The sequence below is a fragment of the Charadrius vociferus genome, unplaced genomic scaffold (genome assembly GCF_000708025.1).
Source record: "Charadrius vociferus isolate BGI_N301 unplaced genomic scaffold, ASM70802v2 scaffold46, whole genome shotgun sequence".
NCBI classification, from domain to species: domain Eukaryota; kingdom Metazoa; phylum Chordata; class Aves; order Charadriiformes; family Charadriidae; genus Charadrius; species Charadrius vociferus.
In genome coordinates, this window is record NW_009648710.1 from 310812 (window position 1) to 382900 (window position 72089).

Sequence of the window (72089 nt, forward strand, 5' to 3'; positions counted from 1 at the left end):
TTATGGAAATATTAGAGCACATCTCCTCCCAGCAATCCATCTTTCTGGCAAGTTCTGTGAGGAGAGCCATGAAAGGGTGTTTTTTCAGAGTTATCAGGGGAGGAGATTACTGAAACATTCACAGAAACATGAAGGAAGAAACAGGCTGTGTTTTTTGAAAACAAACATTAAAACATCGTAAAGCAAAAAGAAATTACAAAAATTTAATAGAATATTGACCCTACAGAAGTACCGTTTCAGTCTGGCCATAGACTTCATGGATGTCCAGCCCAGTCTCACTTTTCCACTGCTCCATGACTTCTGGGTTGAGTGGCTCCCCTCCACTCATGCAGTGCTTCAGGTTCATGAATTTGTACCTTCACAGGGAGTTAAAAAACAGGAGAGGCAGCAATTAAATCTATTGGGCAAGGCAAGGAGCACGCAACTATAAACAAGTAATACTGGAGAGCTGTTTACTGGGAGAGTTAGTCCCATGAAGTAGGGAAATCAGAGGACTCCCGATCCTTTGGCTCTTGATACAGCAAGGATATCAGTCTATGCTTAACACTATATATATGAGTCAGAATTAAACACACATGAAAAATAAAGTAAAATTTTTGCTGAAGTCAGCTGGGATTTACAGACACGTCTAGAATTATCCACAGAGCAATTTCCTGAGCCAGGGCACTGATCACGGACCCTCTGCAACAGCCCAAGTGAGAAAGTGCAAGAGGGGAGGAAGGAACGGTGGCAGGCAGTGGGAACTGGAGCACGGGATGATGTACAACTGACACAAGTCACTCCCTCACAGTTATGTTGACACTGACTTTCTACGATGACAGTCCTTCCCAAAGGATGGACAATTAATGTGGAAATTGAAAATGATGATAAAGAATTTAACAGGTGCTGTTTCATACCCTCAGGGATTTGCTCACAAGTTCAGTAGTGAAAGCCTCAAATTTCTGAGGGAAAACATGGAATTTCTTCATGTTTGATGATAAAACTCAGCAAAACTCACAAATTTGGTATTACTGCCTTTTCATGAAGGATATTTTAAACTAAATTAGTACCCTGTTTTGGACCAAGCAGCTAGATCTGGGAGATGACTAAAGTTTAGTTAGGGTAAATTAGACATTAGTAAATAATTTCTTGACGTACTTGGAGAGATCATTTTGCACCAGCATGCGGAACAATGTTGGAGCACCAACCAGCGCATCAATAGGGAATCTGCAGAGAGTCTAGTGCGTTAAACAACAAGATGGACATATGAAGCTCAGACAAAGAACTGCTTTGTGGATATACACTACACAGGTGACATAGCAGGCAAATGTAGCTCTTCTTTCTACATAAAAGCACCATACGCTGTCTGTTGGGTAAGAAACCCTCCTACAGTTGGTGTAATATGCAGAGATTCACAATATATCTGATCGGACAAAATCCCATGCTAACACGGCATCCAGATCACACAGCTCGGAGCACGGCCAGAATGTCTGTCTCTGTTTACATTATAGGGAGGTCTTCACTTTCATCTTGGCCAGTGTAGGCAGAGAAATGCCTCAGTTTCAGTCTGCATTAATACCAGCTGAAGTTACGTCCAGTCACTCCAACAAAAGGCAAGCAATTAGTGCTGCTTTTGGATGATTTTCATTCAGGTGCTCACCAGCTATGAGCATGATGTATGAACAAGCTGCAGGTTGGGTCCCTTCTGTGTACATTGAAAATGCTAATAGTGGCTTTACGCAACAGATACAGCATCTCAAACACAACTATGGACACAACCCTCACAAAATCTATAGATGCTGTTCAGAACTATTTTTTTGCACCTTTTTGCAGATTAACACATCTGTGAGTTTTTCCTTACATTTAGGATGGTTGCTGATTCAATCTGTGGTAGCTTATGTATAAAGATGCATGATCCAAAAACCCAGGGATCAAAAACAGATGCCAGTGAAGCTAGTATCCATCCTGTGTCTGCTGTGCTCCATATCGTGTCTGAGGGAGTCAAATCCAACCAGTACCTGATAGAGCAGGAAAAAAATGAATGAAAAGATAACGGAAAATTTTTGCTCAACCCCCCCCCCCAAATCACAAAGAAACCCAAAAAACCCAACAATCCCAAGATTTCTGACAAGATACACAGGCACTGGGCACTCTGAATAAGTTTATTTTATAAACTAGCTCTAGGATAAAAAGGTACCCAACTGTATGTTTGCTTAAATATATATATACACACACACCTCTCATACATGTACTATGTCAGTGACTAGGTAGGAAGACAGGGCTGAAGTGGGAGCATTCATGGAAGCTGTGTCAGACACCAGGTATTTCAGTTCTACAGCTGCTGCAGGGCCAGGATTATCTGTGCAACCAACATAACCTCTGCCTCTGCTCATCTACACATCACAAAGCTCCTTGCAGCCCAAACAGCACGGTATCTCTTGGTTCTTTGCACTAAAGTATTCACAGCTGATGGTTGTCCTTTGAACCACTTTAAAGAAAGGGTAAGAGATATTCATAGAAACATGGAAACACTAGGGGTGATCCTAATCCCCTAGAAATCTGCTGGAGATTCTAGTCCGATTTTAGAGGGAGAAGGATTACGGCCGTACATTGGTATTTCTTATTCAGTAATTTTTCACCAGTTCTACTATGCAGCTTTAATTATCCCATGTTCAACCAGGCTCAAACCTTTCATACCTTTCACTTAAAAGGGGTCTGAAACCAAGACTACCCTGGGAATGTTCAGTCATCTTTGGAGAACCTGTGGTTCCACTGGTAAAGAAGATACTCATTGAGTCTTGAATCCTTGTTTTGACGCAGGAATGGTCAGCTGATTGGTTTCTTTAAAACCGAGAATGCAATTGTGACTTCAATAGTTACTTTACACAGGCTTCAGAATGTAATGAAGCATTGCATATTGCAGAACTCCCACCCCAAATACGCTGCACAGAAACTTTTCACCAAATTAGACTAAAATAATGTGGAGTTACACTTCCTTAAAGATGGACTTCCCCTTAAGAACAACAGGATAGAAACTTCGCAAAACAAGACCACTATTAGTGAACAATTCTGATGTGGATCAGCAATCAAGCAGTCATGATTAACACCTTAATGTTGGCATTTGATGAGTATTTGTAGTCGATGAATACTTGTAAATGAGCACTTGTGGAGAACAAGTCTGCTGCCTGCATCGTGACTGCAGCATCGCTAACTCATACTCACTTGCACAGGTCAGTGAAGTTCAGCCATCCCTCCCTACTGCCTTTGGACACCATTAGCTTGGTTCTCAGAAACTGACACTCAGATGCCACTGAGTCCACGGTAGGAGCCAGTGTGTCATCAGTAATGATGCATGTGGCCTTTGACGCCTGGAGTCGATATAATATGTCTTTGGCTGATAACTGGGATATTCCTGGAATTAAGACAATTCCTGGAAAAGCAATAAAGTTAGTTTGGGATGGCATTTTTTACACCTGATTGTTTTCTAAGAGACTAAACTATTAACTATTCCCAAACTGACCTCTGATATAAATTTGCCCTGGCATTCCCAAGCCAAACAGTTATAGCGGAGTAATGCAGCTGCTTGTGCTCTCTGTAAAGAATAAAATGTGGACCTGTCTGGTGACTTGCACAGCTCTTCCCTGCGTTCTATCATCTCCAAGCCCGCTGCACCGGCACCTGCCGTATGGCACCTAGTGCAAATCCTTCAAGACTGCCTGGGTAATTGGTAGCTGGGCCACGCACTAGATTATTCCATTACTTTTCCTTTAAAAACCATATAAATTCTTGATCTTCTCAACCAATTTACATTAACCAGTTTTACCAGCCTCAGATATGCTCACTGACCTGCTCGCATGCAAGCCACATTCACCAGCCACCATTCTGGGACTCGCGGCAGAATCACAACAATTCTGTCCCCCTTCTGCAGGCCACATACTTTTGTCAGCACATTGGCCACTTTCCGAGACAGGAACCCCAGCTCCTCAAAGCTCCACTTTACTTCTTCTCCTTTTCCATTTATCCACCAAAAGGCAGGGTTTGGTGGTCTCTTTCCAGCCTACAAAACACAGGGATTCAAAACCAAAACATCTCCTTCTGAAAGACCATGAAATTATGATGCACAAATATCTACAAATTATGGAAGATCTGAGTATTGCACAACTGGTATATAAGTTATTTTTCCCTTGTCCTTAATGGATTGAGATTTGCTATGGATCAAGCCCAGATATTCCCAATAAATTCTCCTTTTCTGAACCTGAAATGTTTACCAGCCCAATTGTCTCCAGACCCAAGTCCTAGTCTGGGTCTTATTTCAGTTTAAGCCTTGTGCTGAGCATTAATACTCCTACGAAGTAACAGATAACGTGAAATACTTCACATGACACTCCTCACAATCTGGATGGAGTTGTGGAATACTATAGAAGCAGCACAGGCAGAGGACAAAATAAAACAGGACAACATGGTATCCCAGGACTCTTTCTAGTCTGATTGCTCAGGAAGAGGGGAGTCAACCCTGTAACTACAGGGCATCTGGACAAATGCAGAATGCACTTTGGAACAAGGCAATTAAACATTAGTGGGAGAATTCTCCCTATTGTGCAATGTTATTGTTACATTACCTGTCTTTTATGATATGAATACCTAATATTATAGTATCGAGAAGGAATAAGCACAGCCATTCCGAGGTTAAATCAAAGTCAAAAGGGATTGATCATTGCTTTTTCTACCTCCACAGGGAGGCCCAAGGGTCAGAAACACTTTTAAAATAAAGCAAGAAAGAATGAGATTTTGTATAATTTCCTAATGCAAATTGGTTTTGGGAACTGATTTTTTTTTTTTTAATAAAGAAAAATCCAACTTATTTCAAATGAAATTTCAAATTAAAGTATCTCATCTGCACAATAAAAGATCATCTACCTTTTCAATCTCAGACCATTTGTCCAGTACATCACTTGCAAAGTTAAAGTATTTTGGTATTTCCTGTTCTCCTCGCCTGACTGACTCGTACTGTGAATATACATCACAGGCAAGCAGCCTGGGCTGTCCATGGAAAGTCCTATTAGGAGGCTTCAGAGTCCACAAGGATTTTAGAGTCCGTAATTTAAACAACTTCATGGCAGAAGATGATGTACGTAGATGCTGTAGACTATTTTAAGAAAATTTGCAGAATTGTTGTTATGAATCCTGCAACAACAAAAACAACAACAATAAAAAAGGAAAATAACCTTGAGATTATCCAAAGACAATTCAGTTATGAATTGATGACTTAGTAATTGAAGTCACTTAGGTTAGCCACAGCCAAACTGATGTTTTTAACAGTTCAATTAAACGTGAAGTTCCCCATTCTGCTTGCTTATATTATTTACCACCAGCTTTTAAAGGACTTAATATACTGTACTGAACTGGCATCTTGTCTGTAACTCAAGGTTCTTGATGTGTCTTTGGGGCTGCTAATTGCTCACAACTCTCCTTAGTCAAACACAACATCAAATGTTATTGTTTGCATTATATGAAGATTACTGGTTCTTAGACCAAAGCATTCAGTAGCTGATTCTCTATTCCTTTTCCTTCATGTGGAGTGAATATATCCATTCTGACTGAAATATCCATTCACCACATATATCCCAAGAACCTTCACTTCAGTAATCCCTTATGTAGGTCCCCAAATTTGATTTAGACATTTCTACATTTGCTCGCTGTAAATGCCCTTTTCCATCTGTACTCACCACGACCCTAAAAGCTCGCAAGTCCAATTACTTTCTTCCTTTCCATTGCTACACTTTTTTCTTTCTCTCTTTTTATATTACTATTATCATTAGTATTATTTTCAGCAGTCTAGAAGATTGCTTCAGAACTGTGCTCAACTCTAAAAATTCTAATGGTATTTAGAGGCTTCTCATAAATGTACATGAAGATTATCAAACACGGAAAAAAAATTGCCTTGTGTCTGGAAGAGCCCACAGTCAGAGTCCTGGAGGCCCATGATGATTCTAAAGCCTGAGTCCATCCATTGATTTTCTTTCTTCAACCACTAAACACAAGCTACTAAACTCAATACAAAGTTAGGTGAGTGACAGATTAATTTTCTTTTCTGTTGTTACAAAGGATCAATCTATCCACAAACTAGGAACAAAATTATATGTAAACTCAATTAAATTCTTTTCCATGTGGAATTTCTGTGGCCCGAGCGAAGCTGCAAAGTTTTGCCCTTTGTCCCGGGTTTTATAAGTTCGTTTTGTGTTCGTTTACCTCTTGCCCCATGTCTTCAACCGTAACCACTTATCCTTACATCTCCGATACACAGATCTCAGTTTTGGTCAAATTTTATTCCTCAAGAAAAAGTAAATTATTTAACAGTGGAATTATGTCCTTATTCCTTAGCAGGAGCTTTTACAGTAATATTTAATCTGTCTATCAGGCAAATAAACTCAAATACCTAGAACTTGCACAACTTAATCTTTTGAGTGATAGCATAAAAAATCTGGATGCAGATTTTCCCCCCAGAACAAATACTTTGTCAAAATCAACAGCAATTTACAGTGTTCTCCATGCTACATGGAGACTGTGGTAGAAAAATACTGACCAGCTGTAAACAATCCTCCTCCTGAGAAAGAACTACATGGATATAAAATTAAATATTATTATGTGCCTAAGTGCCACCCACTTCAGAATCAGGATAATAGAGCAGAAGCTTATTTAGGTGGTACTTACATTTTAAATCAAAACTCTATTAACAGGATCTGGTGGAAAAAACAATCTAAAAAGGTTTTACTGGTGAAAAATGGTCTTTTAAATATTCCATAAATAGGTCCTCTTTGAGGTTGTGACTTCTACTGTTAATGCTAAAAACCTATGGATCCACTTTCATTCCTTTAACAGAAAAGTTAATAATTTTGATTATTCTTTTTAATAACATAGTAAAATATTACTTATTCCTTAGTCTGCTCTAATTCTATGATTTAGCTATAATCTTCAGATTCCAGAGCACTGCAATGACAAAATCTACACAACAGCCTGTAAAGAAAAGAGGAGAGAAAGAACATTCAGGAACAGTATTCAAGATTGGAAATTGTATTCCAGACTGGTAAACTGAAAAACATTTTAAATCCAGGATTCCCTAGTGCAAAGTTTTGTTGTGGCAGCCTTCAACAGTTTTTAGCACTTTTTCACCTGCAAACTTAGAGGTGAAAATGAAGTAAGAAAATTGAAGAAAAGACTCGGTAATGGCAAGGTCCTCTGAACTGCTGCAAGAATCAGAAATTATTTTTCCCAATTTAGTACCACCTGCTTCTTCTTAATGATCAGCAACACTAGGAATTCAGACAAACATTTTCCTGACCTGTTTGCTGTGGGCAGTACAGATTGAGAACTGGCTGAGGTAGATCCTCTTCATTCAGTTCATTCAGCTTTCAGGAGATGTTTCCCAAATGAGGCACTGTAAAGATTAGCCTTTCATGTCTCCAGATAAACCTGGATGCTCTGTCAAAAAGGATTTGGAGTGAAACCCTTTCTACTTTATCATTTGCTTCTTTTGAAGAACATAACACAAAATAGACCAGGCAGCACAATTCTTTCTGTGGAGTAACTTTTTCTTGTAATCATTTACAGCATGGTTAATTGTGCATAATTTGCACCTTAACCTAAAGCACTTTGTAACTTCTCTTTTCCCTCACTTTGACCACAAAGTCATCAATCTGAAGAGAAGTAGTTAAAGAATATGTCTTTCTCCTTCCACTCAGAAAGAATTTGGGAATGTTACAGTGATAGTTTTTGAAGAGAGAATTCACTGCTGATACCCACTACAGAACAAAGATTATTTTTATTAATTTCTCATTTATTTGTAATTATCAAAACATTGTAGTCACACTTTTTTTTTTTTTTTTAAATTAAGCTGTTTATACTAATTCCAGTAAAAAAATTAAACCTTTGTAAGCTCCCAGACCTATTCCTTCTCTCTCCCATTCCTCATTCTTAATTACTTGCACCTTCTCCCTTCTGAAAATTTGTAGGTCGATGGCAAAAGTGGTTCTAATACCACACATCCTCAAGCCATAAGAGTGTTATCTCCTTTTTTTCCCCCGTAGCTTGTTTTTCCATATGTTCTCCTAGTGCTCTGGGACATGACCACATGCCAACTGTGATGTGCTATGGCTGGTGTGGATGATGGAAATTTTCTCTCCTCAGTTTCCAGATCATGTTATACTCTTCCCCACTCTTTGTTCCTCAGAACCTTTCTCTGGATTTTCCCAGTAGCCGTCTTTGGCAGATCCTGAACAAACTCCACCTGAAAGGCAAAAATGCTCACTTTTAGCTAAATACATTCTGATTAATCTCCCAGGTGCAAGGAAAGACACTGTTATTACAGCTAGGAAGACGGGAAGCTGCACAACTTGGGGCTGGGACGGTGAAATTCCTCACTACACTCCCTTGAACAGAGCTCCAGGGAGGAATTGGTAAGCAGTGAATGCCTTGCCCATTTGAATTGCAGTGAAAACCCTGCTATTTCATGAAAGGAAGACTGGACCCTGATAAATATACGTTATATTACCATTTCCTCCCTTTGGATCCTTTCGAGCACATACAGTGAACCCAAGGCTACAGCTGCAACAGACCCTGTAATTTACTTTTATTTTATTTAACTATGGTTGCAGTCTTTGTCAGAATGCAGCTGAAAAGAACCTGAAGCAGGACAAAAAATGTTCAATTTTTGATACAATTAGAAGACCCATCTTTTTGTAGTGTACTTACCTTCCTCGGATACTTGTAAGGTGCAGTCACCTTCTTGACATGTTGCTGAAGCTCATGAGTTAATTTTTCTGGATCGTGTGATACAAAAGCAGGAGCTAAAACAATGAAGGCTTTGACTACCTGTGCCACAAAAGTTAAGGGACTCCATTAACTTCCAGACTTGGGAATAAAGGGATACATTTGTTGCCAAAACCAAGCATCAAAATTCAGAAATGTTTTTCCTTTAATTTCCCTTTTTTTTTGGCTGTTTATTACAGAATGCAACGTTATGAAGCACATATTCCGCAGCATAGGATATTTTGTATTGTACTAAACTTTCAAAAAGTTGTAGAACAGAAAAAAGGACAGTTGAAAATCTCACCCCAGGGCTCAAAGAAACGTTGCAACATTGAAAAACATAAAAAGAAAATTAAACATTCTGGATATCATTGCCATCATGTGCTTAGTGACAAAAAGAGAAATAATCTGAATTTCTTAAACAAAAAGATGCCATAGTAAGTCTGAAGAACCAGACTTTTTTTCCACATCCAACCCTGCAAACAGGGAAACAAGTCTGAAATTCCAAGGTCTGTCAAGGTATGGTTTTAAAATTTTTTAAGCCATTTTAATTTCAAAAATCTTCAAGATACTTAATTGCAAGGAAGCCTAGTACATATAGAGAACCTGATCCTTAGAATAAAGTGCATTCCTTTCTGTATCTTTTTTTTTTTCTTTTTACCTCCCCTCGAATTGGATCAGGACTGCTGACAACAGCTGACTCTGAGACTGCAGGGTGTTGTATTAATGCACTTTCAACTTCAAATGGGCCAATACGATACCTAGGACACAATGCAGATAGGACAGCCGTAGCAAGCGAGCCATTCAGTTGGTCTTTGCAGATTGAATTTTAACAAGCAAATGAGCAAAGCTAAAAGCAACTGACTTACCCAGAAGAATTAATTATATCATCAGATCTTCCAACAAACGAGACATATCCTTCTTCATCCATAATCCCTCTGTCCCCAGTGACATAAAAATTTCCACACACAGAAGCAGCAGTTTTCTCTGGATTATCCTGACAACAATCAGACATTTCAAAAAATGTATCCAATTGTTAGTGAGATGTAATGCATTTACTTTGCAGTGGTGATAAAAACGATCAAGACAATTTTTAAAGTTGTTCTCAAAATGAGTATATTCAATACTATTTTATGCCTTCACAATTAAAAAAAAAGAGCCGCATTAATTAGCAGTTTTGTGGTGGAAATATGTGAGAGGCAGAAAAGAGCATTTGTGTACATATGGATTCATGTTCCAGGGAAGAAAGGGTGTGCTCTATCAAAATGCTCATCCATCACAGCAAATTACTAAAATGTATAACCCACTCTTCAGAGAAATGATTTATCATTGTAGGGCGTTGCCACAATAATCTCCTGTCAATGGAAATTTTTCACCTCTAACCTTCAAGACCAAAATACAAATGAGGTGACCTACAGGAAAAACTTCATTATCTACATCGATCTATCGAGTCTAGATCACACAGGAAAAACACGTTGACAACAGAAGACATAATGAAAAATTGAAGCAATAGTACTGAACCAAAAGAAGGTTTTTTATCACATAGTGAGCAATTACTTTGTGCAAGTAGTTGTTTGGGGTTGCTACAAATATCCAAATATTATGGGGATTCAGAAAAGAATTAAACAGCAGCCTTTATGGGTTCCTTCATTAATCCATAACTAATGATAGGAGTTGAATGGAAGGGAAGGAGTGATGTACTGAACATAAAGCCTGTGCTAGCTGCCAGGTACAGGTTTGGAACAAGTTACACCCTACCCATCAGTCTGATCCTGGAATAGCGGAATAATGTAGTGATTAGGCTCAAACCCCCAAGCAAACCAGAGAGACCTTGTGAAGATGCTGGATGAAATTATGCTCCTCAGTAAGTCAACAGGACTTTGCCCTGGGTCTCTCTTAAGCTTCCCAGCAGACACAGACAGGCCAACTCAAACTTACCAAGTACTCGGAGAACAGACAGAATGGTCGCATTGGTTTAATTCGGACACCAATGTGGCCTTCTTCTCCCCTAGGCAGAATAGCCCCATGGTCATCTATGATCTGCAGAAAGGACATATCACCGTTGCTTTGATTAGCTCAGTGAAATATGTGTGTTATAGCAAAGTGAAGGACAGAGAGGGACACAGACAGTAGTCCGTTACTCATGAACCCACAACTGCAGCTGAGCTCAGATGTAACATATCAACATACCTGCACATCATAAGGGGGAACAGCTTTTCCCAAAGAGCCAGGTTTAATTTCCATTCCTTTCATATTGGCACATATTGTTACCTGCATAATAGATATTTCTTTTTTTTTTAGTTTGTGCAACATCTTGTAGGCTTTATTATTGGCTTGCATTAGCCACATCTCTTTGTGACTTTGTCATGACAAGGACTGAATCAGAACTAAAGCACTGTGGTTCTCCAGCACATCAGAGAGGGGCTGAGAAGTTTTTTAGGTCAGTCCTGTGGAATGAGGTTGCTTGTGCTCAGTCTGAGCCAGTGGGTTCTTCTGCAAACACTTGAATTTGCAAGACTGCAGATGTGAAATTATTACAGATCTTATTTCAGTAATGGGACAATTAATTTGGGACCATATCAGGGGTTAGAGGAGAGAACGCCTGAAATCTGACTCCTAATAGCTTCGTTAACATTCACTTACAGAGAAGTCTAGGATGTGAACCAATTTCATATTTTACATTAAAACCTTGGACAGGTCAAATTGATACCCAGAGCAATTTTTTTTTTTTTTTTTTAAGTTTTGCCTTTTAAGTAAAGATGATGAAGGGATCTACCACAAGTTATCTGATCTGAGGTAATCTCTGGCATGATTTTTGCAGGGGGCTGAACTCTGTAGTCATAGTATTTCCTATAAACATTAAAATATGCAGCTAGTTGATTTTGAAACTATGCAATCATAATTATATACAGCTGCTTCTTAATAAAGTTCATTTAAGTGATTCTTACCTTTTCCAGTGATTTATCAAGCACATTGTGCCTCTGGTATTGTTATCTTTGAAAGGGCATACTGCAAGAACTAATGCAAACGTACCGTTTCAGTCTGGCCATAACCTTCATGGATATCCAGCCCTGTCTGGATTTTCCACTTTGCCATCACTTCAGGATTGAGTGGTTCCCCTCCAGACAAACAGCGTTTCAGACTCATGAACTTGTAGCTTGAGAGAAATAGCAAATGAAATAACTTTCTTAATTTCTGAAAAGAGCAGTGAATGGTCTTAACTGAGCAGCCTCTATCAACTTTCAAAGTACGCCTAAAACTTCACAAGCTACTTGGGAAATTACAATAATTATCCTGTTACACAGTCCTGGACTGAACTCCTAGATTGCTCGTGTTACCACTGAGGATATTGTAGTTTATCTCTGTGTCACTGGAAGTAGGTATTTTTGCTGGAAAAATACTGAGCAAAAGTGTTTTCTTGGAAATCTGAACAAGAACATCAGATGTTCGTGGAAAGCCGAGTTATATGCCGACATCCAAGATCAAATAAGACACTGAGAATTTTCTACAGCAAAAGGAAGGCTGAATAGGAACACAGAACCTGAGCTCTCTGCTAAACCAGGGTTGGCTTTTGTCAGGATGTGAGATGAATAAGTACCTGACTGAAGGTGTGAAAACTCCTTACAAATCACACTGACTACTTCTCATAAGCTGAGTATTTTACAGTGTAACAAACTGGTGGGAACAGCTGCCAAATAACCCAGCATGTGAATGTCCTCTAACTGCTCACTTCATTGTCAAGTATATGGGAACAACGCCACTGTACTCCAGTAATTCCCGGATCCAGTGCTGCCTGAAATCTTGACCATAAATTCAGAGGAAGTGTCAACTTAAAAAAACCTCACTTGTTTCCTCTGTGTTGTCTTTTCAGAGACCCATTCCTAATGCCTGACTGGCCTAAGGTGTGACTAGTTAGTCTCATATTTCATAATAGCTTTCTTTTCTGAGAGCAAATTTTGCTAATTAGATTTCCTTTAAATGAAGAAAAATAGGCACCACAAGGAACTAAACAGCCAGAGGTGTTACAGCATTATATCGCAGCCTCCCTCTGCTACCCCTGCAACAGACAAATGTGTGGTACCTGCTCAAATCATGTTGGACCAGCATGCGAAAGGCAGTGGGAGCAGTGCAAAAGGCAGTGATGGGGTATCTTGAGAGAGTCTAGAAAAATATAAAGTTATTTTGTTGAAAAGAAAATGTAATGGTGGGTCTGACCTCGTAAAAGTGCAGCTAATTAACAAAACTTATGTGCTCAAATGTCTGCAAAATAAAAATCATAAAAATGCAACACATATTCAACACAGAGAACGACTATGGATTAGTGACTATGAGTCCTGACTGCGGAGTAGCTGTACCAGTCAGTCCCACTGTTGTAGAAAATATAGTACTTTCTGTCCAACAAAAATCACTCATGTAAATGAATGACCACTGACAGTAGTAGTTTCAATTAAGATTGTTTTCTCTTTTCCAAAGCGACTGTGTCTTAGGCTCAAGACTAAATGACAATAGTGAACCAGACCAAAGCTTTTCCAATTTTATTCTTGGGAAAGTCTGGGTCTCCTCTCCACACAAGAGGCCAATGTTGAGGAGAATAAGCCAGCTTACGGGTTTTGCAAAATGGCAGAGAGGAGGAACAGGCATTCTGGCAACTCACTGAAAATTCAGGATAACAGGACCGTGATTCAGGTCTATGCCATACTCCGATTACTGGCTCATGCTCACCCTGAGCCCAAAGTAGCAGGAAGTCCATACTTGAAGTAAGCTTTACGCTTAGTATGGGACAAGACAGCAGTGATCTTAAGTTCTTTTTATCCTGCATCTTTCACCATATCTCCTCTACACTGTAGCTCTGTAACATGGCCTAGCCTGGAGGGAAAACACTTGTTCCTCCAGCTTACTCACCACCAAAGGGAGGGGTGATTGCTTGGGATGTGGGAAGTACCATGCCTGCTGCTACAGAGCAGTGGGTACCCATGCACTCCCAGCTTGTTTGCTTCATTTACGCAAAATGGAAATAAAACTCACAGTATAAAATGTTACACTTACCTCTGCAATAACTGCTGGCTTAAACTGTGGCATATTGTGTACAAAGACACACGATCCACAGATCCATGGTGCAAAAACACTGCTCCAAGCTGATTTTACCCAGCCAGTATCAGCGGTATTCCACATTATATCTGAAGGAGTCAAGTCCATCCAGTACCTGATGATAAAGCAGAGATGAAAAAAATGCTTCACAGAGCGTGAGAGACTCAGGCACAGGTCACAGCATAATTAAAGGAAAGGGCAGGAGGCTTCCATTAGAAGATGCGGTGTCAGCAAGTGGGGCTCTTTAGACATTTGTAAGAGTTGAAGAGAATCTTGAATATTCTCTTATTTTCCCTTCATTCTCTCCTGGTTAACATTTCTAGCATATGCTTGGCTCCTGAACAGTGCAAAACATCCTTGGCTTGTGTTGCGGTATCTGGATCTAGAGCAAAAACCAAACAGATCATTTGGAGTAGGCTTTCCCCACCTTGTGGATTAGAGACATCAGCTAAATCACATCTTATTTCCCTAGGAAACTAACCAAATTAGTGCTATGGACTCTACTCCAACTTCCAACTCGGAATGCCTTGGGAAATGTATCCTTTGATTTTCTCATGCCTTGGGAAGTATAAATAAAAGATGTTCAATGAAAGCAAAACAGTACCAAGCCATAGATTCAAACTGAACTGCAACTTTTAAGGTATAATGCTGTGATCCAAGGTTGCTTTGGTTCTCAGGGAAGGCTTACATAATACTAAAGCACTCAACTTTATCTGGTTTTGCCGTAAAGAGGCTATCCTTATTGCTACTCTGCAGTCAGCCCTCTGAGCTACAGAACATTGTGTTTGATGATGTCAACTGAGTCTTCAAGAAGCTTTTAATAATGAGGGTTTCACCGTGAGAGGTGAAAGGTGAGGAAGAAGCAAGATCCTACACTCATGAAATGCCTATATTTACTGGAGTTTTTCTAGTCACATTTTCAATTGAATTGTGATCATGTCACTTAATCAGGACACTGGGAGCAACTGCAAGGTATACCTGGCACTGGTTGCAAATCCGATGCCGTAACTGCTGTGGGACTGCACCACCATTTTTGGAGAGCCTGTACTTCCACTAGTAAAATAGATCAGCATTGGGTCTTGACTCCTTGTCTTGACACATTTATGGTCAGCAGATGCCACCCTTCAGAAGAAAGAGTATATGATGGTTACTACATGTAGTTTTTCACAAAGGAAGCAGTATTTTTTTAAGGTTTAGGTGATAAACAGGAAAATGGCCCAAAATGATCTCACTAAATAAATAGTTGCATCAGACACCAGAGGTAAGAATTAGAGAGCACATTTTGCTAGTCACAAGCGTGCCCCGTATGCCATAACTTTCAAGATGTGAGCACCTACAGCATATGCCAGTGACTTTGTCTACAACTATTTGGCAAGAGCACTCAAGGTGCTTGTTATGGAACAGCAGGTAGATGCAAAACCAACTTCTGCCTCAACACATATTGTGTCGCAATCTGAAGTCAAGAGGGACCATATTCAGGTTATTATGCCAGGTAAGGTAGTCTTAGACAAGTATTATACCAATTATGTTCAAGAGACTGATGAACAACTCAAATTGTCTGGGCAACCAAGATAGTCAAGGAAAGAAATAATTGATGCTGTGTTAGCTGAGCACCGAGAGCTGGCAATGGGTATCTTCTCATTGAATTCAAGAGGCATTAGGCAGCTCTAGAAGACAAGCACAAAACAACTGCAAAATTAGTACTCTGTGCGCTTGTCTTGTGATCACAGTGGAAGCAAAGAGCTTTTAAAAGCTAGCAGGCTGCTAAGTAAGGAGAAGCTGAAAGACCTGAATACAGCTCCCAAAAAGTGTGTTGGAGGGATTTGTACTTAATGCAGTGATTACAGTGAGTTGGCAGAGGGATGCAAAAATGTATTTTGGAAATTAATCCCAAAACTCAGCAATACCACCTGACCGATACAGCTTCCTTCACCTCACAGGGATGATGGTATAACAGCTGGATACTCACGCAAAGAGTTCTTTGAGGTTCAGCCACCCATCTCTGCTCCCTTTGGCTACAATTAGTTTGCTTTTCAGAAACTGGCAGTCAGGCATGACAGATTCCACTGCAGGTGCCAGTGTATCATTGGTAATGATGCACTTGGCCTTCGAAGCCTGGAGTCGGTATAAGATGTCTTTGGCTGTTAATTGGGATGTTCCTGGAATAAAGACAATTCCTGAAAAAAAGCAAAAAGCAATTTAGAAAATTGACCATTTCTCTTTACTATGGTCACAGGACATGACCCCAGCCATAAAAAAGCTGAGCTACTTGCCAAAAACTTATTCTCTGAGAAACAGGAGTCAGAAATAACTCATGTTTGAAGGAAGAGCTTGGGTGAATTCATGGCCTAGAAATCACCTGGTATCACCTCGCTCTGAAAGACCTCCAAACCCTGCAACACTGATGCACCTCGTATCACCTTTTGTGTCATCCATATCAAAGGTATCTAGATCATGACTAAGACCTAGATTTAAAGTGTTTTTGAGCACTTCCTTCATGATTCATAACTCAGGAAGGAAGTGTTGAGATTATCAATGCCTTAAGTATATGAATAAGGCCAGCATTTGGATTATATTTACACCTGGAATAAAGCCATTATTCATTTCAATAAGGAATTAATACCTCTGAAATGGGATAAACAGACTGAGGTCAGGTAGCTTACATACATTGCTCAGTCAACATATCCCTCAAGCTTGGATTCATTTTGTAATGGGAACAAATGTAAATTTGGATACTGAGTACAATGTGACTGAAATCACATTTTCAGAGCCGGGGGCTGAGGAGGGGGGAATCAATTTAGTGCATTTCTATACCTCCTTTTCCCAAGGATTTCAATAGACTTGACCTACAGACTGATTTCAGTCTTCTTGGACTTTCAGAGGTGTCTAACAAATTTTACAATTGGGAAACTGAGGCACTGAGATACTGAATAATATACCCATGTCATAGTCCAGAAAATCTTGTATGCAATAGAATTGGATTTGTAACAGCAGAGCAAAAAAATACTGTATTGAATTATTAACCAGTCTAGTCATATAACTTAGTGCACTAAAACTCTCCACACTGATAAGGTATCTGGTCAAATTTGGCCTTAGATTGTAACCGTTCAACCTTCACTGGCTTCAACCGAGGATGCTGTTTAACTGGACCATGTCTGTTCATCGCCTAGTACGACGTCACTTTGGTTCCTGTATGGGTGCTGCCAATTCTCCTACACAAAAGCTGAAGTGTACAGGGCATAGTAGCATATTTGTCTTTAGATTTTCTTCACGTTATTTTAGCATATTTTTCATATCTTCTATTTATTTTCTTTCTGCATCCAAGAGATCAGTAAGGTTACTCACCTGTTCGGATACAGGCTACATTCAGTAGCCACCATTCAGGAACACGAGGCAGAACTGCTATAACCCTGTCTCCTCGCTGTAAACCACATGCCTCGGACAGTATATTAGCTGCTTTCCTGGACAGAATTCCCAACTCTTCAAAGGTCCATTTCACTTCCTCTCCCTCATCATTTACCCACCAAAAAGCTGGATTTGCTGGTCGTCTTCCATCCTATAACGCAACAGAAGATATTAAAAAAAGAAGACAATCCTTAAAAGGTTTAATTTCAATCCAAAATAACTCTGTACTAAGCAACTCATCCCTGGCAACTAGTCTCTTAAAGTGATACCTATATTTCTGACAAAATAAAATAGTGCATTCTAGTCTGTAGCTACTATTATCCACTATCCGTCAGGAAAATTTATTTGTATCATCTGAGATTTGTTCCAATGTCTATGAAGTAAAAATACTACCTTTTCCAGTTGTGACCACTCATCTAAGACATCATTTGCGAAGTTGAAATATTCTGGCAGTTCCTTTTTACACTGGTTTATAGAGTCATAATGTGAAATAATCTGAGATGTAAGAACCCTGTTGCATCCATGGAATAATCTGCAAGGCGACCTGAGAATCCGCAAACACTGAGGAATCCATGATTTAATAAATGTTCTCATGATAAATGATGTTTTATCAGACAGTGGGAAAAAAATCAGATGCACGCCTACAGGAATCAGTCATCTGAAACAAAAGAAAATACATTTTAAAACAGCCAGGTATTGGATGCTGTCCAGTTTATAATGTTGGATAAATAAATGCAAACCAGCTTGAATAAACAGACTGTTTGTGTGCATCCCTGGTTTTCCCCATTATTTTATGTGGTTCTTAAAGTAAGTGTTCCTCCTTTTCTGGCAAAGAATTTGTGTACTCTTTTTTCATTATAATCTTTGTCCTCTACTTTGTCAGCCGATAAATGAATCTCATATCGCCTTTCTAAACTTTCACTTGCCAGTCCTTTTCTAAATATCTATCTCTTGATTCCTTTAAATTTTATATTTTACTTTGCCTACTTACAGAAATAAAATGCCACTAGTTAGAAAGCGCTTTGAGGACACTTTGTTTATCCCCTTGATTTAAAGCAGTCTCTGTAATTACGCTATGTCTGAAATATACACTAGATGGCGATTCACACTGAACTTACCCACCAGTAAGACTGACGAATCTCTGATTTATTTCCTTGTGAGTTTTATTTTCACTGAGGGCATGGAATAAACACTAGGCAAGCAAAGGTGAAATGCCAAAGACTTCCATTTGCTTTGCACCTCAGCTGCAGCGTGCAACTTTGAAAAAGATACATATTGTAAAACAAACTTGCAAAGAAAATTCCAGCACAGTTTCTCCTAGTATTGCCTACACCACATACAGGTAGTGTGGAAGATGTGAAAGAGGCGGAATGGATGATACTCCTGTTATTTAAAAATCAGCCTTGGAAGTCCAGAAGACTGGATTTTTACTCATAGATGCAGAATCTTCTGATAAACTTGTTTTGCGTGTAATCAAGTCCTTAAGAATCTACCCACCACATTAAATCTAAGGGAATTTTTCCCTCAATTCAGTGGAGCCAGCTTTGCTTTTAAACCTTCCAGTGCTGTTACTTTCTCCTTGTTTAATAGCCAACAGTGTGTACCTATCTCACAGGGATACTACGCTGTTACTTTTGCCTTTGCATTATGTATTGCAAGAACACATAGTGACAGCTTAAAGTGTTCAATGCCAACAAATAACAGTAACTGACATCACTCTAAAATCACTGTATTTGTGAGGCAAAACAGAGACATGCAAACAGAAGGTGCTCACATGTGAGGCATATGTCAATGGCTCTCGACCACACAACAATTTCCAGGGTGCGAGTGGTAACAAAGCAGAAGGTCCAAGAATTGTATTTATCCTGCATCCAACGTTTCATGCTGACTAGCCTGTAACTTCTGCAGAAGGCAGATTTTCCATAGCTCTCAAACCGCAAAGCACAAAATGAAAGAGCCAGAACTAGTTAGCACTGATGAAGAAATGTACAGAAATGTGACCTAATGTGCTGTATGGCGAAGAGAAAACATCGTACTCCATCAGTTTCATTCTTTTGTTCAGTTCTGCTAAATCCCACTCCACTCCTCATTACAAATCTGTCACGGCAGGACTGACTGCTGTATGATGCTCTTCTTCTTCCAGTTTCCTTCCAGGACATAGAGCTCAAAACTCTTTCCAAAATGGTGCCTATTCCCTGGTAGGAGGTTTCCAGGAGGGATCTGAATTGACTGCTATTTGTTTCAGTGGCAGACAGGGGAAAAACAGCTCTCTAAGCAAATGGTTTTGTCATCCTACCTGTGCTCTGGGAGCCTTAGGCTGCGTTCTGAGCTTACAACACAGCCTGTTCAGATCAAACAGGCCTTGTTAGTTTTTTCCCTGTTCTTCTGAAAGATGCTTTTTAACCCTCCTAGGACGTTACTTGAAAGACATCTTTGGAAAACAGCCTGTTATGAAAAGAAAAAGACCACAAAGTCAAACAGGAGACTCTTATCTTTCAGCTTTTTTTTCCTGTAGTACCTGATTGCTGCATCTGTATTTACGTGTGATCTTATCTTGCAACCAGCCTGAATACACAGCTCCCTCTGATTTCATTAGGCACCCTGTACAAGCGCTAACAGAACATGTCTCAAGGTGCATTACAACCCAACGCTTTTGAGGTTGATAGGAAAGAGTTCACTTGAAACCCAGCCCCGCTCTCATCAGCCATGAAAACAACCTAAATTGAAGCAATCTGCCACCCAAGATCCTTCACCGCTAAGAAAATGGAGGCTACCACACCAACCACCATTACAAACATTCCTTCCTTTTAGCAGTACCCTCCTGATACTAGATTTTTCATCCTTCAGTCTAAGGGCATGAAGGAGCAAAGCAGCACTTACCACTCCTCAAGAGGAAGGAGGAGTCTTTATTGGCGGCAATTTCTTTAACTACAAGTTCGGTTCTACTAATCTGAATCCATCTGTCCTCAAGTCAGCTCTTTCCTTGCCTGTGCCAATGGAACAACCACCAGAACACCTGGTCTCCTCCAGAGAGGCCAAAGCTTTGGGTGTAAAGTTTACGAATTTCAGCACCGTTTAAGGGTCAAAGATGTTTCTGCTACAATTACAGACTGGCAGATAATTTATAGAAATAACCATTTCTTAGTAAATGGCAACTTCTTAATCTTTTTGTAAGATATTTCTTAACACATTCCACAAAGACTATTTAGTGATGCCTCATAGTTCACAAACACAGTTGATAGCTATCCTAAGGATGAAATAGTATATTTGGTACCTTAACTTTACTGTACAGATATTAGCTGCAGGAAATTGTGCTACCACTGAAAATCAATGGCAAAATCTTCTGGTTTAACCTACAAGCATTATCTTACTTGAGCTACAATTTGGCACTTAAGCAGAGATGGGAGCCTCACAGACAAGGCACTGAAGAAATAGACATTAAAATCACATATGCAAAGCAATGAGAGTTTTTCCCTGACTTCAGCATGCTCTAAATCAGATCCATAATAAGTATCTCTGCAAGTGCAACAGACAACCAAATATTAAGCAGAGGAACAGCTCTCGAATACTTTCCCAGGTACCTCACTTACTGTTTTGTCTGCAGCTCTGCGCTGGGTAACAGTGACACGGTGACAAGAGCAGGCTGTCTAATTAGAGAAGTGCACTACAAATTGACTGGTGCTTCCATGGGCAAGGGTTTCCTCCTGTGCTCTCTCACCCTCTCCCCAGGGTTCTGATTATTTACAGAAACAGTAAACTCACCTTCCCCACAGCTACTTTTTTTCTAAACACTGCTAAAGATGGGGAAGTAATTAACTACATTAATCTTCCCATGGAAAGATGCAGTTGGCTCCACTGGTGGTAGCTCTGTTATCAACCTTATCAGCCTCTTAGGTTGGCTGATAAAACAGCAGCCATTTAGGCAGCAAACCCTGCTGCTTAGTGCTCCTTTCCTGCTTTCTTTCTCAGTAACTGGATAAAGGCAGGGCAAGATGAAGACACATCGGTTTTTCCTTCTGCCATTATTGTTTCTCACAGGCTTCCCGGCAGCAGACAGCATAAGCCCAAACGAAACAAAGCCAAAGAAAGCCAAACTCCCCCAAATAAAAAAGGAGAACAACGTGCTCTTGCTGAAAAACAGCAACTTTGACAGAGCATTGAAGGAAACTAAGTACCTGCTGGTGGAGTTCTGTGAGTATCAATTTCCACTGTCTCTTACCCTGATGGCTCTGCAGAGCATGACTGATGCTGGGGCACTCAGGTATGCCTGTTTTGCTGTTGCTTTGTCCTCCAGTAGTCTTTGTTTGTTTTGATTTTCTCCATGTATCTATTTCTAACCAGACTACTGTAATTTATTCCTTTTTGCTGTGGTTAAATACCAATCTGCTACATAAGATGGATACCAATAGGAAGACGGGTCCTCAAACGCACAGTGTTAGTTGGCATTCTTTGCTTCCACTGACTAATTTTGCAAATACGTGTTTCACAGCAGTGGTGGGTGAAACTCTAGCTATTAAAAAAAAGAATCAGAGAGGGCTTTTCTTTTTACAACACTTTGTTGTCTGCAATTGCATTATACAGGACTGCAAGACTCTCTGAAATTAGCACTTGGTTAGGTGGAGGCTGGTCTGTGGTTTTTCTGTTAGGTTCATGTTCGTTCCTCATGGGGAGGAAACTAGAAGGACCTTTTGAGTAACTAACTTTGTTAGAAGGTCTGGCCATCTGAGCCTTACAGAAAGTAAATCACAAAAGCAAAAGCCAAACAGTATATTCCTGTGATGTTACCCATCTAAAAGTTCAGACGCTGCATAATTTCCCACTCCACAAACACGGAGCTGTACTTCCTAGCAGCTTGCTGGTAGCAGAAACTCTTCAATCTACATAAGACAGCAAAAGCTTTGTCTCTGTAGCTTGGGCTTGACCCTGCTTCACTGAGCCATACTCACTGAGCTCAGTGCACACATCCACTTAGCCTTAAATTATTCAAACACCTTGCAAACTAGCCCTCCTTTGGAGGCAGGCATTAGAGACAGGCATAAGCTGAAAACCCCAATATATTCCATATTTGGAAGGGATATTTGAAATTACGGCAACATCCTAACTTCACAGAAGTGCATGCAATGTGTTCTTTTGCCTCACTACCAAGCGTGGATGATGATGATAATGAGTAGTAGTAGTGTAGGTCACTCTGAAATGAACACACTTGTATTTTTCCAACAACAAAACCTAAAATACACTAACAGATTAAAGAAACTAAAAATATGTTTGGATCATACCAAACATTTAATTAATCCTGAAACAATGTTATAAAACTTATTTTCAAAACTTTCAAAACAATCACCTTAGAAATTTCTTTAAAACTTAATGTTTAAGACTTTTAAACAGTTTTGAAAATGTTGAAATTTAACAAGATTTTATTTTTTAATTGTAGAGGGTCTAAAGCTATTTGGCAAATTCAGTCTATTTTTGTGAACTGTTTTGACGTCTCTGAAGAGGCATTATTTTGGTGAAAAAATAATTTACCAGAAAAAAACTTAGTCAAGCTCTATTCTCAGCTTTGTAAGAGCTGATTCAAAGCACAGAACCTAAACACCCAGGTCAGAGAAGAGTTTGCAGCCAAATCTCCTTAGTACTGGCAGAGCTGATCAACTATGAGATACTGCAACACACTTCAGGATTTTAACCTAATACCAAATGGAAAGAAGGCATGTGAAAAGTTTCATAAAGAAATGAGAGATGAAGAAAGAATTGTTCAGAATACAGTAGCCCAGGGACTTGGGCACTCAAAGGATGTGAGAGATGTAAATCGGGGTTTCTTCCCTCTACTTCAGAGCAGAGTGTTGGTGATATCCCACCACCCTCACAACTGGCGTTCTTCAGAAGGGAAGGACAAACACACTCTTCCATTCCACTCCACATCTTCCAAAAAAGGCAGAGATGAAACACTGCTCCCCAACCACACCTTGCTTCAGTGATCCTCACTGCCCTCTGGTGTGGATTCAAGGTCACCATGTCTATCTGGAGGGCTTACTGAGAACTCATGGATTGCCTTTCCCCCCCAAACTGTAAAGGAATCTACAGTTCCTGCAGAGAATTATGAAATCACTCACAAGAGTGATGAGCTCCACGGTCCAGATAAATTATCTGGAAATCCCTTGCCTCGGTCTCAATACCTCCTTTTGAAGATATGTCACTAAACAGCCTCTGGGGCAGCGCAAAATCATCCTGCAGTGAGGCACTGCCCCAGGATGCAGGAAACCAGATGGTTCATTTACTGTAATCATTTGCATTGACACAGCACAAAGAGGCTAAAGATGGGACATGCACATGTGCCTGCACGGAGAGGTCATAAAGCCCTATTTTATGTCCTACTCCTTAAAACAGGCTATCTAAATAAACAATCTTTGTGAACATGGAACTATTGAGGGAACTTAGACAATGAGAGACAAAGCAATATTCCCCAGATCACACAGGTATCCGTGGAGCTGCCAGGAATTAGCTTCAGAAATCTAGAACGAATGCAAAACCTGAGACCTTTCTCTTCTTGACCCCATTCTCAACCACAGAGATGCAGTCAGAGAATGGAGAGGAATCCCATGCTTCCCAGAAAGTGGGATTTGTTCTGTTGCTGTATCAACATGGGGAAAAGTTTGATTCCCTCTAGGATCTGCCTTAGGCCTATCTATTACAAGAAAACCCCAACACTTTCCCTCTTGTATACTATTATGTACTTACCAGTCCCACAATATTTATCAGAAGAGGCCTGCTTTGATATCTTCTGCCCGGCAGCTCCCAAGCCCTCCTAATGCCCTTCAGTTCCACTCTCACCGTGTCCCAGGTCTGCCTTCTTTCAGGCAAGGTTTTCTATAAAAACGTATGCTGACTTTCTGCCAAGCAGTATCAGGCTACCCTTGGGAGCTGAGCAAAGTACACAGGGCAAGTACCCAGAATGAAAACAAAGTAATGACCCAGAAATCCGGCACTCTTCTGCCCTCATTCCAACTGTGTTGTGCAACAAGAAAGTAACTGAAGGGGCACCGTAGCGAAGGCAAGGAAGGACACAAGAACAGAGGTTCCAGCTCCTCTTTGGTTTTTGAGAACAGCACTGTGAACAACGTCTGAAAACACTGTTGAGCAGCACACAGCAACGTGCCTACTCTCCCATGGGTGTAAGCCCTGCTGCCCACTCAGCTGAATTACGTGTGCTCTATATACAGTAGAAGCTCCTGATCTCAATGCTCACGTGAAAGGGCACTTCTGCTGCAGTCCGTGGCATCTCGCCATCCATGTTAAACTGATCTACGCATCATTCCAATGCCTATGAGCACAGGGTACGTAGAGCACTTGCCACCAGCAGAAGGTAGATCTTATACCAGTGTTGCCTACATGGAAGAGTTTTACTGTTTATACTATACGTTAGCTCAATATAAGTCCCTGTGTTGACTTTCACTGCAGAATACTGTTGCTTTGAAAAAAAAAAAAATAATCCCAAGCACTCTTGACAAAAATCCTCACCACAGGGATAATAAACTTTGTACACTTATGAGCACAAACACTACAAGCACTGCTGCACACCACCGCAGACTGTAACCAGCTGAACTCACATATTAGCTTACTCTAGTTTTCCCAAGGACAGCAACTGTCTCAACACAGTAAACTGCCTGAACACAGTAAAATGCATCTCCTGTTTAATTTCTCTACAAAAGCCTTTCATCAACCTTTCCAACTTTCTGTTGTCAGAATGGTTTCACAGGACTTTGCAACTATGCTGTATCTCTCTCTGCAAGAATAATCCTCAGATCTCGCGAACAGTATGGTGAAGACCATTCATGTTTAGGCTTTCCCAGGCCAGAGAGGCAGAAATAGCCTGCTCCAGGCTCCAGCCCAGGGGTAAAATACAGTGCATCAGCCCACACCAGCAACTGACCATCTTGTGACTGAGACATGTTAAATGTTCCCCAGGTACACTGTTTCTGCAAAGCAGCAGGCATTAAACTGTTCTTTATTTTCATTGACAATACAATGGATTAAACACAGCAGACGCATTATGATCAGGGATAAAGACCACCATTTAGCCAGAAGACTAGTGATGCCATGGAGGAACACGCCTAGGGTAGCTCTGGTATCTCCATTCATGGCAATATTTAAAGCCAGATTCATCAAATAGCTGTTAAGAATGGTTCAGATGTGGTTTAACTTGCTTTAATCCAGACCAATGACCTCTCCAAGTCTCTTACAGCTCTAGTTCTGTAATCCTTTAACTCGCCTAGTGGCGTATTTTGGGAAACACAAAATGGGTGCAGAGCACATGCTAATACCACTTTCCCCAAACCTACAGAAGAATCTAGGAAAAAGCCCAGACACCAGTGAATGTTTGACTTCCCAGATCTCTGAGAATGCTTGCTCCTGCCCTTTCCACTGAAAAGCTTTCAGTTCCTAGATAAACACGGGGATAACCTAAGGACAAGCACACAAGCGGTGCAGACCTTGCGCTGCTGCTTTGTGTGCCAAGCGCAATCTCATTTTTGAAAAAGTGATGTTTACCTTTTCTAGCAGAACATTTGTATATCCAGTGAGACACCGGGTCAGCCGTAGGATTCCTGCAGCCTGTGACTGACAATTCATGCTGAGATAACGACATTTAATAGGCAAGATGGGGGTTACTCTTAAAGACAAACATCTCCTTTTCAGCACAAAAGCTCAAGGTGATGTTATTGAAAAAAACAACAGATTGCTGCCCATGTATACGTACAGTTCATAAAAGGGGGATTTCTAAGAAGCAGGGGAGACATGACTGATTTTAAATCAATTATATAGATCAGATAGTCAGTTCACTCATAAAGCCAACATCCAAAGCATACTCACTCCTCTGCTAAGATCTGATTTCAGAGTACAGCAGTCTCCTCACCACAGGAGGTGAATGCAAACACTTCAAAACCACCCAGAACAGGTATTTCTTACAACTAGGCTTCCCACAGGAACCTAGTGCAGTGTGAAAGATAGTGGAATGTGGGTGCCCCATTCCTGTAGGCTTCATCAGAAATCTGTGTCAGTCTTTTAGGAGTAAATCTTCTGAAAAGAGTCACTGAAATTGTTTGCAAGATATGTGTACAAAAATGAGCAGGTGTCGTGGTTTGGGCTGGACTGGACACTGAAATGAAGGATAGATGCTCTCCCGCACCTCTCTCTCCAAGGAGAGGAAGGAGAAAGAGAGAGAGACTTATGAACTTAGAATAAACTAAGAACAGGGCAGTGGAAACACATGCCTGCACAGGTACAAGAGTCACTAGATGACGTTCTAGTTGCCTGCTGCAGAGAATTCCTGATTAGCATGGGTCCCTTATGTAGGTGTCTCTTACACATACTTATTTAATTGAATGCTTTGAATAAGGATCTAAGCTGTAGAACAAACCTCAAGGATCCAAATTGTAGAATAATCCTCAATGTTTTCATAGCAGAAGATCTCAAGTGAACTGCAAACATTGGCTTAGCTCAGTTTAAAAGTACAGAGGTCAGCACAGGAGATGATGGGCTGTATCTCACTCCAGAAGAGAATGGACAAATTCAAGGTCACGCAAGAAAGTTTGCAACTGCAGCAAGATTAATATCCTTCCACTCTGATATGTTAAACATGAATCTATCCTTCATCTCAAGAGTATTCTACAGACAAAATTATGTATCTGTGGTGAAACTGTAAAAGCAGCCTACACAGAAGATGAAAAGTGGAATTGCTAAAATGACTTTCTGACCATGCAACTAACATCAAGGAAATAAGTACTTAGCATGACAAGAGGCATTCACAATGACCGCAGCAATCACTAGACTATCAATACAGACCGAAGAATGAAACTGGAGGCCACCAGTAATTAGCTAAAGGAGGAGGAACTCATCATGCTTTCATGTATACTCACTTCAAGAATGCTTTAGGGTCTTTAAACACATCTATGTATCAGCAAAAAATTTCTCTGTCTACATTTCAATCTATTTCAGTTCAGTAAGCTGCCCTATGAAAAAAAGTATAAGCTTACTCAGGTTATTGATGTGCTCAAGAGAAAGAGTCTCTCCAAGTAAAAGATTTCTGGTTCTCTTCCCACTTTTGCCATATCCATTTGGTGTGTCTTTGAGCAAAATATACTGTGACTCTTTAAGACAGATGATGACAGGTGACGATACCCACCTTGTTCTTGATTCTTATGCAGTCACGCTGCAAGTTCTTCAGAGAAGCAGGACTGGTTTCTCACAAAATGTTTTACATTGCCTAGAACAAGACTGCTAGCAGCCTGAGCTGTAAAGATCAGGATTTTTGATGGTCTCATTAAAAATCTGTATTCCTTTCCAGTTTGTCAGGCTTTACTTTCAATGTACATGCAATTTCACATTAATCTAGTTCGCTGGTTGTCCATGGAAAGCAAAACTGTCAAAATCTGATTTGCTGACATACGAGACAGGTAAAATATAAAAAGGCATTTAAATTCTCAAATACTTTATTATAGCTCATGAAATGGAAAATGTGGCAATCCTCCCACACCCACCACCCTTCCTTGGGGGAATCAGAGCATGTAGAAGATATGCTCTATACAACCTTTAGAGGGAGGCATTCTTACAGCAGTTCCTAAAATAAGGGAAACTTTAGTCATCAGGGAAGGTGCTGGAAAATGATGCTGTTCTTCAGTGTGGGGTCTTCTCCTCACAAAGACAACACGCCAATACTGTCTGAGCAAAGTGACTGCAGAAAAGGTGCTACAGTGTGCCTCCTGTAAGTGATTTAAAAAGGTGACTGGTTGCAGCTCAATTGTTACCAAAAAGAAAAGAGAGAACAGAAATTCAGAAGGACACCACACAGGTGCTTTTAACTCTCATACTTCTGTGGCCTTTTTTAATTCTTTCCATAACTGAGCCAAAGAGCTTGAGTTGTTCTCAGACACTGGATAATTTATTTTCAGGATCTTCTGTACCCATGATCACATGGTGGCAATCTGTTAAGGTGCTCCTTCAGAGGTTCACATCTGTTTTGGAAAGGACACTCCACAAAACAGCAATGACAGAGGGTTGGAGGGAATTCAGTGATATTTCCAAAAGACAGGTCAAAAAAACTACCTAGGAAAAGAATTTTAAAATTGCAACAAACCCTTAAATTATCTTTCCTTTTATTTATAACACAACTAAAACTGCTGATAATGAAGACATTCTCCCATCATTAATACAATGCTGTTCCTGAGCTGACAGACTCTGAAGGGCCTCTCGCTTCTGGCAGCGGTGGCACAGCACACTGGTTTACATGGGCATCCCATCACCCACGCATGTCTTCCCTGGTGATCTTGCCACCAACTCTGTTACCTCTCATCTATGTCTGCCCTCAGACTCTGCTGGTACTCAGCTCTCCTCGAGTCTGGAGCCTGTGACGCTGTGTTAGCCTCAGCAGCTGCTTCCTCACCTGAATGCCTGAAACGATCAGTATCAATAAAAATCTAAAACAGAGGAAGAGAAACAAAACTCAAGAAAAGGCTCCAAATAAAAGGAATGATGATTTCCTGCAACACTCAAGCAACTTGAAAAATAAAGCACCTGGGAGGCAAACAGAGAATGAGCGGAATGAAAAGGAATGGATGGAAAGCTGAAGAGGAGTCTAATCACTCATGAAAGCAGTGGAAAGGTGTGTGATGGACGTTTCCACATGCTTTCTGGGTAGTCACGGAAACAGTTTTTATCTGTCTGATGAAAAAGGCTGTTCAATCACTGAACTTCTGTCTTGCAGTTATCAGGTTAATGGTACTGGAATTTCTCCTGGTCTCTGAGTGCAGTGAATACTTTTTACAGGATAGGGTCATGCACTTTTCCCAGGTCCAGCCAGGAGCTGACAACTCTACCAACTCTCATTATCTAAGCACGCTAGTTACGTGACTAGTTACCTGCAACTCTGCCTACTCCAGTCATTCAGTGATAAGAGATCATTCTTAAAATATCTGTTTGGAATTTAAATATTTCAGAGAAAAATGGATCCTAAAATCCCCCAGACAATCTACATATATGTGGAGACCACTGACGAGTGGCGTTCCTCAGGGGCCGGTACTGGGACCTGTACTGTTCAACATCTTCGTCGGCGACATGGACAGTGGGGTCGAGTGCACCCTCAGCAAGTGTGCCAACGATACCAAGCTGTTTGGTGAGGTAGACACGCTGGAGGGGAGGGATGCCTTCCAGAGGGACCTGGACAGGCTGGAGAGGTGGGCCCAAGCCAACCTCATGCAGTTCAACAAGGCCCTACATCTGGGTCGGGGCAATCCCCAGCACAAATACAGGCTCAGCGGGGAATGGATGGAGAGCAGCCCTTGGGAGAAGGACCTGGGTGTGCTGATTGATGAGAAGCTCAGCATGAGCCAACAATGTGCAATCGCAGCCCAAAAGGGCCAACTGTATCCTGGGCTGCATCAGAAGAAGTGTGGCCAGCAGGTCAAAGAAGGTGATTCTGCCCCTCTACTCCACTCTCATGGGACCCCACCTGGAGTACTGCATCCAGCTCTGGAGTCCCCAGCGTAAGAAGGACATGGACCTGCTGGAGATCACCAAGAGGAGGGCCACGAGGATGATCCAAGGGCTGGAGCACCTCTCCTATGAGGAGAGGCTGAATGAATTGGGGCTGTTCAGCCTCGAGAAGAGAAAGCTCTGCGGAGATCTTTTTGCAGTCTTCCAGTACCTAAAGGGGGCCTACAGGAGAGCTGGGGAAGGACTTTTTACTAGGGCATGTAGTGACAGGACGAGGGGGAATGGCTTTAAACTGGAAGAGGGCAGGTTTAGATTAAACATTAAGAAGAAATTTTTCACTTTGAGGGTGGTAAGGCACTGGAACAGGTTGCCCAGAGAGGTTGTTGAGGCCCCATCCCTGGAGGTGTCCAAGGCCAGGCTGGACGTGGCCTTGGGCAACCTGGGCTGGTGGGAGGTGTCCCTGCCCATGGCAGGGGGGTTGGAACTTGATGATCCACAAGGTCCCTTCCAACCTAAACCATTCTATGATTCTATGTCTAATGTCCAGAAAGCTTATTGTTCCCTGTATATTTGGAAAGCCTCCAAGTGGCTCCAGCTTCTGTGCCTGGACTTCACTAACAATTTCTTCTGCCCCTTCCCAAGTCACGTTTCACTGTGCAATAAGTATTTGATCGTCCAAATTCCCAGTTGTGGTAAAACAGCTGTGCAACCTTAGGTTATTAGGAAAAAGTCCTTATATTGAAATTGCCTCTGGTGTGAAACTTTGCCTTGGAATCATAGAATCGGTTTGGTTGGAAGAGACTGAGTCCAACTGTTAACCTAGCACTGCCAAGTTACCACTAAACCACATCCCTCAGCACGACAGCTACACATCTTTTAAATACCTCCAGTGATGGTGACTCCATCACCTCCCTGGGCAGCCTGTTCCAATACTTGAAAACCCTTTCAATGAAGAAATTTTTCCTAATATCCAATCTGAACCTCCCCGTGTGCAACTTGAGGCCATTTCCTCTTGTCCTATTGCCTGTTATTTGGGAAAAGACACTGACTCCGACTTCGCTACAACCTCCTTCCAGGTAGTTGGAGAAAGTGATAAGGTCTCCCCTCAGCCACCTTTTCTCCATGCTAAACAATCCCAGTTCCCTCAGCCAGAAGAATTAGCTAGAAGGTGCTGGATCCCTAGTGGCTATGTGGCTTACTGCTCCTTATTCCAACAGCACTCTGTCCACAGCAATAGGCCCTTTCTCTTGGAAAGCCCAATAACTCGTCTAACTGTTCTGGGCTAACCCTGCCACATGCAGTCATTGTGTATCAGCACTCTTAAATTGTATAGGAGGTACCCCATGTTTTATTTAAAAGTCCACATATCTTCGCAATAATTTTAAGCAAAGGTATTTCCTAAAGGCTCAACACACACTGTCCCTAGAAGCAGCAGTATTTTTATAGGGTAGACATGCTAATTCTTATGTTGACAGGTCAGAACTTCTAACAGATAACACTGTTTTCTGCAGTTACATTGAGAGTATATCAACATACAATTGGAGATACTACTCCTATTTTTTTTATGCTGGGAAATAACACATTACAAACTTGTTGGGAAAACGTTTGTAAGACCATTTTTATAATTAGGAAAAAGGAAATTGAAGCTAGGATCAAATATCTCTAACATCAAAATAAATTTATTTGATGAAAAAGTAATTTTACAGGCAATTAGAACACAATTTGCTTTGGACTGATGCCTTAAGGTTCATTTACTTTATTTAGAAAAGTACCTTCTATTCATCACCATGGTATCTGAGTGCCCCCTGAATAGACACTAAGCTTTGTTCTATTACCAAGAACCCCCCCCCACCTTTGGCATCTTAGCAGCTGCTCCAGTGCCAGGGTTTCTGTGAGCCTAGGCCAATATGGGTTTCTATGTGGAAGAATTTGGAAGGGCCTATCAGGTTAATATTTTGAGAAAATAACATTATTTAATGCTACTCTTCACAGTCCTCGCTGTAGCAGTTAGGTGGAAGAAAATTATTGATGGCTGGGATTCAGAGCAAGGGTAATGATGAATAATACAAGAAACGTAACTCAGCACTGAGTTAGATTAGTGGTTTTATCTTTCATATGTGTCATACAGAAATGTTCATTCACATTTTGGTTATAATTATGTTGGGCAATGTCTTCACCAGCTAGGCTGTAAAGAAGTGCATTTGTAATGTTGTGGAAGAACAAAAGACAGTTACTTTATTAGATTTATGCTTTGGTGCGTATGTGTGTGTGCTTGTGTTAAGTACAGATCTGAATGTGTGTATATACACACATATATACACACAAGAACACACATAAATGTATGAAGCCAAGATCAATTGAATGTTTTTCATCTGTTCCTATTTGAAAAGCATATTGATGAAACTAAAAATTTTCTGTGCAGACTATAAAGAAAAAGGTTTACTCTTTGTAATAAAGCAAATCTAACAAGATAGGGTATCCCAATTTTACCAAAACAAAGTCAAATTCATTTTCTTTTCAACCCAAGTTACAAAACTGTAAAGCTCCAGGGCTTTACTTCTTATTTGACTTTGAATACAGAGCAGCGATGTGTGACTAGTTTCTCTTATCCTTTTTTCATGTTAATATAACTTATAACTCCAGCGCCCAGCTTAGGATGGCCCTTCTCCTTCCTCCAAATACACAACTGCCATTTGAGCTAGAGAGGGGCTGGCACACAGCACAGCATGCAGAAATAGACTTTCAGTGTCTAAAAGACCATACTCTCTCAGTCTCCTTCCCTCCTCCATATCTTATCTGGAAAAGTAGTTGCTGCATTGCAAAGGTTTGCCTCAGTGAAGTGCTTACAAAAATGATATCTTATCAAAGAGCCCCAATGTGAGTAAAATCTAACTAACCTTGACCTCCTTTCAACTTATAGCCAGAATAGTCGGTCAGTCAAACTACTTTTAATTCCACATCATTTCTTCCCAACAGAAACTATTGCAATCCTACTAGTTTTTCACTGTGACTGGTCCAAGGACCTGTGGAGTGGTGAACAATCAGCATCAACACGAAGTAAAAAGTAAAGAGAATTTCTCATTTATTTCTGAGTCATAAAAGATCTTATTCAACACCTTCAGCTACTACTTGACACAACAACCTCCACTAGAAGCTTCATGCTGCGGCCTATGTAACCCATTCTCTTTTGATTGACCCTTTCCAGATGTTTCTTTATCTCAGTCATCTCAGAATTTGTCTGAAGAATTTGCTGAGGCTGCACAACAGCTTAAAAAAGAAGCTCCAAGAATCCAATTTGGCAAAATAGATGTCACACACCAACATGATTTGAGAAAAGAATTTAATATTCGAGAGTTTCCTACTGTGAAATTTTTTGTGGATGGCAGCAGGGAAGATCCCATAGACTGCAAAGGTAAACTGTCTTATGCACTAAGAAAATGATATGTAATGACAGGATGCACTCATCTATTATGCTGCTGAGAAGAAAAATATAGATGCTCAGATAAAGAATATGCAAGGTAGCAAACTGGTTTTGCCCATAGTTTTATCTATACCAATACAAGAACTTGGATTTGAATTCATCTTCCAAGTGTGTAACTGAACTGTATGTTTAGTTCAGACAGCCAAATTCATTGCTGGCATAATTCCACCGAGTACAGAGAACCACCCCAACAAGATGACTTACTCCTATTTACTACAAAAACCATAAATAAATTCATTAAGCCAAACATGAATTTGGTCCTGAACCAGCTCTGTTTACACTTCTAGTTCACTGCAATTCCCATGGGCAGCATGCCTACAGAAGCAGGCTGGGGCAATACTCTGCGCATTTAACAATGAATTGCAAACCCCTCAGTTCATGCTAAGTATACAGACATAATTCCTAAACCAAAGAAAAGAATTTTGCAATTTAGCCATCAGAGGGAGCTCATATGTGGCTCAGAAAAAACATGGAATAACTTAAAGTCTTTGATAAAAAGTTATTAAGGAAAGACAACAATATTGGAATAGGATTGACTTGAGCAATCCAGGCCTTCTTTGAGCTTTTCTTTCACTGAACTTATTAACAAGAAAGACATTTAAATATTTTTTCCTAAAATGATGAACTTCCACAGAGTTGACAAAAATTGCATGACTTGGCCAAAGGTCTGTTAGTGTACTCTAAGCAGATACAGTTGAGTCACAAGTTTCATGCAACCAACAAAACCAGCAACTTAAAGTTTGCCTCCTCAGCCTGTACACAACCAAGTGCTCCAACTTTAACTGCTGAGCCCCCTGTGGCTGCTGCTGCTGAAAGCTGATCTTCAGTATTTTTAGGACCTTGTTCTTCCTCACTATTGAATTTCTTACGAAGTTCCCATCATCTAGACTTGTGCAAACAGCAGCTTCTGCACAAATACAACTGAAAGCGTGATTTGCCATACTGAAGTTTTATTAGAAGTGCTGATACATGACAGCGCAAGCACTTACCTTCAGTTTCTAATTTAATCTATAGCATTGACAAGAAAACCTCTTTTAAACTGGCAAACCTATTTGACAGGTACGCTTGTGAGAACCAGCAAACAGAGTATCATAACACAACATACACATAGTCACCCTTCAGCAGCGAGCTGCTATTTAAGACACACTAGCGAGACACAAGAAGTTATGAAACTGGCTTCTGCTCTGTGATCTGTACAAGCCAGCATCAACTGTTCAGAGCACGTGTACCACCAACAATGACTTAAATTGCATTTTGTTGACTGGTAAATGCTTATGTACAACAACTAGTAAAATCTCACGTATCATGTATGACTTAAACCACTGAGAACTAGCAACTGAAAATGTGCAGTGACCGCCAAATGACTTTTCATGCAGAACTTGGCATACTTCATACCACAAAAGAAACTGCAGCCCTCGCTTAAATCAAGAAATTAACTCAAATACTTTTTGGAAGAGGGAACTTTTGAATAGTTGTCCTGCCAATGGACATAGCATGAAAGCCAAATGCTAGGCTTCGTAAAATCATCATTTGTAACTCCAAGGCCAGAATCTGGGCAGTAGAAACAAGCTACGCAGGCGGTGTAAAGCAACCCAATAGAAAGATTAACCACATGAAAAATACACTGAGGGGTTATATTGCTGACATAATCTGCAAAGGCTCAATTCTGCATTTAGAAAGCAGAAGTCTGCAGCGTGTGGCCACTAGATACTGCTCTGTGCTTTGCTCTGCCGCCTATACACTCCAGAGCAGATGCCTGCCTGCTTCACCTTAAAAAAAACAGTATTTTAAACTAGTTGCAGTGAAGCCTGCTGCAAAATGACTTGATGGCAGTAAAATGGTCTGACTCAATTTTGATCTTGTCATATTGTGAAAATGCACAGCCCCAGGACTTGCATCTTTGATAATCCACTTGTACTGTACATCTTGACTCTAGCACTTCACAGCATACACTTTTTCATACACAATTTTCATTAACCCTTCACTGGACTCTTGCTCTGGTCCAACAAGGATGTCATACTCACAAAGATGAAAGGGCTATTTTATGGATGAGATTTTTACCTCCTGAGCCTCAATTTGTGGCTCCAATTCCTCTGAAAACACGATAGCCAGAAAATGTATTTTTTAAAGAGACTCAAAATTCCTAAAACTGTTGAAAGCTTGAAGAGGATTTACCAAATAAACAGACTGGTTGTAATCTTAATAAAAGTGGTAGCAGTAGTTTGGAACCCAAAAGATGGAATGATCCAGAATTAAAAGATAACTTTGACACTTCAGCTTTGTTTCTTATGTCTAAACTGAAAAGTGAAGCTGCAGCACCACAGAGGAATTTTAACATGTCTCTGTGCCTATCAGATCCCTTCTGCAGCACCAGAGGAACAATTTTGACACCTAATTTAATTGAACAGACAGTTCAATAAAATCTGCAATTGGTTTGAAGTCATTTTGGATTAAACCTCAGGTCGATAGCTCTTTATAGCTTACTGTGATTTTGGGACACATGAAAACTTGCAGAACAGGTTTTCTACTTGTCTGAGTTTCCTCATCTCTGTTCTCCACCTGTGATTAACCAGATTTGCAGAGGTCCCAGAAAACACAATACTGACCCATTGTCGATCTTTTAGGGTAAGCAACATTTTAAATGGTGATGAGAACATGAGGTTGAATTTGGATGCCCCAAGCCCACTTTGAATCAGCTTTGATCTCAGTCCTAAGGAGCCCAAGTCCATTTGTATTCAGCATCCTTCTGCACCTCCACTACATGTATCTTGATTACACAGAAATTTCTGTCGTTCATTTTGATGGTCATTTTAACTCTCTTTTCCTTCCACAGGAGTCAGACAGGCCTCAGCCTTTATTACATGGGTGAAAAGAAGAACAGGACCTAGCACTGTTTTAATCAACTCTACTGATCAGGCTGAAGCCATCATACATGCTGACGATTTGGCAGTGATTGGCTTTTTTAAGGTAATTCACTGGAGAACTCAAAAGGCTGGTTTCTGTTGCAACTTTGGGATATACTGCTTGCCATCACCACCAAATCACACACATCCAAAAGAGCTAGAACTCACCCGAAAAACCCAGGCCCTCAGTTTTCTCTGCATTTTTTTTTATTTGTTTCTATCTACATTTTCACACTTCTAGATAAGCAGCCGAGCCCGAGATAAGAACATCTCACACCACAGCACTTTTCCTGAATAGGTACCCAGGCCCAGAGACCTACCACTTTGAGTGCAGCTTCTGAGAGCCTGATGCTACAGAAGTGTTTGCACAGCCCTGGTCACAGCAGACTCTCCTATATCCTCGGAAGAGAAAGGGCTTCTGCCAAACCATCCCAAATTTGGTGGCTGGTGGGAAGAGGGCAGAACTATTTACCTACCTATCCTTACTTAACTCCATCCTTTTCTTTGGAGAGACTTAACCTATTGCTGGTTTGGGTTATACTGCTACTGGAGTCTCCAAATGCAAAAAAGTTGTAAACCTTGCCCAGAGCTGTAACTGATCTAAAAATCTAGGGTTACCTGATCGCTGCATTTCTATTCAAACACGGTGTAAAATCATAGACATGAGTAGTTGCAGGCTGTTCTGATGAAGGAATGTTCCCTTCCTGCTTAGGTCTATAAAAAAGCAATAAATATTGCCTAATATACTGGAGAGCCTTTTCTTCATCTTTCCATTTGATGATTTAAACAACTTCAGTGAAACTCAGGGGGGCAGAACACAGCTCCATGAATATCATGCTAACTGTGGATTTTAGCTCCTGCCAGCTAAGAAATCTGCATGGATAGGAAGTCAAAATATTACACTGTATATAATAAACTCATGTAGTCCTTTCTCAGGCAAATTCCTACTAGCTTCCAGAGCTGAATAAGGTTCTTAGGACTTGGGGCTGAATGATACCAAACAATAGTCAAATAGTGCAAAATAAATTTCAGCTGTCAAGGCATACAGACAGAAGTCAGTAAAATAGGAATACTTTTTTCCTGCTTTTTCAATGCGTCCTGGAAATCTTTAATACCTGAAACATTCAATCAAGGATTTTCTCTGACTAAAGAGACTTTTATTCTGGTATCTCTCTGCCCAGTTAAAAGCAGTGTCTGGACTCATACCTGAACTGATAAGGTTCCAAAAGTGCTGGCTACAGTGGATAGTCCAAGTTTTATGGATGTGGAAAACAGGATTCATTACCAAAAATGCCCCACAGTAACAGAGCTGGTGAACACATACAGCAAAATAGGATAAACTGTGAAAATGCTCAGAGTGCCCAGAATTTTGCTTTGCAACAACCTTCTTGCAGTCATTTATGAAGGAAGGCAGTTTTCCAGTGCTGGGCCAGATTGAGAAGCCCTTGCTATCGCTGTCATGCTGGAGAGTTCCCTGAACCATGCTGACAGCAGACATTGCCTGCAGATGTGTTTGACTGGACTTTGTGATTTCACTTGGGGGCTGAAATTACAATAGATGAGCATGAGGAGGGCATGTCAGAAATTTAATGGATGGAAGCCAACAAAACAGTGTCCAAGTAAATAAAGAGCTGTATTTGGTCTTCTATTAGTCACAGATTGCTCACAAATGTTAGTGCCAGGATGTGTTGGGAGGTCTCAGCATATAAATTACTATTCATTTAGCATGAAATAATTGTCTGATTAAATCAAATCCGGAAGCGCTGTTGCCTTTCATCATGCTTGTTTACTATTAATTTGAGGGTGGACAGCACAGTGACTATTTGACAGATGTGGAAGTCAAGGTCCCTGCCTTGCAGAGCACTCAGTCAAAGCACCGAACACATCAGTCAGGTCCTCTTGCAAGCAGAGAGCCCTCCTCTCTAATCCATCACATCCTGCCAACTGTGCAGACGAGCTGTGGTAGGGGAGCAGCTGTTGGCATGATCTTTCCCCATCTGCAGAAGTCTTTGCAGAGTGTGGAAATGCCAGGTGAGTGCAGGGCAGATGAAAGTAGCGCAGAATGGAAATAGGGGGCCATATACCATTCGTATTGACCCAGCCCAGCCAACACTAGCTGGAAAGTGGTGTCACGGCACTCCTAGGATCTCCCCTGTTGTGAAGATCTCCCCTTGCAGGTAATTGTGGCAAGCTATACCCACTTTACAACTACGTTCTCTTCTCTACCTCACAAGCCTTTAGCGGTGTGCCTCACCTGTAGCTCTCACTCCTAACACATCCTAGCAGGATGCAGGACACAGTCTTGATAAATTCTCTTTCTGGGACTAGGAACTTCACAATGACAGTGTGGAAGTCTTCTGTGAGACAGCAAGAGATGTGCCAGAGATGCCTTTTGGGATGACAGCCAGCGAGGACGTCTGTGCGAAATACGGCATCCAAAAGAACACTCTCGTTGTGTTTAAGAAGGTAGGAGTGCAAGCCTAGCAGGCAAGGTGCAGGCAGTTTGGGAGTTTTTCAGGTTAAATAATTTCCTAATTGAAATTCAAACAGCTTAATACAAAAAATACTCCATTTACAGACAAGCAGGAGGCAAACAGCAACCTTTGGACAACTGATCTTTCCAATCCAGCTGCCTACATTCAGGCTCCTAATTTATAGTTAAGAATCAGGATAAAATGGCTTTATTTTCCAACCCGTGTTCTAACCAACACATGCTGCCAGGTTCAGTGAGTTTCGCAGATGTTCACCTATCTTTCTTTGTGTTGCTTTTGGCCAGGAATCTTCTTTTCTTCCAATAAACAGAAGAAGTGGCCAACAACAGGAACAAAACTACACATAAGTAGCAACAACGTTTAGTCTATAAAGTAGTCAGACCAAGGACATCCTAAGTGAGCGTGTATCACAGATAGCATGTATAGATATAGAAAAGACCTTTCAGTATGTTAAGATTACTGAGCAAATTAAAACTGTCAACTCTACCTTGGATTTTAGTTATAATCTTGTTCTGTAATCTAGCTTTGACATTTATTTTACAAGTTATGGAATTTCAGTTACTGAGGAACATAAGATAGCAAAGCTGAGAACAACACATTAGAATAAAGACAGTCTCTTTGCTCCTATGCTTGATAAGGCCAACAAACTCACAAACTTCACTATTTGTCCAAGGGAAAACCTGTGCATAATGAAGTGCTTGAAGCTGGCAGACAGAACAAACTGGATCTAACGAGGCTGATCAAAACCTTTACCTTGGATTTGGTCACTGAATATAATCTTGAGGTACGTGCACATTTCACTGCATTAAGAGAAGCCACAGGGGAAAGACAGGAATCCATGCAGAATCTTAGTGTTTGAGAATTTTGTTTACTTGTTTGACTAGGCCAGCCCTAAACACATCTAGAAACACCAGCAGAACCCAACAGGCAGCTCTTGGTCTAATCCAGGGCAAAGGATGCTTCCCTCTGGCAAGATGTTGTTTCTTAGAGGAGATGGGGAACGGCTGGCTAAACAGTGAACTTGCCTGAACACGCCAACACCTCCCTCTCCTGGAGTCAACACAAAGCCCTGGGCTGCTTCTGCAGCAAAAGAGGTGGGGTGGGAGGTTGGAAGGTCAGTCCCTATCCTGGCTCCAACCCTTCCACTTCCATGCAACAACCAGGTCCTCTTAGCCAAGACAAGGAAGAAAGAAACCAGCAACAACTGCTGGTAGCGCAGACAGGAACAGAAAGCCATGGAAATACCTGCTTGCCTGGGGGACACCCCATTGCCTCTAATCATGGGGTGGGGCATGAGAAAAAGGGCAGCTGTGTGCAGGGAAGGAGACATAAGCTGCTGATGCCACTCAGAAGTGAAGGAAGTACCCCCACCGGGTCCAGCTCCTCCAGCTGCTGTAGCTGGGCCTCCTTCGGTAACACTGCTTTTTACTTTCTGCACATCTTTAGCTTTAATTCTTCAGTGTATGTTATAAAGGAGGTCAGACGATGATCATAACAGTCCCTTCTGACTGTAAAGATCTATGAATAATGATGAGGTTCTTCCTGGAACAGAGAAAACACTCAGCAGCTGCTGATTTTTCTCACTATCTTCTTTAAAACAATGAAAAAAATCCAATGGTTATGGAAATGATTGGGAACTGAGTCTTAAAAGTAAAATTTGCAATAGCAGAACTGAATGATACTGATACTCTGAGCCTCTGATTCACTGTTCTATTTACAAAGAGTGGAACAGATGTTGTATCTTTTGTTTCCCAGACATCTGTGAAGATTTTTGATGTCCCTGTTGAAAATCACATCCTGCTGTTCACCCCAACGAACTCGGAGACATTCAATGCGATTTATGAAAACTACAAGTCTGCTGCTGCGGAATTTAGAGGAAAGGTTTGTAATGCTGAATCCTGCTTGCAAATATGAATGCCAAAAGATCAATGGAAAAACACTCAGCAGTGGTACTAGTAAAAGTACACAGTTGTCAGTCCATCTTCTAAGTCTACCAAACCATTTAAAAACAGTTTCAGTAACTTTTCTTTGAATTTTTTTTAAGGATAAAAGCTGAAAAATAAGCTCCACTTGAAAATGATTTTTTTAAAATGCAATGATCACACAAACCAGCACTAATTCCACCTGCTCCAAATAAACCTGTTTCTGATTTTACAAATACAACTTTCTAGGAGGAACTTCCAACCAAAGATAGTTTTAGCAAGGTTCTGGCAATTTCTGCCACCACCAGGAAATGCCATGAGGATCACAGGGCATTGCCTGAACCAAGAGCTGGAACCAGCTACAGAACCTGGGAAATATTGCAAGACATCTGCATAGCATTGCTTGCAGCACACGTGTTTGCATGTATATAAACAGGTATAGGTAGTCATACACAGAAATATTTCAGTTTCCCATTGTCAATCACTGTGGTGCTACTCCTGCTCCAAATACGTGAGACACTGAAGAATGGTGAGTCACCATCTAACTAAGTATCACACATTAGTATTGGTAAAGACATACAGATTACAGGTGTTTCAGCTCTTTTGTCCACTTAAGATTTATTATGAAAAGCAATAAGAGTTTTGAGAGGTAATTTAGAAGTGTTACTGAACTAGGTGATAGCAAACCACTGTAAAAGGACAGAGGGAAAAGCTCCATTCCTTCTGGCTGCTTTAGCATTTGTTATTAACTAGGATCAAGGTATGACAAAGTCCACAGAGCTGCTGGTTCTTGGACTGAGACCAAAAAATGGTTCTACACAATCCTTTGCATTTAAGTTTACATCCTAACCTGCTGCCAAGTTCCATGGTCCTTTCCTCTGAAACAGCTAAACCAAAGCTAGAAACCAGATGCCTGTCTCTCTCTTTATTATCAGATAATGTTTGTCTTGGTGGATACTAATGAAACAAGGAATGGACGAGTTTTTGAGTATTTTCGCATCAGGGACGTTGACGTTCCCGCTGTGAGAATCCTAAATCTGACAAGCGATGCAAAGTACAAAATGCCTGCAGATGAGGTGACTGTGGAGAACCTAAAAGAATTTTGCCAGAGCTACCTAAATGGAAAAGCAAAGGTATGTCCATTACTAATGAGACGCACCTCTACGATACCAGCTAAAACACTAACAAATTTGCAAAACATCCCTTTTTAAGTTAGAACAGTGTGCTGCTCAGATCATTGGTTTATTAATTGACTCTCACTCCAATGCATTCATCTACAGTTGTTGACAGAGAATTACTCTGTATTTAACAGCAGAGATGGACTACAAAGTTCTCCAGTCTTCCTACATAAAATTGGATAAAACACTTACGGCCCACTACTGTAGTTGCTTTCAGCTGATGTATTTTAGTGGTTTAAAAACTCCCTAGGTCTCAGTCTTTCCAATATTGGAAATATTAATGGAGACTTTTCACTCCCTTAGTCGGGAGAGATGCAAACAATTATTACAATGGATTTTGAGGTTACAGAGAAGTCCAGTAAATACAAAATCGACAGTTTCAGAGTGGAGTAAGATTTGGTATTTGTTGTAAACGAGTTTAGCAGAGTGAATTTTTACAGGGGGGATCATTTTCAATGGTAAATACAGTATTTGTTGTCATAATGAGGCATCATCCTCAACACTTGTGAAAAATACATTAAAATGTTTTGCTTATTCAGTGCCGATTTACTTATTCAGAGGGATTTACTTTTTTTTTCCATCACGAGGAGAAAAGATTAAATAGTCAGTCTGACAGCAGGCAGAACTAAGAAGATTTGAGGAGCAGATCCTGATTTCAATGTTGGAGGGAGGCAGAAGGACAGAAGAGGTGGGGATGTCTCCTCTTCTCCACCAAGATCTGCTTCAGTGGCACACTCCCCACCAGGGAACAGCTTCCCTAGGGTATGTGTGCCTTTCTACTACTGCACTGTGGTGTAAAAGAAAAGAAATTGGCAGTTAATATACTGTAAATTGTAGGAGTCATGTGGCGACTATGATTGGTGGTGAAGGCAAAGATTTAAGCAGCAATGCACACTTTCTTGTGTGTTTTACATCACTTTTGAGAACCCACAGTAGGTAAGTTTTTCAGTAGTCTAGCTTCTGAAGATTAGGCAACAAGAATTCAGGACAACTGCATACAAATGTGTTCCAAAGGGTCATTTTCAGGCCATCTATTATGGAGTCTGTATCGAAGTGAGGGACAAGTGATTCCGACTACCAGTTATACAGGTGTGCAAGACCCCAGCTCCTCGCTGAAGGGAGAGAAGGTGAAGACTGGCTAGGATGGAGAGATACAAAAAAATAACATAGAGTAACAGAGCACATTAGGTAGAGAAACATCCCATTGGTCTCACATTAACTTGAGCTGGAGTACGGTTTCTCAATGCTCCCTGCACTTTCACAGCAGTGTTTCTGTTTCTGCTTAGCTACATCTTTCTAGTGAAGAAATTCCAGAGGACTGGGACAAGAGGCCTGTCAAAGTGCTTGTTGGGAAGAATTTCAACCGGATTGTCTTCAATAAGACCATGACTGTGTTTGTTATGTTTTGTAAGTGTTATTGTTGTATTCAGATTTTACGTTGCTTTAACACGATCAATCAGAAGTGAAAAACAAAAGCTCATGCTTATATACCAAACTAATATGTGCACCTTACAGAAGCCAAACTAAATGGATTTTTGTTATGTGATAAAAGCATTGAAGAAAAATTTGTGTCAAATCTAAGGAAACACTGTGATACCTTTGCTGACTTAGGGTTGCACTGAATAACACTGGATCCCTTAATTAAACATTTGTCAAGGCCATACCAGATCTCAGTGTTGAAAGACAAAATGACACTAGAACGTCATGTTGTACAACGGAACATTACAGCGTGCTGTACAATATGAGTCAGGCTGTCTCCCAAGGACAGAGCGAGAGTTAAGTGAGGTTGTCTGGTTATAATGCTCTCAGATTAAATCCCAGAGAGAAGCTGAGGTTTAGCAAATCGTAACTCCTTTTTCCCTCCTCTGTCTGCAAGGGAAGTGGCTTTCCTGCTTGACTCTACCCAGTAAGAAACCACTGCCCTATCCCTGTACCAGCCAACAGGGATTAGTTTATGCCTTAGTTACTTCAGTAGAGCAAACATGCAGCATTAACACAGACAACTAGCTGTACTGCCCTGAATTCCAGGAACTCTTAAAGGTAGCATGTTCCTGCAATCCTCCTTGTTGGCTGCAGCCATTTCATTCATGCAAGTCATTTTTATGTTTCAATATCATGAACAAACTGATCCAAGCAGGAATTGAACCAAATCCTCTGGAAATTAAAGGCTGGTAAATGGGATGTAGTGCATTCAGGGAAGTGTCCCAGAAATTGTAATTCCATCTAAACTGAGTATGAGCATTGTTCTTCTGACTGAAGGATTGCAACCATGCTGTATGCTATTTAAGGAGATACTGGTGTTGTAGTATAACTGGTGAGAACTGGATTCTCAGCAGTCTGCCCTTCTGCTAACCTGCATGAGTGCAGTGCTCAGAGTCAAAACACCACCGTACCTCAAACTCCTCCTTTTAGTGTAAATATAGCATAGTTTATGAACACAGTTAATTTTAGTACGCAGAAAGCATTTTGTGCTTCTGGCAAGTATTTCACCATGGGAAAGATGCAAGACTGACTTGGGTCACACTGGTTATCTGGCACACCTCTCCAGCAAAGTCTTAAGACAAGCGTTATGGATTTGTTAGAGTTACAAAAGGCTAAACACAGCTAAAACAGCACTGCTATCAGAAATGCATTAGTGAATAGCTAGTCATCACTAAATGAAAACTCATGAAATTCATGAAGGGTGCATGGTTTCAAGTACAGACTGACCACAAGTGAAATCCAAAACCTTGTTTACTTTAAGGGCTAAATGGGTCCTAGTGATTGCACCAGCACATGCTCTTCTGCCAGACTGTATTCTTCTACTTTTATTTTTAAATTTGCAGATGCCCCTTGGTCCTATGACTGCAGAAAACTCCTGCCAATCTGGGATAAGCTAGGAGAGCAATATGAAAATCACAAAGACATAACGATTGCGAAGATAGATGTCACAGCAAATGACATCCTGTCCGTTGCATTAGATCGCTATCCGTTTTTCAGACTCTTTCCTGCTGGACCAGATTACCAGGTGAGAAGCTGTCGGGGAAGAATGCGGACACACAGCTACACACCAAGGGGGGGATGTGTTTGGGTGGGTGTGTGTTTGCCTGCACAGATGTCACAGTGAGAAAGGAGTCCTTTAAAGAAAGCAAGCTTTGGTCTTTATCTACTTAACATCAGATTCATTTCCATCAAGAGCCTATATTAGAGGAGAAACCCTTCTATCATCTTCTCCTATGTGTGAGGCTGTGGCAAGAGCCCATGTACCATTTACCGCCTTGTACCTACAAGTCATTACAGCCTTACATTCTGCTGTTTAACAACCTCTAATCTGCCTGTTGGGTTATAGCAGCAGTCTCAACTCACAGTGAACTTACAGATACCTCATCATCATTGCAGTGCCTTTTTCACTTCAAACAAAGCGAAGCGATTGTCGTGGTTTAGGCCAAATCGGCTACTGGGGACCTAGGGGACCCCAGATGGGACGACAGATGCTCTCCTCTACCCCTCTTCAAAGAGCGGGGCAGAGGAGGAAAAAGAGACTTACGAGTTTAGAAGGAACTAAACTACTTTAATGAAATATTAATAATAAAATAAAAAACAAATAATGAAATAGATACAAAACCGTATCAAGCTCCCGAGATGACAGTCACGACACCGGCTGGCACTGGGGCAGTCCCAGGCTGGACTCAGTGACGGACGGGAACTGGATTCCGGATCTGCATTCAGGATCGGGATCACAGGCAGACGAACAGAGTCTTCTTCAGACGTCGGCCATTGAAGAAAGAGAGCTGACCCTTTGATCCCTCAGCTTTTATACTGAGCATGAGGCAGATGGGATGGAATACCCTCGTTGGTCACTTCTGGGTCACCTGTCCTGTCTGTTCCTCCCCGCAGGTGGGACCCCACTATGCTTTTCTGCTTCCGACCCTCCAACGGGGCAAATAACAAAGTTGTTTGGCCTTGGGGGTTATAGCAATAAGTATAAGCAAGAGCCTCTCTGCATACCATGCCTGGGCATCAACTATAAACATTGGTCTTATCACTCTGAGAACGTGAACGTTGTCTGCACAATATGCTGTTAATTTCAGTTGTTAGAGAGGCCCAGCCAAGAGGCGAAGTTACTGACCAAAATTGGTTCTGTTTTACCTCAAACCAGGACAGCGATGTACTGTCACAGAACTACCCTGTGCCAGTTGTTTCTGAAGCAGGTATGACTATAGCCTCCAAAATGCTAGTACTACTCATTATATCCTTTACATTTTCACAAAACCCAAATCCCCAAACTTTCTTCTATACATTTATGCCAGTAATTTCACTTCATTGCTCTATCACAGCTTCATCTGGGAATAAATATTTGTTGTCAAGACAAATGATCTCTACAATAATGCTACCTAATGCATCAGCTATGTTAAACAATAATCAGAAAATGCTGCTGAAAGATGAGGCAAAGAACAATATTAAATAGCTACATTCCTCCATCTACGTAGATGATCTAATTAAAAAGAAAATATCTCCAAAGAAAAAAATTCTAAGATGCTGTTATAATTAAGACATTACTAAGCTTTTCATTTTTCTTCTTAGTTCTAAACTTAAATTAAATTCTAAGACATTTGCCCATGTCCTCATTTAATCTTTAAGGGAGAGATTTTCCTCTTGGATGTGCATGCACAGCTTCTAATGAATTGAACTGCAGTCCTGCACACTCATACCGTGTTTAGTCTTTATGCGGAAAAGCAGAAACCCATTAAATGCTCATAATAAATGTCAGTTTGTCAAAAAATATCAGTAAAAACTTTCATTAACTATTAAGGGATTGTTTCATACTTACAAATACCCTGAAATTACCGAGTATTTGAAATCTCAAGTTCTTTCTTGTGCACCATGTTTCCCTCAACTTCAGAGATTTTAACTTGTACTTGACTACCGGAGCAGGTGCCCTGTAGATGTCTGTAGTCACGCAGACCCAAGTGTTCTGGCCTTCTTTCTTACGGCACTATACAGACAGCTGGACACAGACATCTTTACTTACTACAGACAATCATAAACAATCCGAGACACACTCAAACTGTTACTATATTAACTGCAACAGCTCTCAGTCATTTCCTACCCAACCTGCAGTTATACTGGGAATTCTCCCACATATACATGTCCTTTTCTAGAAGTTAACCAAAGTCAGAGCATAGGATAAAAATGTAATCTCACAACGTGCCAAGGCTCAGAGTATCTACTGTGTTTTCAGTGTATAGGCACTGCTCCAAAACTATGAGCCCTACTCTCTTACTCTGGCCATGAGAAGAGCAATAGAAGGGGCTTGGAGCTGAAGAGAAACTGGTATGCTGAAAATGAAGAAAAAGAGGAACAGGAAATGTATACAGTCCAACACCACCACCTGATGCAACCTTGATTTCACACAGACGTGTTTTCTAGCTTTAGCTGTTAGTATTTTGCTGGTGTTAAAAACACTAACACGTGAGCTTTCCAATTACCGCTACCAATCCTTCACATTGTTTTAGGACTAAGGATGAATTGAACCCTAGCATGGAAGCAGTAGGAACTCTAAAGATGAAATAACTAACAGAGGACTCGAGAAAGCACATCAAAATGCACGTAAAGAAGTCTGAACCTGCTCCTGATAAACAAAGGGAAATGTGGCTAACACAACACGACCCAAAGCTGTTTCCTAGAACCGGGTTATCATGTTCTCTGGCCACCACAGACACCCTTACACCTCCATAAAGGCAACGCCACAGGAAGAACACATCTCTGTGCAGTCCTAAGCACTCTCACCTGATGAGATCGTATTAGATACTACCCTCCTCCAAACAGAAGTATCTGCTAGGTCTCCAGGCTATAAACTGTCTACTTCCCAGTGGACTGTCACTATTTAGTCTCTTTAAGAACAGTTTCAGCTTCTCCTGAAGTTAATGACAAATCACCCTCTTACTTTCAGTGGATGCAAAACTAGAGGCACGACTTTTTTGAATCAGGAGCCACTTCAGGTTAACTGGAGCTGGATGAGCTAAGAGACCTAGATCTATAGCTGGGCATTTAAGCATGTGTCCAGTTTACCAAAGCACCGAGTGTTTCTGTGCTGGGGAACAGTTACAGTCAGAGCTGAAGGAACAAGAAAGAATCTGATGAATTACACGGAGGAGGGGAGTGACCAGGCATCATCTGAGCTCCATCTGTGAAGCTGATGAGCAACTCATCTGCTGCGTCATCCACTCCAAATTTAAGAGAAAAACATGCTGTCTTTCAGACGGGTTTTAAGATGATTCTATTTGTTTCTATGGATTAAGTGAGAAAAATAACATTTACATACTCTCATGCACTGATTACTCTAATGAGAAGTGTTGACACATATCCTCAGTAACCAGTGCAAGGATCAGCTGCTTCACTGACTTTACAGATCTTCAGGCTCTGAAAAATTACTGTTCCAGCCATCATCAGAGTCGATAAAAATCAAGACTAATCTGAGAATATTAATCGCTTCTGGAGGAATCAAATAGTCTTTCTTAAGAAACTTAAGCTTGCAAGCATTAAACAAAAAAACTTCAAGGTTGACACACTTATTACAATAACTTACTGAACAGAAATATCAAACCTGATTGAATTCACCAGCGAATGGAGGTGTTTTGTTTACAGTCCTTTGAACTCAGACACAGCATTATTGGTCTCAGTGGGAGTAAGTCAGCTTAGCCCAAGTGAGAATAGCCATCTGCCTGTTTCTAAATATACTCAGGTAACAGCAACCAATTCCCAATGTCATGCAGAAGAGCTTCTACAAATTTTTGTTAAAAGACTCGTGCAAGAGCATTTTATACCTCCAGAGAGCAAAGGTATTGGGGGGGCGGGGGGGGGGAACAGGGGGAATCTTTAAAATACACGATGGTGCCTAGACCTACTCAGAGAATTTTAAAGTTCTAAACTGAAAGTGCTTCTTCCATTAAACTTCTTCAGAAGAAAATCCTCATTAAACCCTTAATTTAAGGTGAAGTATAAGAAAATTAATGTCACTGCTCATCTTCCTCCTGTTCGTACTGAACATTCAAGCTGTGCAACAGCTGGTGCTTCTGGATTGTGTGTATTTCAAAACTTCTTCAGAATTTGAATTTCCATGAAAATCTTTAGACAGCTTTGAATATCATGGCTGGACACTTCAAAGACTCTGCTCTTCAAAATATCTTGCAAATGTTTATTGTTAAACACAGAAAGGACACTGATGTCAGTAGTTGGCAAGATCCCAGACTGGTATACAATAATGGTTACGGTTTTTATACAAATCCTTTTCTTCTTAGGGATATACATCTATTTCTTCTTTACACTTGAATTTCAGATGACGTTGGAACCTGCTGTGCCTCTGCCCTTGTTTCTAAGCTGAGCACAAAAATCTAGAGTTTGTTGAGTCTAAAGAACTGAAATCCTCCAGGTGATTAAGCTATTATTTCCAGAATTTTGTGTATAGAGTTAAATACTTAACCTTAAAACTCTTTTCAGGAGGTGGCCTATACTGGGGAGCATACCTTGCAGGCATTTTCTGAATTCTTAGAAGAACAAAGCAAGACAAAAGCAGAACCGGGAGAGAAGGTAGGCGTTTGATCTAGACACTGACTGATGTGCTGTGCAATTCAAGGCACGTTCAACCTTGCATAGGCATACCTGAATGGCCTATACCAAAGCCACGTATGGGCTTCAGCCACCGCTCATGTCAATGCTTGGGCGGTTCTTGCCAGCTCTTAGCTGGTTTCAAGCCAACTAGATTGGCACAACCATGCTAGCTGCAGTCATATACCACTGCCTGGCAGGCACACGCCCACTCACATCCTTGTTTTCATCACACAAAAACCTCTTCTCCCACTGCTCATGTTATCACTGAGTCACGTTACCACTCTGGTAGTAAGCATTGCATGGCAGAAAGGAAATTGCACCTGGACCAGTGTAAGCAAAACTTTGTCAGAATTTTAGCTGGAAAAAATAAGCCCCAGGTAAGTTACTTTCAGCTATACCTGGAGCAGTTCAATATCCATTGCCCATCTCATCCTGCTACATTTAGTGTGGCTTATCTTCTTCCTAAAGCAAGGGCACAACTGAGAGCAGACATTGTCCCCTCTCTTGGCAATCTCTTGGTTCTGATTATTGTCCAATTCCTCAACCCTTTCTCCTCCACTATAAATTAGACGAGATGAGAATTAGCTGTCCCAGAGCTGCCTGTTATTTAATAATCCCAGACACCTCACTGCAAAAAGACATACTGTAAGTGAATATGATCAAGCTCCATACAGACAGCTCCAAGCAACAGAAAAAAACTCACAGAGATAGAGACACTGTCCACCCAATATAAGAATCATGGGCCCATTCTGCCTGGAAGTGAAGTAGATCCACAGCGTAGCAACAGTTGTCATTAACACTCTTTTCAACTAGTAGAGAAACTGTGGGTGGATAAACAGTTTTGAGTTTTCAGACTTATTTCCACCAGAGGCTTTGATTTGCTCCTGAATTCACTGCTCAAATAGGTGGTTACAGACGGAGAGAGATGACTAAAGTAGTAGCCGGACACACAAGTCTGCAATGAAGGCTCAGACAACCAGCTCTGCCCAGTCATTGCACAAGTCTGTTTTCCAATACCCAAAGCCTACACTTGGCCCCTGCCTCTGTTGCATGTTCTTTAGTGATGTGTTTGAAGCAGATCTGTTGAGTTCTACACACAGTGTTTTATATACGATGTGAGAGTTGTGTATATTCTGTCATCTCTTCTTCATGCTTTATTTCACATTAAAGAATAAGTAAAAAAGCCAGTTTAGGAAACTTCATTCAAAAACATGTTCTGTATAGCAAAAGGGGTAAGTAATTGGCATATTGTCATCTGTTCACATTCTCCATCCTTACCTGACATCTACCAAATTTTCCCAAAAGACTGCAATATTAGACCATTTGCAGTACAGTGCTTGATGTGCAGTCCCTTGTTGGAATAACTCTTCATCCTCACCTCAGGACATTCACAAACACACAAACAAGATAAAAAAGAAGACAGTTTCTTTTGAGATTGCCTAGGGTCTTATGCCTGTCAGTTTACCAAACACAGTTTTCCAAGTTCTTATTAAACCTCCACAGAAAGCCTCATCTAAGCTTTGCCATAAACCAGTGTAAAGGTTTGAAAACAAAACACATTTTAGCAACAGCTGCTCTACTTCTGACCTCATTAACAAGCCCTCAAGTTCCTTTGTTGAAAAGATGAAAATCTGCATTTCATATAATCTTAAAAAATTGGGGGGAAATAAAGAATTACTAGAACAATTCTCTTTGTGAACGTCAGTAATAACCAGCCTTCCTCTCGCATTTCCTTTTTTAAAAGGATCCTTCGGGAGGAATCAAAGAGGATCTCAGCCAAAAAGAGACTGTAACAACAGAGAAAAAAGAACTTTAATAGTACAAAGAAAGAGCAAAATTCCGAGGATTGTGGGGAATCCTTCCTGGAAAGAACTCGTTGGAAGAATGAGTCATCTCAAGTGAACACAGAGCTGTATCAAAAAATAAAAGTAAAGAATTCAGTATCAATGGCTTATTATGTGTGACCTCTCTTCTGAATCAAATTTAACTCCTAGTTTAACTGGGATCTATTGTCATAGGTTCTTAAAATATTGTCAATTTTGCTTAAGTAATGCCTTTATTATCAATAAAACTTCTCCCATTTAGAAAGGTGTATGTGCCATGGCAAACAGATCAAGATAGAAAACTGTTCTTTCCTAACAAAATCTGCAACAGGTTTGCAACCAGTTGCTCTCCAATTTACCCAAGACAGACCTATTGTTTTCAAAGAAGATTAACTGCTCCCAGAAGGATGGTAGTAACATTGCAAAGAGCATTTCTATAGCGATCTTCAAAAGTAATTGAAGCTAAGGGCTATGCCCAAAGGGGCACCAAGGGGCAGTTCATGATTTTTTTCTTAATCAAGCAGTAGAAAACGCAAAAATCAAGATCTAATTTAATCCCAGTACGAAAAATATTATACCTAATACACAAAGTCACAGGTATGATTCACATTTAGTTTATGCTAGGTCCCCTAACTACCCCACACATCTTATAAAAGTGCAGCTGGTCAAACTGCTGGACAATAGTAATTTCTTCCTGCAAGGGTCAGATAAAGCAGAAGTAATTCTGAAAACATGAAACCTTTTCTTACACAATTAGAGAAGGAAGATAATTTTTTTAATATTTCATTTCAGAAGCAGATTTCCAAAGTCTTTGTTCCCAACTTGCTAATGCTAGTAAGTTACTTTCCTATGTAAGCAGAGGAAGAAAACTGAAAACTTAAAAATGAAGGAACAACCGTTTGAATGGAAGGAGGATTCATCACTGCAGTGAAGAATACAGCACTGAAAGAACAGTGGAGATCTAACTCTCATCTGTCATGCAAGTCAACAAGAGATGAACAATTTTAAAGTATTGGACTGCTTACGTTTTACAATTATTTGCCAAAAAGTGCAGTTCCTGACAAATGAAACTATCTGGGCTGCAATGTGTAATTAAATACCCACACTTAGAGATTTAACATATTAACATCTCTACTTCAGAGTTCTTGCAAATAAATAGCACTCAGCATGCAACACACTCACCTCATGAGGCCATCAGTTGGCCTTCATTGATGAGTTTAAAAGAAGACACAGAAAGTAAAACAGTTTCTGTTGATACTTCATGGGCACAGTTTAGTCTCTGCTGGGGCTAACGTTCATTGGGACTGCAATTAAATCCTCTTAATAGGAGAGGATTCTTGTGGAAGCACGTTCAGTGCTCGATTACCATTCCTAATATGGTCTGCCTGGGTTTTGTATGTCTCGGACCTAGTTTCTTGTGCAGTTTATTCAGACTATCTGAAACTAGGGAAGACCACTGATCAGATGGGCTCCACATATTCAGGTTTCTGCCAGCTGCACCTCCCTCCTTTGTCCCAGCAACACAACCTACCAGGGGAAAAGGAGCTTAAAGCTACATAGGAAAACTGTAGCTTAAAAGTCAGCATGGTAGATCTGAGAGATGCAGTCCACTCCTTCACTTGTAATTGTGAACCACAGCTGAGCTATTATTATTTAAAGCAAAATTCTTCTTTGAAGATAACAAGTAGAGCTTAATTCTCCTGTTTTTAGGACAGAACAAATTTTTGACAGAACTGCAAAGCACTGCAAATGAAATCAGAGTCTCATTTAGTGGCAAGAGGAAAACACAAGATCTCAGATACAAGGGTGCTGGTTTTACAGAGACCAAGCTATGTTTGCTCTGGGTGGAAACTCCCACTCCAGCTGGACAGCATGGGATGCAGTTAATAGTAAGTGTTTCTCAACACCCTTGTTAAAAGGACTTTATTTCCAAATACCACACAGAAACAAAGACTTGTCAATTCAAACACTGAAATATGCCAGAACTGTTTCTCTTATACTCAAGTGAAGAAGTCAATTCTCCTTTGGACATCAAACACGAGTTCTCTGGGACACTGCCATAAGGGCCTTGCACAAAGTAAACCTGATCACTGTTGGACACTGGGTTTCATTTAACTTTCAATTAACATTGGGCATTCATTAACAAACAGAAGTCCTCATTTGATATCCTGGGAGATCAGATTAGAAAGCAAATGAGATGAACTGAATCCCTAAGCGAGGGAAGTGTCAGCATGCTTTCCCTTTGCTGCTTGCAACATGATGAAATTTGAATGGCAAGCAGTGCCACCAATATATTTTGAACAACTATTAAACACAGAAGCTACAACCTTTTAATTAGTTTCCTCACAGAAAAATGGAGCGAGCAATGTTCAGCACCACTCTGTATCTGGCAGATGGGTTTACCATTCAAGATAATGAAAAAAAATTAATTTTCACTGCGCGTACCTACTGTATACAAGGCTCAATCCTGAAACTGCTATCTATCCCATTATAAGGTGCAAGATTACATATTAATGAAAACATGTGCCATCTCGGCAAATGATGTTCTCATTTCTATTCCAGCCACTCTCAGATGATGTGTCAAGACAAGGGGCCAAGAGCAGACTCACATGCCATGCTCTGACGCACGAAAAGAGCTGCAAATCTACTTCATAAAGCATCTGGTAAAAGCCTGTCTGAAAAGCAAGTTTTCCCATAGTAAAGCCTCGTTACTGGCTGGGTTGGGTTTCTCCAACCCTCGATCATGGCAGGACGTTCCCCCTGTGCCAGGCAGGTGACCTTGCACATTGTCTCATTCTCCCTCCAACGCAGCTCAGTTCCAGAATATTTTCATGGAACAAAAATTTAAAGGGGTTTTAACCAGATTCAGGTAACTCACCACCAACTCACTTCCCCTATTGTGCCAACTTGTGTCAGTGTAATAAACAAAACTCGTAACACCCTCTGTAGTGGCTCCTCAACTGTCACAAGCAGAATTGAGGCCCAAACGCCTAAAACGGAATCACTTCCTCAAGCTTTGCTAAGTCAAACACTACTTCTTTTATTTTAGTCTACACATGAAGTGAATGTTTAATTTTAAAGAGTGTATCATTGTAACTGTGCTCAGACATGCTAAATCCACACACCAAAAAAAAACCCCAAACCCTAAAAATCAGTGTTTATTAGTCAAATTTGTTCCTGTAAATGAATAGCAACATTTGGAATGCACCAATATCACTGGGTTTTAATCATATGAAAAATGTCCCCGTGCACCTAAATAAGCCCTATCAATTAAGGCCAACAGGACTAAGTAAAGAGAGATCAATGTGCACCAACTGCAGAGCTGGTCTAATTGGCACTGTCAAGATGGTTTGGTTATCAATATGGAGCAGTGGAAGCAAACAGTCCCAGCTAGGAATCTTATTTATAAAAAAAACCCACACAAACAAAATGTGAAGCATAGCAAAACTTAATACAAAAAAGGGGTTTAACTGGAACCATATCCAAGAAATGCTGACTTGTTTTTTACTGAATAGCAGACTATTCTGCCTTAAAATACAAGCTTTGAGCACCTTGCAGATAGCAATTCATCTCATTAAGTTCTTTTCTTAAATCCTGGGGAAGAAAAACGCAGTTCAGAATTGACAATCATTCATAAACGCTCAGATGCACAGGAAAAATAATCAATCCTAAAGAGAAATGCAATAATTCTTTTCGTCTTTACAACTTCATCTTAGCTTAACTCCCCTGGAATTACTCTCAGCTGGCATCAGCTTAATAACAGAAACAGAACCACAATACATTAAAAGAGATTAATGCAAATGCACAACAAATGCATTGCCTGATCAAAAACCCTGATGTGCAGAAGTGGCACAATTGATATAAATCAAAAGGTCTGACTTGCAGGTCAGAAGCTTGGTTTTGGTAGAATTATATATATGCTATATGCTTGAAAAGTGATGGGATGGCCAGGGGGAGGTGTGTAAATCCGGCATTTCAGGCATTCAATTCAAAGACTTGGATTGCCAAACTTAACATGTTAGGAAGCCTTTAACTCTGTCATGCCTGTCTCACACTCACTCCTGATAGCAACGACAGGGCAGTGTGCTCCAAGGCCACAATAATTTTACACAGAAATATTAATGAAAATGAACAATTCACACTTAATAAAAACATACTATCGTGTTAACTCAAGTTGAGTTTGACTGATAGAAATTACTCAGCTCAGATATTTGAAAACCATACTTGGTATAATCAGCTGTGACAGGGGAAGGAGGTTGTGTTCCTTTAAACTTTGATTTGGAAAAGGCTTTAAATCCATCTGTCCCCTGGGCTTGTGGCCACGCTATTGCATCTGTGCATCAGGCGTTCCACACAAGATGACAGTCATTCACTCAAGTTCATTTCCCATTCAGAGGGCTTCCAGGTGGATTTCACTTCTCACATTTCATACTCGATTCACTACATTTGGGAACTACTGTGACTGAAAGGCCAAGCCAAATTCAGCTTTTTCATTAATCTCCAAGGAAGCTGCTGTTTCTCATGGCACAGTACTGGACCAAAAGGAACAGGCATTGCCCAACGTGCCCTTAGTTTCCAGTTTCTAAAAATCACCTTTGGAAACATTTGCTTTATGTAAAACATTGACAGAACTAAAGCCGCGTCAGCCCTGCTGCCCACCCCTCTTGCTGCTGAACAAACATGCAGTGGTTGCCTTTTCACCAGTGCCTGGCAGCCGCGCTACACCGGGTCCTGGGTGGGGAATGCACTGAACAGGGACTCTCGCTATTCGCACGCTGGATCTGTATCAGCACTTACGCACCACACAGTGAACACAAACAACTAAAGAATAATTTTGTCCCCCTCCCCAGCAAGTAACACCTTGCTGCATTTCATTCAAGCTCTCCTGGGCAAATGCATCTTACCACAACTGCAGGCAGTGAATAATAAATATTAATAAAGTGCTTAATTGGAATCTTATTGAAAAGCACTTTCACCAGCAGAGCTGGCAAGAGCCCCCTTGAACAAATGCTGTCTGTTTGCCAAGTACAACATAGGTAGAATCAGAATTAGTCAGCAGAGGCTAAGGACCACACATGTGTAAACATCACTGCTGAAATCTGAGCTTTTCAAAGCATGTATTTAATAGACTGAAATAATTTGGGAATTCTGCCTAAATTCCACTTCTCTGGCCTTGTCATTTTTAAGCAGGTGCTGGTTATTTCTTAGCATGCACACTACATGCTAACAGACTCACTCAGACACTGCTCCTGAGCTAAACCAGCACCCTGGAAAAGCATTCCCTCCAGCCTCTACATCCCAGGTCACATCATCTAGGGTTGCCAGAAAAATAGTTCTTTAAGACCAGTAATGGATGGAAGGGTTCATAAATAGTGGTTAACTACCATTTCCTTTTTCTTAGTTTGACACTGATGGGTGTCTGCCTTGCCTCGCTCTCTTTTCCTCCAAAGCATTGCTCTTTGCTGAGTCAGGAAAAAATCCACCTTTTTCCACCACGCCCTGATCCTTTTCTTAAATAGCAAGTCTGGTAACTTCCACAGACCAAGACATTTGCACAGAAATCACATTTGCTTGGAAGGCTCCGAGCACATTGCAAAAACTTCTATCACTGTTTTACACTGGCTGCACAGCATCAGGTGCCTCTAGGAATACTTGGTTTATGGGTGGCAATTACAGCCTTTTTAAGAGCTAAGTATGGGATTTAACAACACTCCCACTGGTGTTAAATACATGCCTCTAGTCTAAACTATTTTTGTTCTAGTCCTTAGTAATTTCCCATGTAATCCTTTATCAAGGCTCACTGAAAGAAGAGATTAGACCGGACACTTTTTATTGTACACCTAATTGACACTCTTTGCTGTAAATTCATCTGTGTATTTTCCAACTTGAAACCCTTGCACTAAAATGCTGTTCGGCACAAGAATTCTTTGGACAATTTCCTCACTGAACACATTGATGTGGAAATGTGATGGATGTGCTCCCTCAGCAACGAGAGGACTTCATACAGGACAAGGAAGATGGCCTTGTTTTGAATACTCATTGGTGAAAGTGAACCATAATTTGCGATACATGAAAAGAACATCCACTTGGATAAACGGATGCCTTGATTTTAAAATTAATACCATTTTGCAACCTGAAATCTTCTCTTCCAACTGACAGCCACTGTGGTTGTGAAGAAAATAAATTCTCATTTATATTGGGAGCACACAAAATAGTTTTTTAAGTATGTTTATTCTTCTACAACCTTGTTCCTAGTAATTTATCCAAACCTAGTATGACAACATATTTCAATCATAGGGTCAGAGATGAGAAATAAGGCCATATGTTTACCACTGAGTGGTAAACAACAGAGACTTAAGGCATCATTCCACACAAGATTTAAAAGTGTCAGAAAAGCTACCCAGGTGCAGTCTAAGGGGATGAGCTGGCAAGTAGAAAGGTAACGAGAATAAGCCAAGCTTCCCAGGAAGCCAGTACCACTAATTGCTTCATTAGCAACGCCCACGGCACATCTCTGTCTGCTCCGTTAATGCCACCTGCTGGTAAATCGAAAGATCCCGATCCTGAATGCAGATCCGGAATCCAGTTCCCGTCCGTCACTGAGTCCAGCCTGGGACTGCCCCAGTGCCAGCTGGTGTCGTGACTGTCATCTCGGGAACTTGATACGGTTTTGTACCTATTTCATTATTTCCTTTTATTTTATTATTAATATTTCATTAAAGTAGCTTAGTTCCTTCTAAACTCATAAGTCTCTTTTTCCTTCCTCTGCCTCTCTTTGAAGACGGGTAGAGGGGAGCATCTACTGGTCCCATCTGGGGTCCCCCAGGTCCCCAGTAGTTGATTTGGCCTAAACCACGACATAACCTTTGCATCAAAATTAGACGTGGCCCACACTTCCTCATTTGTGTTGCACAGCCATGTAGGTTCACAGCATACCAAAAACATTTCATCTCTAGCCAGCTATACCAAAAGCAGAGGTACAGACCTAAATGAAGAGGATCATACCCCTTGTAAAACTTATTTCACTCAGGGGACTAGCACACATACGTTAATTAAGGTGACATAAGTAATATCTGCAAGGAGAGTTTGCCAGGCTGGTTGTCAAGCATTTTCTTGTAGAAAGATCTAGAGACACTTCAAAGATCACCAGCTATGTAACTGAAGCTTCAACCACACGGGACAAACCTATTTCAACAAATTTATTGAACATCCCTTTGAAGAATAGAGCCTCTGGGAACTGGCAGTGCCGGCATTTCATTTCAACCCCCTTCACAATAGTTTCTACAGCCTCGAGCCAGCCTGCTTTCTGTGACAAATCCTTCACCAGATGACCTTTAGCTTGGCCTGGTGGCCAACCCTAACCCAGGCAGAGAAATCCCAGGCAATCACTTCACTAAACAATCCCAAATTTCAGTGAAAGTGAAAGCAGCTATGCCAGGGAACGATCTGTGCGACTGTCAACATAAAAGTTATGCAGTGAATTACTTGATAAGAACTAGAGCTGCACTTTCCAATCAACAATTTGTTCTTCATTCTCCGACTAGCCTGTCCTCAGGGCTAATCACTTTGGGGTTTTATACCCAGAATGAACCTGCCCTTATGTGCTTATGGCCATTCCTTCAGTTTCTATATAATTTCTTTCCTTGCTTCAGTGCCAGGAAAAGACAATGATTGCTTCAAAACAGCGGTAGAACAAGGTAATAGTGAGCAGTGATGAAGGAATGTGGATGGGAGGTGTTACTATGGCAACAGGGGGACAGAGAGCTTTCCAGGTTTGGGAAAGCAAGTGAATTTTTCATCACACTGAAAACGCCCAGCTTCAATTCTACCCTGAGCTCTGAGCAGCGCTTGTGACTTTGGGGTGGGGGGCAAGAGTTAAAACAGCATTTGGCCCCAGGAAGCTGTTCCATTATGGCAAAGGGTAAAGGATAAAGAGCAGCTGAGCAAATAATGAAGAAATTAAAACTGGTGTTCAGGTCAACGTCTTCAGCATAAATTCATGCTACTGAATTTTGCAGTGGATGCCTAAATCCGTTATGTTTCAGAAGAACTTATAAAAATTCCTGCTCTTTTCTGAAACAAAATGTTTAACATCACATTCCCAAGCACTGGCTATATTTGCCATATATATGTTGTGTAGGCACTGTATGATATTTCCTTGCCAAAACTGATTCCAAGAAGCAAGAGCAATACATGACTATAGCCATGAAAGAGTCACATTAAAAGCAAGGAATACAACAGGTCTGAGACTAATTAAGAGCATCTATTGATGGTCCTCTAACAGTAATATGCCCCTTTTGGTTGGTATAGCTTTTTCAGAAGAAAAGCATTGGGTGTGGCACGCACAGACAAGCTACACACATGCAATTATGGCACAGTATAGCTTGAGCGCAATGTATTCTCTATCTTTAACAGACATAACAATGATTATGTTACTCACACCAGCTATCATTTACTTTAACTGTTGTTCCTAAAGAGCCCAGCATAAGCACAGAGAAGGCCGAAATTGGAACCCCATTTTCCCCACTAAAGTTACCAAAAGATCAAACAGCTGATGTGGCTGTACTACAAAAGGGAGCACCAATTTTTATTTAAATGTATAAGGAAATAGCAAGAAGGCTGTAATGCTTTTCTGAGTTAAGATGAAAAACTTGCTGCGAGGGTGAGTGTATGTGTGTGCTTAAATACAAAGAAACTGTTAGCCTAAAGGATGAACCACATGAACTCTGCAAGTTGGCAGAAGATTTACAGAGAGGCAAAGCTGCCAATTTACAGAGATCACCTCCTGGGGCATGCAGTCTACAGCAGTTATAATTTCTGAAAGAGACTGCGGGAGTGCTATTAGAGGGAAGTGTCATTTGGAGTAAAGGAACAAAATGCAAGAAATTATATTTGAATATGTAGGTCTGCTGATGGTAGATGTCTCTGCTGGTCAATACAAATACATTTTGGAGGAAATAATGGTAGTTCTAATGTCAAAGTAAAGGCTGATAATAACAGCAAGAAGATGCAAATCTTTCACCTTCTGAGGGGCATGATACAGCTGACAGTGATATATGATATAATCCCTCCCTCTGCTGCTTGGGGAAGCCAAGCAGGACAGATAATCTCGTACTGGTTTTTTTTTGGAGGAGTAGATAAATTCACCTGGCGGACCATGAAGACCCTTGTTGAGGTCACAGCAGTTTTTGCAGAATGTCACGTCACAGCTGCAGTCATTTGCACTTTCCAATTTGCTTCTAATGCCCTCCTCAACCAGACCTCAGCAGCACACAGAATACAGTCCAGATCACTTTTAAAATATAAAACAATGGCCTAGGAGCAGGTATTAACCCACCTTCAGTAGTGCTCAGTAAGGCATGCAGGCTGCTGTTCACATCAAATGGAAGCGTATAGATACAGCCATGCTGTAGGCCAAACATGGCCTGCCATTGGCCCACAACACAACTAGGGCAGAAAAAAACCAAATCCTTCCAAACCTGTAGCCATATAGTACCTCGCACTTGTGGGATGGGGAGCATTAAAGGACTGAATTGACCCCTTCACCCACTGACACTGAACACAGCTGTGATCTCCAGGTTTTCTAGGAGCAAAGGATGATCCCTCCAAGCCTTCCCTTAAACAAGTACAGCAAATGCCTCCCCCCACCTGTTTTGTTTGCCTCCTCAGCTGCTCTCAATCATGCAAAGCCTGGAGTCTGCAGGCCTTTGGAGCAAACTCTACAGATGCAAGTGCCCTATTAATTAACATCACGTATTCAGAGAAGCTCTGTTATCAGAGGCACACGGTACCTTCCCAGCCAACTTATCTATCAGACTACTGCAGGCTCTGGGGACAAGAGATTTAGGCTTAACCTCTCATTTCCCCTATCTAGCCTTTGATATATTCCACTTGCTGGTAAATGCGTAACACGGCCAGGGAATGGCCACTGTCAGCTTCAGTCAAATATGCAGGAAAAAGAGTCTGATGTTTCCTGGCAGGACACAACATCATCCACTGATCTAAGGTGGGGGAAAATCTGGAATGACAGATTTGTCTCAGTCAGATGATGTGGAGACACTTCTATGTGAGCCTAGATGTGCCTCTGGGAAAATGAGAGGGCACAAGCAGAGCAGCTGTAGGCAAACAGATAAGATCACTAGCTTTGTGTCTCCCACTTAAACCCCAGAGAGCTGTTTTCTGGCTCTGCATTAACTCCCAGGAAGACTGCAATTACGTGGATTGAACTGTTACAAGCAACCTTAACAGAAATAACTGCCATCATACCTGAAACGACAACTTTCTTAGACAAGCAGAGGGCTCCTTTCCCCTTCCTGTATCACCTCCAATGGTAATCCTACAATTTAACAGATGATAGTGCTTGCAGAAGCAGCTGTTTTCACTTATAAAATGGTCCCTGACAGTTCCTGCACTCTCATTAAGAGCATGTTTATATTCACAGTGGGCTGAGTACCTCCTAAACCGGCAGGTTAATATACCATCAGACCTCTCTAAATCAAGATTTCACTTTTCCTTACTCAGATCTGAGTCCCAAAGGGAATTTTCTATTACCAGCCTGTTAACAGTGGTCTGGATCAAAATAATGTGGTGACTGCAGCCAGATGGTCTGGCAGGAGGATTTCAATCAGCACACCCACCAGTTTCTGTGGAGCAAGGACTTCACTTACACATTGCAATCACAGGAGGGAATGCTACTGTGTTGTCTAAACGTATGCATTTTGGGTAGGATACAGGTGAGGTAACATTGGCAGAGATAAAGAACAAACCAAAACAAAACACTATAGATTAGTGTTGGCCAGCAGCAGTATTAGCATCGGTTTATCTCCAGCTGTATTACACTTAGAGCACATCTACACCTGAAACCAAGTACACTGCAGTGATGTCTGAACGGGTAACCACCACCCAAGGGCCAAAACCAGACACCACATGACAGTATTAGTAAGGTGCTGGGCCTGAAATCATGAAGCCCTGCTGACTGCAGCTGGTTTTAACTAAATGAGCGCAAGGGGACATGGCACCACAATCCACCCTGACTCCTCCACGTTTCGAGCCACTGTGAGTTAGTCTAGGTTGCAAGGTGGGGGGCACTGATGGATTGGATCCTCGCTTCTCCAAGATAAACTTCTTGGCAGGACTGCAGTGGTCATCAGGCTTCCCAGAATGCAAGAATTATTCCTGCCAAAGGCTTCCCTGCAGAAAGACCACACTGAGGATTAATACTTGCTGGACTTTATCCCTACAGCTTACAGCTGATGTCTCCAGGACACAGCACTGCATATTACTGCTGGCATGGCTTTCCTCCCATTTAGGGTCACTGGACCAAAAATGCCCTTGTAATGTCTATGATACAGAAGAAGCCCTTCAACAACTGATAACTGTCCTCAGCACAGCAAGATGGGGAAGCAGCCTCTTTACAGTCTGGAAAATGTCCAAGAAGCAAAGTCCTAGGGAGCCTTTGGGGACAGTGTCTCAGTAGCAAAATGCAAGCAGAATGCATAAGTTTTACATGAGGGATTATGGTAAGGGCAGGGGAGTAGCAAAGAGGTCCAGAAAGCACTTTCTAGAGACTGCTTTGCAGAACAAAAAGGATGGACAGATGGCTGGAAGTGGGGAAAAGTTTATCAACCCTAGTTCTGAACCTGAACTTCATTCCTAACTTCTATCCACATGGCAATTATGAACACCGACCACAAAGCACCAGGAGACTCTATCCTCCAGCTAGCAACCTGATCAAGCCATTGCCTAAGGTGCGTTGGAGGTCTAAATACCTCAGACCTGAAAACAGATGGTTCCCAGGTGCTTTACTACCTTTTCAGCTGGGATGAAAAAGAAAGGAGAACTGTTTCTCACTTATCCAGGCTACCACTGAGTCACATTTCCAAGCAAAACTAGTGATGTTGAATATATTTCTTAAATGCCTCCCTAGCTGTTCCAAATGATACCATGACAGCAAATCAAAGCAAAATATAAACTACGGTTGCAGAACTCTTTCATGCAACTATCATCCTCTGTCTTGCTAAAGAAAAACAAACACCAACATTTCGGTTTGGGTGAAAAAAACAAAGTGAAAGGAACCAAACAGAAAAGATACAGGCAAATTCTGCCATACGCTCTTCAAGACTTTTGGGGCTTAACTTGGAACAAATACGTTACTGAAAGCAGAACAACAAATTGTGAATTTCTGCATTTTCTTTCAATTTCTCTTAAAACACTATCCATCACACCTCAGAAGACAAACACGCTGCTAGCAGCTTCACCTTACCACAGGGATCATCTCTGTCTTGAGCCAACGCAGGTGAACAAATGTTTGGCTTTTGCAGTGCTTTGGAAAATCTTGGAGATCTACTGGGAGAGGAAAATTCCAAGCTTAGGAGTCTCTCAAGCCATAAGCAAGCAGAAAAGCCTTAGCAGAGGGGGCTCGCTCTGAGCTGTTCGCACCAAGTGCTGCAGCAACCCTTTGAGGGCTGCACAACAGAAGTTTGGGCCAAGCAACTGAAGTGTCCTATGGTTCAGATTCCAGCTTGTTCAGTTAACACAAAGGTCAGGCCAGCAGAGAAATGCACTTTCTCTCTCATGGCATTCAATATTCACTCTAATATTCTGGGAACTCTAGGCCTCAGGAAAAAAAACAGAAATTATTCAGTTTAAGAGTGTGATGTCCAACCTTTGCTGGCCCATGGGCAGTAGTACTGATCAGTAACTGACGAGCTGTTGCTGCCCGTAACAACATGCTTTCTCTCCCTTTTAACCTAGGCAGTGGCATCAGCAGCAGCTTCCTATGGCCACAGGCAGTGGCTGACAACAGGAGACTGGGAAAAGACTCGGGTGGGAGCTGAAAGGAAGACTGGGGCTACGTTTGGTGCAAGTCTATTGACATGTCTTCTCCTCCTGGGCTGATCCAACAACAAGAACATACACATAAATTGTTTTGGTTCATATCTGGGAATCAAGGGCGAGAAGGTTAAAGTTAATATTTGCTCTGGACCACAGCTGCACTCTTATTACTAATACAGAATACATTTACAGGGTAATCTTGAGGAGGCTCACACCACTAAGTTAAGGAGGAGGATCATCTGTAAAGGAGTCAGCCAGGGACAGAGTATTTTTCATGAAGCAGTTATGAAAAATGCACTGTAGCTTGGGAGGAAAAAAAACCAACCCTCCAGAAGCATGAAACGAGTTCCTACTGCTTTTCCTGCCTCATTCCAAAGGCACACACCAGCCAAGCTGGCAGTCCTTCCCCTTCCACCATTAAATAAGCCTCCAGGTAAGAAGACACAACAGTGCAACAGATCAGCATGCTGCTAGAATTGATTCCTCCCAGCCTTCAAGCTGACTTCTTGACTTTGCTTTATTCAGTTACTGCCTATGACTATTACAGCACAGTTACAATGTATATTCTCTTTTGATCTAAACTTCTCTACATAATGGTGAATTTAGGCTACTTGATAGGGGAAGAAAAAAGAACAACAGCAAATAATTTTATTCTTACAGAAGAATCTATTTGCAGGAGAAAAGAGCTGGTAAATTGCTGCCATTTTACTGTTTTGTTTGAATAATTTTCTGTAGGAGAATTTTAAATGCCTTGTGTATCAGGAAGGGGCAGCTGTTCCTTTTTCCAGATGGGTATTATGGTTACGAGGCACTGATACAATTTGGAAGATGGACTATTGACTGTTGTGAAATGATGCTGAAAATGATGCAATCAATTTAATTCTCTAATGGCCTAAGGAAAGGAGGGGAAACTTTCTGGGCATTGTTTGACCTGCCTTACGAGAGGCTGAAAATCCTGTTCTGAGTAATCAGAAGATGGATCTCATTTTATACAACTTTTTTTTTGATTCAGTAGTTGAAGGAGCAAGAACTGAATCTCAATTTATAATTCTAGTTCCTTCCACTATTACTCAAAATGAATGAAGAGGACAGCTTTCGTTCCAAAACCCGAAGTGCTTCAAGCCTTCAGATGACCTTCAAGAGAACTGCAAGGTAGTCTGACTATAGTCATCAAAACTCTTCTGGTTCAATTAGATTTTGTAGAAATGTGCTATTTTATCAAATATTTTGTGGCGATGAACTAGTTTGAACCTTTCTTAAAAAAGGAAAAGAAAAAAAAAAATAGAGTGCGATTGCTGTATTGTAGGTGCAAGGGAGACATCAGTTCAATCCCCTGTTCTGACCAAGTCAGGGATATCTGGGATGAAAACTGACCTAACCACATGAACCTCTGTGTGCAAGTTAGAGAGCACATGCATCTTGGTGTCCCACAAAAAACTGGACTTTTGTCCTGAAAATATAAGTTATGGCAATTCCACATTCACATAAAAAAAAGGATTCATATTGCTCCACAGCAGAATTACCGTGTTTCAAAACCCGAAAAGCTGCTGAAATTGGAATTGCTAGCCTTTCATCACTAAAATACTGACATCAAAAAACAGGGAAATTGTCACATCCTCTTGATCAATACAGGTTGCTCCAGAGAGTGTGCTACAGAAACAATCACTTCTGTTGCATCATTCTGTCCAGTAGAAGCCAAAGATCATGCTGCTGTTTAAAAAAAAAATAAAATAAAATAATAATAGTTTGGTTTGTTTTTTTTAAACAAACAGGAAAACTACGAAAGGTAGTTTTACCTCACACCTGCTGAATTGAGGTTCCATGGACACATTCAAAACAGGTAACATTCAAACAACCCAGCCCTAAATTCAGAGCATTGTCTGATGCTCTACATTTGAAGAGCTCCTGTGCAGCTGCAAGGTCTCTCCTCAATCATATCCTGGGCAATACTATAGGGATGGCCATGGCATTTCTCTCCATTTGTATCACGAATCATCACTTTGTAATAGTCTTCTGACTCCAGACTCATTAACGTGAGCCACTCTCAATCACAGCAATGTTCAGGGAATAATTCTAATCCAAAGTCTGCTTGCCCACATTAGCTTGGTGCTGCCTATAAAGGGCAGCTTGGCTATAAAGGTATGGGACTAGGATTCATAAGATCTATTTCCAATTCTTAGTTACCCTACAAGTTTCCTGAGCAGGTCATTTGATTTCATTAGAGCTCTTACCTACTCTAAGCATACACTACCTGCTTAAACTGTAAATTACCCAAGAGCAGGACCACCTAACACTGTGCACCTGTAAGAGCTGGCAGAGAGTGGGGAATAAGCTACAGCTGGACTCCAGTGCAATACTGTATTACAAACATTAAGATACAAAGCAAGCTCCTCCCAGCCAGTGCACCTCAACTGGGCATTTCTCCTACTGTTACACTGGTAGTCACAGGCTGAACATGCAGTGAGAGGCTCAGAACAAAAAGTCAGGCTCACAGCTTAAGGAACCTGCTTTTGCATGAGGATGTGCAAGGAAAGTGTCCAGGACCTGATGCAACCTTGCTGGTTCAGCCTGCCTCCCCTGTATCCACCACATACTCCCTCTATAAGGAGCCTTCAGGATAAACAATGCCTCAACATTTTTGATTAAATGCTTTTCAAGCTCTTAAAGTCCCTAGCAAACAAGTTAGTTTGGTCTGTGATATTGCATTATACAACAAGAATGATTGAGTGAAACAAACCTTTTCCCCTTTCACTCCACAGCTATTTCCACAAGTATTTTGATTCTGGCAAGAAGTATGACATTATTGATTTGCTCTGCACTGCTTGGTCTGGAGCCTCATCTGCAAAAGCATTATTCTTTATTGCTTCAATAATTTCACTGAGTGCAGTGAACTCCATTGTATTTTTTTTACTTAGCGTTTAGCGATTCTTTAAATTTTTTATGTGCTCTGAAGCTGAATATCAGCCATTTGCAGAAATGCACTGGAAGGTAACCAGAAATTCAGATGTCTCCATAGACATAGGACTACTACTCTTGCTGATTCAAAGTTCCCCACAAAGGTTTTGCTTGGTGTGGGACACCCATAGCACACTGCATTTATGCAAGATTTAAAGTGATAAGGAGGACTGGCCAGGGAAGGCAAACCAATTCTGAACTCAGGACAGCACCAATTTCTGTGCTTAAAAGGCTCCTGGTCAGGAGAAGTAACAGTAGTGCTTGATGCCTGCACCAGACCCCCAGCAGATCCTAACAACGGGTCTCTGAAAGCACCTTCATTTTACCCCTTTTCCTTCCAAAGCCTTCTGTTTATGGTGCCAGGTGCACAGCAAATTCCAGACAATTGAAAGATCCAAGGGTGCTTTGAGTGTACATTTTTGGCAGACTTCCAACTGTGGATCTGCCCATGTAGCCTGTGAACATGTGGGGACTCTCCAAATACAGAATTTGCACTTTGACATAATATGGAGTTTGGTTGTCTGCTGTCCTGTTTGGTCTCCACATTGAGGTAAAAGTCTCATGAGAAGACAAGACGGCAGCTGACGCACTGATAGCAAAAGGTGCCAAAAGGGTGCCACTTGTTTGCTCGGACAGAGGAGTTTACCATAACACCTTAAACCTGCATGATTTGAGCATCTTCTGCTCTGAGAGGTGAACTGGGTCCCAATGGGACTGGAAAACGGGTGCTGGGAAAAGGAGCATCTACAAAGTTGGGCTAAGAGGCATTCACCCTAGAAGCCATTTTCACATGGAGTAGATAAAAGACTGACATTGGGCTCAGAAGCATGCTCGAGGCTCCAAGGAACAGGACTGCTGTAGCCCACTCAAACTAAGGGAAGCCCAAGAAAACACAAATATAGTGTGGCATTGACTTGAAGGAGCTTTGGTTCAGTGGTTTTGTAATGGGCCAAGACCTACCTGGCAAACCACTGATCACAGCTTATTTTCACAAGCTGTTTCCTTGTGTTTCAGCTAAGTGCTGTAACCCAGCGGGCTGGCTGAGGACCAAAATGATTACAATAAGACAGCAAAACCTCCCACTCTCATTAGAGATGTGAATGAGCTGTGATCTTCGCGTTAAGTACCGTTTTAAAGTTTCCAGGATACTGCAACATACAGAGCTATTTAGCAGCCTGAAAAGGTCACATCTACTCTGCCTCCCACCACCGTTTACAGAGCACAGTAGGCATCAAAAACAACAGGTCATGCATTTTCATGCTATAGATTTTGGGAGAACAAGAATTAGAAAAAAGAATGTGCTTGCAAAATAACAAAACTGTGAATGGGGCAAGCCAACCCATCCTCTGTCATGTGAAAGTTCCCTTTTGCTGGTCTTAAGGGGAACACTTAAGATTTTCCACATCCGAGAAACCAGACTCAAGCCTTGAATATTGAGCTGAGAATGAATCCCTAAACTAAGATTTCATCATACACAACATCTGCCCAGAAGCCATTTTGCACCTCAGTCTTTGCTTTATGACTAAAGAAATTAACAGCTTCATGTGAGGTGTCAGGCAGCGAGTTCGTAAAATCAAAACCCCAAAGCTTGTCTCTCTTTGGCAAGCTGCTAACTTGTCTACTTTGGATAGCAAAGGGTGTTCCAAAGATAAAGACAATATTATACCCCAAGATATTGCACTATGACACTTTAAAAATGTATAGTCTTATAACAGATTGTGTGCTAATTTTCCCATGTAGAAGATAAATAGTGGATATGTTTAGAGGAAGGAGAAGACTATAAAATGCGCAATGCTGCAAGCATATACTGAAACTCAATATATAAAACCTTTTCACATGTTTTCTCTCTCCGAGCAGCTGGATGATCTGATGCAAAACAGCTGACTCATTCTCATCCCCACTACCCTGGACTGTATTTCCACAGAGGGTGGAGGCAGAACATCATCCTAATGATCAACCTTACTTCTAGAAGTGCTTCACCAAACACCTCTCTCCCTACTTCTAAAGGAAGAGATCTGTTCAGAGAATGGAAATTCCACCCCAAATCCTCAAATATGCAACTCTCCCATGAAAGGCACACAGACCTGATCCTGCTTGAACACACAGAGCCTGGACTGACAGTGTTAACTATGGCTCCATTGCATCACTTGCTGCAAACGCACACACAGACATGCTACTGAAAGGTTCAAACAAAGCTACATTAAAACACTAAGTTCTGGTTTTGTATGAGTGGAAACTGGGTCGGCTCCATTGAAATCAGTAGAATGCTGCCTCTCCACACCAGTGAAGAATTGGGCTCAAACCTAATTTTGTCATGTTTTTAAAGATTGTCCCAGTGGTTTTAAACCTATTTCTTTGGTTGTGCATTTACTGACCTTATTTAAGAGATGTTTCAGTAGTTCTAGTCTGCACATCTGTTCAATGCAACAACAGGACAATTACAAAAGCAATTTCAAAAGATACATCTAGTCTTTAGGACTGACAGATTCTTGCAGGTGACAGCTGTTTTGCCACGCTGCCAAGTCCACAGCAAGCTTCATATCACACCCAGATTGGCTCCAGGAAAACAGTACACAAGCCACAAGTCACTGTAGCAAAGTGAAGACTTTGTCAATGGATAAAACATCACACAGTTCTGCCAGGGCACAGGGAAAGCTCACCTCACCTCCAGCACTGCAAGCTCTGTGGCACTGTCTTCCTCACATGCCAGCACCTTCATGCTTTCTGGATGCAGAAAGCAAGTCCTTTCTTCCAGACACATTTACCACATACAGCATCTTTCCAGACACCATTGGGAGAAATTGAAAGGAGGGGGTAAGGGAAGAGGGTGTTATTTTTATCTTATTTATATCTTTACAGACTTAGCCTAAGCCTTTAGTTTAAGGGGCATACTTCTGTTGATTTCAGGGAAATTAGGACCAGTTTAAAATACTGTGGGAGTTTTGTGGTTTTTTTTTTCTTTAAATTAACACCTACATTTCTTTTTCAGCATTTAATGCAAACCTTGCTGATAACAGCTGGATACTAACTGTCATCCTGCAGGTCATGAGGCAATATTGAATGAAGTGGGAGAGGAAGACACTGGCTGCACTACTGCAGTATCTGGTACAGATCAGACCACACCAACAAATTGGGATGCGCTCTGGATCACAGCTGCTCTTCAATGGTCCGTTAATATCTGCACTACTTTAAACCCTCTTCTGATTTTAATCCTTAGGGTAGTCACTATCATTATGGTAAGTGGCTTCCCTGTCCCCATACTGTACTGAATTATGAACTTTAAGAACATCTCTCCCACTGACTGACCAAACCTTTCTTTGCTGGGTGAGCTCAGGCTTTTAATTTTGTATCAGAAACAGGTTAAGTCCTTAACTTGTTGTGAATAAACTAAGTTTACTGAAATATTGTAAGAGGTTCTTGTCTAAGAAGTCATCAGAATGAATCACTTTCTCTGTAAGTATAGGCTACTTATGAAATACCAAACGTTTCCTGCTTTCATTATTGCAGTACAAAAAGTGTGAAAAAAGTAAGCTTTCTAAGCTAACAGGTCAGTTTGAAGGTCTACACGAAGCTCCTATGTTGTAATGCTCCCATATCTAATTTAATATTTACCACTACTGCCAACGTTGTTCACAGGTTATTTTGACTCTGGATGTCAAAGAAACTTACCTGCTCATTGTTTGCAAAGTCTAACCCCTCCACAAGTGCAGTACTGGCACCTAAAAAATTTAGCAAAGATTGGAATACACAGAGCAAAGTTAGGTGGGAATTTTGCTCCCTCTTTGTTGCCATTTTCCTAATGGCATTGCCCCCCCCCATCCTAAACAGTGACAGCTGTAGGTAGCTACCTGCCAGACTCATTTCTAGAGGTCTCCACTACTGCAAGTCACAGAAAACTGACTTTGTTGACTGCTAAGTCCTGTAGAAAAGAACAGCTCCACAGCTAACAGTAGCATCTCTTCAAAATATGACTGCCAATACAGTGACTTTAAAAGCTCTTGCCTGAGTTATTTCATATGGTCCAGAATACACTTCCCTTGTTATTTCAATATGCTTTTAAAGTGAAGAAAGAAGATAAATTAATTATTAGTGGGAGATTATATAGGGAATCTGTTTTACAGGAACACAGAAAATCACTGCACAGTACTGAAGAATAATACAGCCGCTCACTCTCACAACAGCGTGTCAGTTGACTGAATCCACCATTTATTATTCCATTTGCATCATCTGAAATGAAGCAATGCATTAATATGCTTTGTCAAATAAGAAATGGTGGAGATCTATTTAGCACTTCAATAAAAAGATGAGGCATGTGTTGACTTCTGAATTCAGTATGCAGGTAGGATTCAGTATTTTCCCCTGCTCTGCAGCAGGAGGGCAGGCTGGGGATTCTCCTCTCTATCCCCTGCCAAAAATCTTCTCTGGCAGTTGCTTGTTTCTCATAGAAGCTCATTACCTTTAATAAGAGAGAAACAACATTATTAGACCACTGTGTGCAGATTCGTCACCCTCTTTGCCAGCCTGTTTTCCCCACAGCCTGTCCTCATTTTGTTTTTCCCCTAGTAAAGGATAGTAAATCAAGTCCATCAGAAAAACAGCAGCCCTTGGATTTTTTTTTTGTTTTGACACTTAGACAACTATTTTTAAGAAGGTCTACTTTCACAAGTTCAGTTCATTTCCATTACACTTATGCTTTTATCCACAACTATAGCACAAGCCCCTTCCACCTCTGTGTTTTATTCTACTTCATGTGTCATTTAGTTAGGAAGAAGTGCCAAGTGTTACATTTTCCATGGCTAAATATTTTATAAAGTCTGTATTTCATCTAGCCAGGACACACTTGTCGATCCAAAACAGAACCTCTCTCTTTTGAATGGTCTCTGTTAGTAAAACAAGAACAGAAGACCTCAAAACTACACTAATGGAGCATTGAATACGTTGACTGCAGAGCGTTCTGGGGACTTGCACAGCCTTTTTATTCTGTTTAGTCTTTAAATGAAGTAAGGGCATCTGGGCCCTCGATCAAAACTCTGCACAGTCATTTATACTGAACTGGTCTGGGAGGAGTAACAGCTAGGACACAGCTATGCTGGATGACAGAACTTGGCCATAAGAATACAATGAGATTTTCCAGGGTGTTTCCTGTATTAA

At 41.0% G+C, this 72089-nt stretch overlaps 3 protein-coding genes across 3 annotated transcripts in view; 1 reads left to right on the forward strand and 2 right to left on the reverse strand.

Annotated features, from left to right (window-relative positions):
- LOC104287825 (acyl-coenzyme A synthetase ACSM4, mitochondrial-like) overlaps positions 1–5094 on the reverse strand; it is an 8772-nt gene extending 3678 nt beyond the window's left edge. The window contains exons 1-7 of the mRNA XM_009886558.1: positions 4897–5094; positions 3826–4036; positions 3202–3409; positions 2677–2820; positions 1841–1997; positions 1138–1217; positions 233–356 (exon numbers count right to left, since the gene is read on the reverse strand). Of these exons, the coding sequence (XP_009884860.1) occupies positions 233–356; positions 1138–1217; positions 1841–1997; positions 2677–2820; positions 3202–3409; positions 3826–4036; positions 4897–5094 (1122 nt within the window). The remainder of the gene's footprint in view (positions 1–232; positions 357–1137; positions 1218–1840; positions 1998–2676; positions 2821–3201; positions 3410–3825; positions 4037–4896) is intronic.
- A 2842-nt stretch (positions 5095–7936) lies between these two features.
- Positions 7937–17871, reverse strand: LOC104287826 (acyl-coenzyme A synthetase ACSM3, mitochondrial-like). The gene is made up of 13 exons (XM_009886559.1): positions 17671–17871; positions 17218–17428; positions 15842–16049; positions 14851–14994; positions 13831–13987; positions 12866–12945; positions 11818–11941; positions 10975–11055; positions 10723–10824; positions 9654–9781; positions 9446–9545; positions 8728–8847; positions 7937–8263 (listed from the first exon to the last, which is right to left on the reverse strand). Exons 1-13 carry the CDS (start codon positions 17869–17871, stop codon positions 8177–8179), a joined length of 1743 nt encoding a protein of 580 aa, XP_009884861.1. The 3' UTR covers positions 7937–8176.
- Positions 17872–21269: 3398 nt separating this feature from the next.
- PDILT (protein disulfide isomerase-like, testis expressed) lies at positions 21270–51142 on the forward strand. The gene is made up of 11 exons (XM_009886561.1): positions 21270–21468; positions 32966–33172; positions 36075–36208; positions 38473–38610; positions 39310–39420; positions 40392–40517; positions 41494–41691; positions 43023–43143; positions 44562–44743; positions 49216–49305; positions 51071–51142. The coding sequence occupies exons 1-11, from the start codon at positions 21270–21272 to the stop codon at positions 51140–51142; spliced, it is 1578 nt and encodes a 525-aa protein (XP_009884863.1).
- The last annotated feature ends 20947 nt before the right edge of the window (positions 51143–72089 follow it).

Excerpts from the sequence above, each read along its gene's own strand:
- LOC104287826 (XM_009886559.1), bottom strand. The coding sequence starts at position 17,871 with ATGAGAACATTTATTAAATCATGGATTCCTCAGTGTTTGCGGATTCTC. Across the intron at positions 11,942-12,865 it reads GTCCAACATGATTTGAGCAG|CTACAAGTTCATGAGTCTGA; the intron begins GTACCACACATT and ends ATTTCTCTCAAG. Across the intron at positions 8,848-9,445 it reads CTGATCCAATTCGAGGGGAG|GTAGTCAAAGCCTTCATTGT; the intron begins GTAAAAAGAAAA and ends TTTGTGGCACAG.
- PDILT (XM_009886561.1), top strand. The coding sequence starts at position 21,270 with ATGAAGACACATCGGTTTTTCCTTCTGCCATTATTGTTTCTCACAGGC. Across the intron at positions 21,469-32,965 it reads GTACCTGCTGGTGGAGTTCT|ATGTTTCTTTATCTCAGTCA; the intron begins GTGAGTATCAAT and ends GACCCTTTCCAG. Across the intron at positions 38,611-39,309 it reads CTCTCGTTGTGTTTAAGAAG|GGAAAACCTGTGCATAATGA; the intron begins GTAGGAGTGCAA and ends TATTTGTCCAAG.